The sequence below is a fragment of the Triticum urartu genome, chromosome 6A, assembly GCF_056163025.1.
Source record: "Triticum urartu cultivar PI428250 chromosome 6A, HENAU_Tu73, whole genome shotgun sequence".
NCBI lineage: Eukaryota > Viridiplantae > Streptophyta > Magnoliopsida > Poales > Poaceae > Triticum > Triticum urartu.
In genome coordinates, this window is record NC_141878.1 from 453,626,778 (window position 1) to 453,698,866 (window position 72,089).

Consider the following 72,089-nt stretch of genomic DNA (forward strand, 5'->3'; position numbering starts at 1 on the left):
AGATGCAAGCACCAAATAATTGCTTTACTTTATCGCTATGCGATAGCAATAGTTGCAAGAGCAGTAGTTGGCGAGACGACCATGTGACGACACATTGATATAGATCAAGATGATGGACATCATGGTGTCATGCCGGTGACGATGGAAATCATGACGATACTTTGGAGATGGAGATCAAAGGCACAAGATGATGATGGCCATATCATGTCACATATTTTGATTGCATGTGATGTTTATCTTTTATGCATCTTATCTTGCTTTGATTGATGGTAGCATTTTAAGATGATCTCTCGCTAATTATCAAGAAGTGTTCTCCCTGAGTATGCACCGTTGCGAAAGTTCTTCGTGCTGAGACATCACGTGATGATCGGGTGTGATAGGCTCTATGTTCAAATACAACGGGTGCAAAATAGTTGCACACGCGGAATACTCAGGTTATACTTGACGAGCCAAGCATATACAGATATGGCCTCGGAACATGGAGACCGAAAGGTCGAGCGTGAATCATATAGTAGATATGATCAACATAGTGATGTTCACCAATGAAGCTACTCCATCTCACGTGATGATCGGACATGGTTTAGTTGATTTGGATCACGTGATCACTTAGAAGATTAGAGGGATGTCTTTCTAAGTGGGAGTTCTTAAGTAATATAATTAATTGAACTTTAATTTATCATGAACTTAGTCCTAGTAGTATTAGCATATCTATGTTGTAGATCAATAGCTCGCGTTGTTGCTTTCATATGTTTATTTTGATATGTTCCTAGAGAAAATTGTGTTGAAATATGTTAGTAGCAATGATGCGGATTGGATCCGTGATCTGAGGTTTATCCTCATTGCTGCACAGAAGAATTATGTCCTTGATGTACCGCTAGGTGACAGACCTATTGCAGGAGCAGATGTAGACGTTGTGAACGTTTGGCTAGCTCAATATGATGACTACTTGATAGTTTAGTGCACCATGCTTAACGGCTTAGAATCGGGACTTCAAAGACGTTTTGAACGTCATGGACCATATGAGATGTTCCAGGAGTTGAAGTTAATATTTCAAGCAAATACCTGAGTTGAGAGATATGAAGTCGCCAACAAGTTCTATAGCTAAAAGATGGAGGAGAATCGCTCAAGTAGTGAGCATGTGCTCAGATTGTCTGGGTACTACAATTGCTTGAATCAAGTGGGAGTTAATCTTCCAGATAAAATAGTGATTGAAATAATTCTCTAGTCACCATCACCAAGTTAGTAGAACTTCGTGATGAACTATGATATGCAAGGGATAACGGAAACGATTCCCAAGCTCTTCGTAATGCTGAAATTGACGAAGGTAGAAATCGAGAAAAACATCAAGTGTTGATGGTAGACAAGACCACTAGTTTCAAGAAAAGGGCGGAGGGAAGAAGGGGAACTTCAAGAAGAACAGCAAACAAGTTGCTGCTCAAGTGAAGAAGCCCAAGTCTGGTCCTAAGCCTGAGACTAAGTGCTTTTACTACAAAGGGACTGGTCACTGGAAGCAGAACTACCCCAAGTAATTGGCGGATAAGAAGGATGGCAAAGTGAACATAGGTATATTTGATATACATATTATTGATGTGTACTTTACTAGTGTTTATAGCAACCCCTCGGTATTTGATACTGGTTCAGTTGCTAAGAGTAGTAACTCGAAACGGGAGTTGCAGAATGAACAGAGACTAGTTAAGGGCGAGGTGATGATGTGTGTTGCAAGTAGTTCCAAGATTGATATAATCATCATCGCACACTCCCTATACTTTCGGGATTGGTGTTGAACCTAAATAAGTGTTATTTGGTGTTTGCGTTGAGCATGAATATGATTTGATCATGTTTATTGTAATATGGTTATTCATTTAAGTAAGAGAATAAATTGTTGTTCTGTTTACATGAATAAAACCTTATATGGTTACACACCCAATGAAAATGGTTCGTTGGATCTCGATAGTAGTGATACACATATTCATAATGTTGAAGCCAAAAGATGCAGAGTTGATAATGATAGTGCGACTTATTTGTGGCACTGCCGTTTAGGTCATATCGGTGTAAAGTGCATGAAGAAACTCCATACTGATGGACTTTTGGAACCACTTCATTATGAATCACTTGGTACTTGCGAACCGTGCCTCATGGGCAAGATGACTAAAACGCCGTTCTCCGGTACTATGGAGAGAGTAACAGATTTGTTGGAAATCATACATACTGATGTATGTTGTCCGATGAATATTAAGGCTCGTGGCAGGTATCATTATTTTCTGATCTTCACAGATGATTTGAGCAGATATGAGTATATCTACTTGATGAAACACAAGTCTGAAATATTTGAAAAGTTCAAAGAATTTTAGAGTGAAGTGGAGAATCATCGTAAAAAAAATAAAAGTTTCTACGATATGATCGCAGAAGTAAAATATTTGAGTTACGAGTTTGGCCTTCAGTTAAAACAATGTGAAATAGTTTCACTACTCACGCCACCTAGAACACCACAATGTAATGGTGTGTCTGAACGTCATAACTGTACTTTATTAGATATGGTGCGATATATGATGTCTCTTACCGATCTACCACTATCGTTTTGGGGTTATGCATTAGAGACAGCTGCATTCACGTTAAATAGGGCACCATCTAAATCCGTTGAGACGACACCATATGAACTATGGTTTGGCAAGAAACCTAAGCCGTCGTTTCTTAAAGTTTGAGGTTGCAATGCTTATGTGAAAAGTTTCAACCTAATAAGCTCTAACCCAAATCGGAGAAGTGCGTCTTCATAGGATACCCAAAAGAAAATGTTGGGTACACCTTCTATCACAGATCCAAAGGCAATATATTCGTTGCTTTGAATGGATCCTTTCTAGAAAAAAAGTTTCTCTCGAAAGAAGTGAGTGGGAGGAAAGTAGAACTTGATGAGGTAACTGTACCTGCTCCTTTATTGGAAAGTAGTTCATCACAGAAATATGTTCTTGTGACTACTACACCAATTAGTGAGGAAGCTAATGATGATGATCATGTAACTTCAAATCAAGTTGCTACCGAACCTCGTAGGTAAACCAGAGTGAGATCCGCACCAGAGTGGTACGGTAATCCTGTTCTGGAGGTCATGTTACTTGACCATGACGAGCCTACGAACTATGAGGAAGCGATGATGAGCCCAGATTCCGCAAAATGGCTTGAGGCCATGAAATCTGAGATGGGATCCATGTATGAGAACAAAGTGTGGACTTTGATTGACTTGCCCAATGATCGGCGAGCCATTGAGATTAAATGGATCTTCAAGAGGAAGATGGCGCTGATAGTAGTGTTACTATCTACAAAACTAGAATTGTCGCAAAAGGTTTTCGACAAGTTCAAGGTGTTGACTACGATGAGAGTTTCTCACTCGTATCTATGCTTAAGTCTGCCCGAATCATGTTAGGAATTGCCGCATTTTATGAAATCCGGCAAATGGATAAACAAAACTGCATTCCTTAATGGATTTATTAAAGAAGAGTTGTATATGATACAACCAGAAGGTTTTGTCAATCCTAAAGGTGCTAACAAAATGTGCAAGCTCCAGCGATCCATCTATGGACTGGTGCAAGCATCTCGGAGTTGGAATATGCGCTTTGATGAGATGATCAAAGCATATAGTTTTATACAGACTTGCGGTGAAGCCTGTATTTACAAGAAAGTGAGTGGGAGCACTACAACATTTCTGATAAGTATATGTGAATGACATATTGTTGATCGGAAATAATGTAGAATTATTCTGCAAAGCATAAAGGAGTGTTTTAAAAGAAGTTTTTCAAAGAAAGACCTCGGTGAAGCTGCTTACATATTAAGCATCAAGATCTATAGAGATAGATCAAGACGCTTGATAAGTTTTTTCAATGAGTACATACCTTGACAATATTTTGAAGTAGTTCAAAAAAGGAATAGTCAAAGAAAGAGTTCTTGGCTGTGTTACAAGGTGTGAAATTGAGAAAGACTCAAAGCCCGACCACGGCAGAAGATAGAAAGAGAATGAAAGTCATTCCCTATGCCTCAGCCATAGGTTCTATAAAGTATGCCAGGCTGTGTACCAGATCTATTGTATACCCTACACTGTGTTAAGCAAGGGAGTACAATAGTGATCTAAGAGTAGATCACTGGACAGCGGTCAAAATTATCCTTAATGGAATAAGGAAATATTGAAAGTGGGAGCAAGTTTTGACACAAAGTATGCCAGGCTGTGTACCAGATCTATGGAGGTGACAAAAGGTTCGTCGTAAAAAGTTACGTCGATGCAAGTTTTGACACAGATCTGGATGACTCTAAGTCTCGATCTAGATACATATTGAAAGTGGGAGCAATTAGCTAGAGTAGCTCCATGCAGAGCATTGTAGACATAGAATTCGCAAAATACTTACGGATCTGTATGTGACAGACCCGTTGACTAAAATTATCTCACAAGCAAAACATGATCACACCTTAGTACTCTTTGGGTGTTAATCACATAAATGATGTGAACTAGATTACTGACTCTAGTAAACCCTTTGGGTATAGGTCACATGACGATGTGAACTATGGGTGTTAATCACATGGTGATGTGAACTATTAGTGTTGAATCACATGGCGATGTGAACTAGATTATTGACTCTAGTGCAAGTGGGAGACTGAAGAAAATATGCCCTAGAGGCAATAATAAAGTTATTATTTATTTCCTTATATCATGATAAATGTTTATTATTCATGCTAGAATTGTATTAACCGGAAACATAATACATGTGTGAATACATAGACAAACAGAGTGTCACTAGTATGCCTCTACTTGACTAGCTCGTTAATCGAAGATGGTTATGTTTCCTAACCATGAACAAAAGAGTTGTTATTTGATTAACGGGATCACATCATTAGAAGAATGATGTATTGACATGACCCATTCCATTAGCTTAGCACCCGATCGTTTAGTATGTTGCTATTGCTTTCTTCATGACTTATACATGTTCCTATGACTATGAGATTATGCAACTCCCGTTTGCCGGAGGAACACTTTGTGTGCTACCAAACGTCACAACGTAACAGGGTGATTATAAAGGAGCTCTATAGGTGTCTCCAAAGGTACATGTTGGGTTGGCGTATTTCGAGATTAGGATTTGTCACTCCGATTGTCGGAGAGGTATCTTTGGGCCCTCTCGGTAATGCACATCACATAAGCCTTGCAAGCATTGCAACTAATGAGTTAGTTGTGAGATGATGTATTACGGAACGAGTAAAGAGACTTGCCGGTAACGAGATTGAACTAGGTATTAAGATACTGACGATCGAATCTCAGGCAAGTAACATACCGATGACAACGGGAACACCATATGTTGTTATGCGGTCTGACCGATAAAGATCTTCGTAGAATATGTGGGAGCCAATATGAGCATCCAGGTTCTTCTATTGGTTATTAACCGGAGACATGTCTCGGTCATGTCTACATTGTTCTCGAACCCGTAGGGTCCGCACGCTTAAGGTTTCGATGATAGTTATATTATGAGTTTATAAGTTTTGATGTACCGAAGGAGTTCGGAGTCCCGGATGAGATCGGGGACATGACGAGGAGTCTCGAAATGGTCGAGACGTAAAGATTGATATATTGGACGACTATATTCGGACATCGGAAAGGTTCCGAGTGATTCGGGTATTTTCGGAGGTACCGGGGAGTTACGGAAATACGAGGAAGAAGCAATGGGCCTTAATGGGCCTTAGTGGGAAGGACCAGGAGGTGGCGCGCCCCCCTCCCAAGCCCAGTCCGAATTGGACAAGTGGTTTGGGGCGCGGACCCTCTCTCCCTTCCTTCCCCTCTTCCCCCTTTCCCCCCTTATCCTAGTTGGACTAGGAAAGGAGGAAACCTACTCCAACTACGAGTAGGAATCCTACTCCCCTGGCGCGCCCCTCCTAGGGCCGGCCTCCTCCCCCCTTGCTCCTTTATATACGGGGGCAGGGGGCACCTCTAGACACACAAGTTGATCTTCAAGATCGTTCTCTTAGCCGTGTGCAGTGCCCCCCTCCACCATAGTCCTTGATAATATTGTAGTGGTGCTTAGGCGAAGCCCTGCGACAGTAGAACCTCAAAATCGTCACCACGCCGTCGTGCTGACGGAACTTTTCCCCGACATTCTGCTGGATCGGAGTCCGGGGATCGTCATCGAGCTGAACGTGTGCTAGAACTCGAAGGTGCCGTAGTTTCGGTGCATGATCGGTCGGGCCGTGAAGACGTACGACTACATCAACCGCGTTGTGCTAACGCTTCCGCTTCCGGTCTACGAGGGTACGTAGACAACACTCTCCTCTCTCGTTGCTATGCATCACCATGATCTTGCGTGTGCGTAGGATTTTTTTTTGAAATTACTACGTTCCCCAACATTAACATCAATCGATGGGCATCTCCATAGCCCATTGATTAACCTCGTTGATGTGAGACCTTCTCCTTTTTTGTCTTCTCCACATAACCCCCATCATCATATTCTATTCCACCCATAGTGCTATATCCATGGCTCACGCTCATGTATTGCGTGAAGGTTTATAAAGTTTGAGATTACTAAAGTATGAAACAATTGCTTGGCTTTTCATCGGGGTTGTGCATGATGAGAGCATTCTTGTGTGACGAAAATGGAGCATGACTAAACTATATGGTTTTGTAGGGATGAACTTTCTTTGACCATGTTATTTTGAGAAGACATAATTGCTTAGTTAGTATGCTTGAAGTATTACTATTTTTATGTCAATATGAACTTTTGTCTTGAATCTTTCGGATCTGAATATTCATACCACAATTAAGAAGAATTACATTGAAATTATGCCAAGTAGCACTTCGCATCAAAAATTATTTTTATCATTTACCTACTCGAGGACGAGCAGGAATTAAGCTTGGGGATGCCTGATACGTCTCCAACGTATCTATAATTTTTTATTGCTCCATGCTATATTATCTACTGTTTTGGACTATATTGGGCTTTATTTTCCACTTTTATATTATTTTTGGGACTAACCTATTAACCGGAGGCCCAGCCCAGAATTGCTGTTTTTTGCCTATTTCAGAGTTTCGAAGAAATGGAATATCAAACGGAGTCCAAATGGAATGAAACCTTCGGGAACGTGATTTTCTCACCGAATATGATCCAGGAGACTTGGACCCTACGTCAAGAAAGCCAAGAGGTGGGCACGAGGTAGGGGGGGCACGCCCACCCCACTAGGGCGCGCCCCCCACCCTCGTGGGGCCCACGGAGCTCCACCGACGTACTTCTTCCTCCTATATATACCTACGTACCCCCAAACGATCAGATACGGAGCCAAAAACCTAATTCCACCGCTGCAACCTTCTGTATCCATGAGATCCCATCTTGGGGCATGTTCCGGAGCTCCACCGGAGAGGGCATCCACCACAGAGGGCTTCTACATCATCACCATAGCCCCTCCGATGAAGTGTGAGTAGTTTACCTCAGACCTTCGGGTCCATAGTTAGTAGCTAGATGGCTGCTTCTCTCTTTTTGGATCTCAATACAATGTTCTCCCCCTCTCTCGTGGAGATCTATTCAATGTAATCTTCTTTTTGCGATGTGTTTGTTGAGACCGATGAATTGTGGGTTTATGATCAAGATTATATATGAACAATATTTGAATCTCCTCTGAATTCTTTTATGTATGATTGGTTATCTTTGCAAGTCTCTTCGAATTATCAGTTTGGTTTGGCCTACTAGATTGGTTTTTCTTGCAATGGGAGAAGTGCTTAGCTTTGGGCTCAATCTTGTGGTGTCCTTTTCCAGTGACAGTAGGGGCAGCAAGGCATGTATTGTATTGTTGCCATCGAGGATAACAAGATGGGGTTTTTATCATATTGCATGAATTTATCCCTCTACATCATGTCATCTTGCTTAAGGCGTTACTCTGTTTTCTTGAACTTAATACTCTAGATGCATGCTGGATAGCGATCGATGAGTGGAGTAATAGTAGTAGATGCAGGCAGGAGTCGGTCTACTTGTCTCGGACGTGATGCCTATATACATGATCATACCTAGATATTCTCATAACTCTGCTCAATTATGTCAATTGCTCAACAGTAATTCGTTCACCCACCGTAAAATACTTATGCTCTTGAGAGAAGCCACTAGTGAAATCTATGGCCCCCGGGTCTATCTTCATCATATTAATCTTCCATCACTTTAATATTGCTTTGCTTTTTACTTTGCCTTTTATTTTACTTTGCATCTTTATCACAAAAATACCAAAAAAATATTATTTATCATCTCTATCAGATCTCACTCTCGTAAGTGACCGTGAAGGGATTGACAACCCCTATTAGCGTTGGTTGCAAGGAGTTATTTGCTTTGTGTAGGTACGAGGGACTTGCGTGTAGCCTCCTATTGGATTGATACCTTGGTTCTCAAAAACTGAGGGAAATACTTACGCTACTTTGCTGCATCATCCTTTCCTCTTCAAGGAAATCCAACGCAGTGCTCAAGAGGTAGCATATCTGTATGAAGCCTTTGGACCATATGAAGCTTTTGGTCTGGGATTTGTCTTCTTCCCAGGCGGTGTCATGATGACATTCACAGGAAGATTCTCAAGAAATCTTTTGGGAACCCAGATCTTCTTCATAGATGGCCCATTCCTGCAGTTAGTACCAATATACCTGGCAAACACTTCACCATTCTGATTCTTAAACAGTTTATAGTTTGCATCAAAGGATTCATCAATGATAATAGGGTTAGTACAAGTGAAGCCAGATAAGGTGGATGGATCTACTGAAGGTTCCTTTGCAGCAACCCATGTGGTTTTGGGGTACTGCTCAGGCTTCCAGTAAGAACCATCAACGTTCATTTTCCTTTCGAACCCAACACCCTCTTTTCTAGGGTTTCGGTTCAGAATCTGCTTTTTGAGGACATCGCACAGTGTCTGATGCCCTTTGAGACTTTTGTACATCCCTGTTTCAAGCAATGTCTTCAACCTAGCATTTTCATCAGCAATAGTAGTGGTATCCTCAGCACAGGGATTAGTTACCACATCAACAGTTGAAGATATTGCAACAGTAGCAGCAGTAGAACATTCAGCAACAGAAGTAGCATTATCACGCTCAATGCATTTTAGACATGGTGGTTCAAATCCTTCCTGAGCAGGACTGATCTGTTGAGCATGAAGTGACTCATTCTCTTTTTGAAGATCTTCATGAGCCGCTCTCAATTTCTCAAGCTCTTGCTTCCTTAAAGATAATCATAGGAAAGCTTTTCATGAGTGGTTGAGAGCGTTTCATGACGACTTTCAAGTTCCTGGTACTTAACATGAAGATTTTTTATGTCTTCAATTAAGGACTGAGAACGGGTCATTTCCGCGTCCAACAGGTCATCGCTTTGTCTAACAGTTTTTGAGTATGTTCCATAGCTTTCTATTGTTCAGTTGCAATTTTAGCAAGTGTTTTGTAGCTGGGTTTGGATTCACAATCAGAGTCATCTTTGTAACACCCCGGATGTAACTTTCCCAATTTGTACTCCAACTCTTGCCGTTTCCGGCGTTAAGTTATTTTATTTTTCCTCGGGTTTGGGTTTTTGTCTCCGTGTGTTGTTATCGTTGTCATGCATCTCATATCATGTCATCATGTGCATTGCATTTGCATACGTGTTCATTTCATGGATTCGAGCATTTTCCCCGTTGTCCGTTTTGCATTCCGGCGCTTCGTTCTCCTCCGGTGGTCATTTCTAGCTTTCTTTCGTGTGTGGGGTTTAAACATTTCCGGATTGGACAGAGACTTGCCAAGCGGCCTTGGTTTACTACCGGTAGACCGCCTGTCAAGTTTCGTATCATTTGGACTTCGTTTGATACTCCAACGGTTAACCGAGGGACCGAAAAGACCTCGTGTGTGTTGCAGCCCAACACCCCTCCAATTTGGCCCAAAACCCACCTAACTCTGCTCCATCATCTAGAGCGTTCGATCACGATCGCGTGGCCGAAAACCGCACCTCATTTGGACTCTCCTAGCTCCTCCTATGCCTATAAATAGGTCCCCCTCGAAATATCCCGGATCCCCTCCTCTTCTAACCCTAAAAATCCCCTCGCGCGCACCGGACATATCGCCCGCCGCCGCCCGCGGCCACTAGCGCGCTGCCACGTGGCGGCTCCCGCCCGCGCCGCCGCCGAGGCCCGCCGGCCCGAAGCCGGCCCCCTCCCCGCTCCATCCGGGACGCGCCCGCGCCCGCTAGCGCTGCCGCCTCCCACGGCGCCGGTGCCCGACGCCGCCGCGTCCTTCCGCTGCTCCGCCGCGCGCCGCTCGTCCGCCGGCCGGCCGGAGCCGCGCCGCGCCGCCTCGCCGTCTTCCGCCGCGAGAGCCGAGCTCCGCCGCCGCCTCCCCGGCCGCCGCCGTCCTCGACTCTCCTCGCCGGCAAGCCGCCGCCCGGCCTCCTCTTCTCCTCCGGTGAACCTCGGCATCAGTGCCCCGGCGAGATCGGATCCAGATCCGGTTGCTACAGTAAACCCTAATCCGGAGGTTGGTTTTTTTCACCAAGTCCCAGAAATTCCTGTCCATGTGCCTCTGTTCATAGCTCCGTAACTTTGCATTCGTAGCTCCGATTCATGCATATAGCATATCAAAATGTTCATCTCAGAGAGTACATCATTTCATTCCATTGCATCATTTTCATTTGAGTGCATCTTGATTCCCGAAATGCTGTTAGAAGAGGGCTACTTGAGTTAATTGTCAGATCTGCTACTCCGTTTAGGTTTTTGTCATTTTTGCCATGATTAATGTGTGCATGATATGCCCTGATGCTCTACATGTGTTTTGTTAAGGGTTTTGTCATCTTTCCAGAGGTGCAACCCATGTATTTTTGTGATGTGTGTGGTGACTTGTGCAAGCTTGCAAAGTGGTGCACTTAGTAATTCTGTTTTCAAGGACTTGGCAAATCCACTAAGTCCTTGATCTGTTTATCTCATGATGCCATATGTTCATGTTGTTTCCTAGTGATCCGTGCCTCTTTTGAGGATGATCAGTAAGGATGTTTTGTTAATATTGTAGTGCTCTATCCATCCATGTCTTTGTTTGCAATTATGGAGCACCATAGCTTGAGTCAATCGAGATCTACTTTTGCTACTTTGTGAATCTGGGCAGATTGTCAACTTGTTTGCAATTTTGCTGGTGATGTTGTAGTTGATCCATGTATGCTATGCTATTGTTCTTTCCATGTCCAGATTGCATTTTGTGCCTTCTTGATGGGTGTATGCTTGTCTTTCCATGACTTGCACCATAGTGAGTGCATCGAGCTCGTAAACATGCCTACTTGAGTTATATTTCAGCATGTGCCAGTTTTCACTAAGTATGAAAACTGATTATGTTTTTGCTATGTTCACATGCTTGCAATTGTATTTTCTGATCCCTTTTGACTCAAGGTCACTAAGGGACTTTTGTTAAGCTCTTTGAGTATCTCCATGCCATGCTTTACTTTGCCATGTTCAGATCCTGTAGCATATAGTTTTGTTGCTCCGAAGAGGGCTACCTGATCTGAAATTCCAGACAAGTGTTAATTTCACTAAGTCTGAGATCTGTTTGCCATATGCATTTTTGCCATGCTTGTTTGAACCTGTTAATGGATGAATTGGCCGTAGCTCAGTGCTAGACTTTTGTTAAGCATCTTGTGTGCATCCCTGCCATGTATTTTGTTGTCATGTTTGGTTGCTGTAGAATGTTCATCTCATTGCATTTAGATGCCTACTTGCTGTAAATCGCAGACCGGTGTCATTTTTGTTTCGCTTGCCATTTCCAAACCGTAACTCCGATTCTGGCATTCTTTATATCGTTTTCAAGAGATTTCATCTCATCTTTTCAGTGGAACACTTGGATTTCCAAGTTGACGCCAGGTTCATGCATTTCCTGCCATATCTTGCATTTTGCATCCCGCATCGCTTCCCGCATAGCATATCATCTTTGCATCATATTGCTTGATCCTTGCACGTGGTTGATTGTATCCTTGTTGCTTGTTTGTCTTTTTTGGGTAGAGCCGGGAGACGAGTTCGCTAACGAGGAGCCCGTTGAGTTTGCTTTCGAGGATCCAGTCAACTCTGACAACTGTGCAGGCAAGATGATCATACCCTCGAAATCACTACTATCTTTGCTATGCTAGTTTGCTCGCTCTTTTGCTATGCCATTGCTACGATGCCTACCACTTGCTTGCAAGCCTCCCAAATTGCCATGTCAAATCTCTAACCACCATGTCCTAGCAAACCGTTGATTGGCTATGTTACCGCTTTGCTCAGCCCCTCTTATAGCGTTGCTAGTTGCAGGTGAAGATTGAAGGCGTTCCTTGTTGGAACATCTTTTATTTACTTGTTGGGATATCATTATATTGCCATGTTATATTAATGCATCTATATACTTGGTAAAGGGTGGAAGGCTCGGCCTCTCGCCTAGTGTTTTGTTCCACTCTTGCCGCCCTAGTTTCCGTCATATCGGTGTTATGTTCCCGGATTTTGCGTTCCTTACGCGGTTGGGTTATAATGGGAACCCCTTGATAGTTCGCCTTGATTAAAGATTTTCCAGCAATGCCCAACCTTGGTTTTACCATTTGCCACCTAGCCTTTTTTTCCCTTGGGTTCTGCAGACTCAAGGGTCATCTTATTTTAACCCCCCCGGGCCAGTGCTCCTCTGAGTGTTGGTCCAACCTAGAGCCCCTTGCAGCGCCACCTCGGGGAAACTCGAGGGCTGGTTTTAGTTGTACGGATTGCTTATCCGATTGTGCCCTGAGAAAGAGATATGTGCAGCTCCTATCGGGATTTGTTGGCACATTCGGGCGGTGTTGCTGGTCTTGTTTTAACCTGTCGAAGTGTCTTGAATTACCGAGATACCGAGTCTGATCGGAACGTCTTGGGAGGAGGTCTATTCCTTCGTTGACCGTGAGAGCTTGTCATGGGCTAAGTTGGGACTCCCCTGCAGGGATTTGAACTTTCGAAAGCCGTGCCCGCGGTTATGGGCAGATGGGAATTTGTTAATGTCCGGTTGTAGATAACTTGAACCTTAACTAATTAAAATGAATCAACTGAGTGTGTTACCGTGATGGCCTCTTCTCGGCGGAGTCCGGGAAGTGGACACGGTGTTGGAGTAATGTTTGCGCAGGTTGCTCTCTAGTTTCACGCTCGCGCTTTGCCTCCTCTTCTCGCTCTCTTTTGTGAATAAGTTAGCCACCATACTTGCTAGTCGCTTGCTGCAGCTCCACTCATATTTTACCTTGCCTTACCTATAAGCTTAAATAGTCTTGATCGCGAGGGTGCGAGATTGCTGAGTCCCTGTGGCTCACAGATTACTATTACACCAGATGCAGGGCCTGATGATTCCGCTCCAGCAGACGCATATGAGCTCAAGTGGGAGTTCGACGAAGACTCTCAACGTTACTATGTTTCCTTTCCCGATGATCAATAGTGGTGCCCAGTTGGGGGTGAACGGGACCGTGTCGCATGTTGGGTTATCTTTTATTTTGGCGCCGTAGTCGGGCCATGAGTGTTTGGATGATGTAATGTTATTTATGTACTTGATTGACGTGGCGAGTGTAAGCCAACTATGTTATCTTCCCTTTATTATTTATATTACATGGGATGTTGTGAAGATTGCCTAGCTTGCAACATATGCCTTCAATGCAATTATGCCTCTAAGTCGTGCCTCGACACGTGGGAGATATAGTCGCATCGAGGGTGTGACAATATTCACTTGATGTTTGAAAGTAAGCATCGCGTGATTTTACCTTGGCACCACGTGCCATGAAGCAGTAGGTGGGAGTAGAGTCGTCCTTGTCATTAGCATCAGCGTTGGTGACGGGGTCATTGTCTTCAGTGTTGAAGATGGACTTGGCAACGTAGGATGTAGATAGAGACAAACTTGCAATGCCAGAGTCGGACTCCTCCTCAGACTCCACCTCCTCCTCCTCAGAAGCAGACTCCTCCTCTGAATCCATCTCCTTGCCAACAAAAGCACGAGCCTTGCCAGATGAGCTCTTCTTATGAGATGAAGACTTGGATGAGGACTTGGAATAAGATTTTGAGGATTTCTTCTTCTTCTTGTCATCAGAATCATATTCCTTGCTCTTCTTCTTCTTCTTCTTCTTCTTATTGTTCTCATTGTCCCACTGTGGACACTCAGAGATGTAGTGTCCAGGTTTCTTGCACTTGTGACATGTTCTCTTCTTGTAGTCATGAGTGGAAGCTTCATCATTTCTTGAGCTGGATCGTGAAGACTTTCTGAAGCCCTTCTTCTTAGTGAACTTTTGGAACTTCTTCACAAGCATAGCAAGCTCCTTTCCAATGTCTTCAGGATCACCAAAACTGCAGTCAGATTCTTCTTCATATGAGGAAACAGCTTTTGCCTTCAAAGCACGAGTTCGGCCATAGTTGGACCATAGATATCTCTTTTCTCAGATAGCTGGAACTCATGTGTGTTGAGCCTCTCAAGTATGTCAGACGGATCGAGTGTCTTGAAGTCAGGGCGTTCTTGTATCATCAGGGCAAGGGTGTCGAACAAGCTGTCAAGAGATCTCAGCAGTGTCTTGACGATTTCATGCTTGGTGATCTCAGTGGCACCGAGAGCACGAAGCTCATATGTGATGTCAGTGAGACGATCAAACGTGAGCTGGACATTCTCATTGTCGTTTCTCTTGAAGCGGTTGAAGAGGTTGCGAAGAACACTGATCCTTTGATATCTCTGGGTTGGGACGCCTTCGTTGACCTTGAAGAGCCAGTCCCAGACTAGCTTCGACGTCTCCAGAGCACTCGCGCGGCCATACTGTCCTTTGGTCAGATGACCACAGATAATGTTCTTGGCAGTAGAATCCAATTGAATGAACTTCTTGACATCGGCAGGGGTGACACCTTCACCAGTCTTGGGAACACCATTCTTGACGACATACCAGAGGTCGACATCAATGGCTTCAAGATGCATGCGCATCTTATTCTTCCAGTAGGGATATTCAGTTCCATCGAAGACGGGGCAAGCAGCGGAGACTTTGATTATCCCTACAGTTGACATAGCTAAAACTCCAGGTGGTTAAACCGAATCACACAGAACAAGGGAGTACCTTGCTCTGATACCAATTGAAAATGCTAGTTATCGACTAGAGGGGGGTGAATAGGCGATTTTTATGAAAGTATTCAAAACATGAGAGTTTCGAAGACAAACAATAGAAATGAACCTATTGATATGCAGCGGAAGATAGACTACACAAAGCAAGCCATAGTCAAGTATTCAATAAAGTGAAAGCACGAAGACTAATAGCAACTAGGTAGTCAAGATCAGGATGGAAGATAGTATGAAGCCAAACAATGATAGTAGTCACACAGTGAAGTCAAACAAGTAGTGCAAGCAGGCAATGACTTCACGAAGACAAACTGAAAGAAAAGAGAGGGAGAGGATAAAACCAGTCACTTGGTAAGGACAAGGATTGGACCAGTTCCAGTTGTTGTGACAACTGTACGTCCGGTTAGGGAGGCTGAGATTTAACTCAAAAGACCGTGTCTTCACCTTATTCCCCTTGAGCTAAGGACACCCAGTCCTCGCCCAATCACTCTGGTAAGTCTTCAAGGTAGACTTCCAAACCTTCATAGACTTCGTTCACCGGCGATCCACAATGACTCTTGGATGCTCAGAACGCGATGCCTAACCGGCTGGAGGTTTCACAGTCCTCAAGTGTAACAAGTCTTCAGATCGCGCGGGTAGAAAGACTTCAGTGATGCCTAACACTCTTTGGCTCTGGGTGTTTGGCCTTTGTCCTCGCAAGGATTTCTCTCTCTCAAAAGCTTCGGAGGTGGGTTGCTCTCAAACGACAAAAGCCGTGCACTAACTCTGAGCAGCCACCAGTTTATGGTGGAGGGGGTGGGCTATTATAGCCACTAGGCAACCCGACCTGATTTGTCCGAAATGACCTTGGGTCACTAAGGAACTGACACGTGTTCCAACGGTCAGATTTCAAACACACGCGACAGCTTGACTTGGGCTACAAGTAAAGCTGACTCATCCAGCTCTGGATAAGATTCGCTCTCATTGTCTTCGCTCGAAGACATAGGATTTGGTTGAGCATCACTTCAGTCACTCTGACTTTGTTCACTAGGACCCCACTTAACAGTACGGTGGTTCCTATGACTCAACAAAGAAGAAAAAGAAACAACGAAACAACTAAGTCTTCGTGCTCCATAGTCTTCACGCAATGTCTTCTCTTGTCATAATCTTCAATGTGAATGTCTTCACATACCACCATTGTCTTCAATGTCTCCATACATTTTTAGGGGTCATCTCCGGTAGGTAAACCGAATCAATAAGGGACTACTACCTGTGTTATCCTGCAATTCTCACAACCACATTAGTCCCTTAACCAGGTTTGTCGTCAATACTCCAAAACCAACTAGGGGTGGCACTAGATGCACTTACACCATCTTGGGAACGAGATGTTGATGCAAGACTACTTGACGGAGAATCCAACATATCCACCGTACCTGTTCCGGAGAAGGTACCGAATGCGCTGATCCCTCTTTGTGAAAATTGTTCAAGCTTGCGAGGCAAATTGTTGGTATTTTACTCAAAGAAGAAATGATGCGGGCTTAAAGGGATTTAGTGCATATCAAAAAATCTCTGCAGCTACGCGGGGGATTGCATATGGCGTTCCGGCTGACTATGTCGATGAGTACCTTCGCATTGGTGAAGATACCATAATTGAGTCAGTGCGTAGATTTGCAAAAGTGATCATCCGTGTCTTTGGTCCTGAGTATCTTCGGGCACTCAACGAGGATGACACAAAGAAATTGATGGCATCTAATGAGAGGAGAGGTTGGCCTGGCATGCTAGGTAGCATTGATTATATGCATTGTACTTGGAAAAATTGCCCAAAGGCATGGCAAGGAATGTATTGTGTCAAGTCTCGTGATGCAACAATTGTGTTAGAGGCCGTAGCATCCGAGGATTTGTGGATTTGGCATTGCTTCTTTGGTATGCCTGGCACTCTTAATGATATCAATGTGTTGCAACGATCTCATTTGCTTGCTAGGCTTGCTAGTGGTGATCCTTCTGCTTGCAACTACACTATTAATGGGCATGAATACACAAAAGGGTACTATCTTGTAGATGGTATATACCCTCCTTGGTGCACCTTTGTCAAGAGCATCAAAGATTCCAAAACTAGAAAACATTGTGAATTTGCAAGGGTGCAAGAGGCAGCCCGAAAAGACATTGAAAGAGCATTCGGGGTTTTGCAATCTAGGTTTGCCATTGTTCGTGGTCCTGCTCGTTTTTGGGACAAGAGGACCTTGAAAAATATCATGACATGTTGTGTTATCCTTCACAATATGATTCTCGAAGATGAGAGGAATGAACTTGGAGTTCTTCTACGACAATGTGGGTAGTCGTGTCAAACCAGCTAGAGACCCTAACCACATTAGAGTTTTTCTTAAGACTTACAAAGAGATTGAAAATGCAAACACCCACTTTCAACTTCAGTATGATCTCATTGAACACCATTGGCAAAGGGCTGGACAGTAAATCATTTTTGTATTCATTTGTATTTGTATTTGTGACAAGTTTTGTATTGCATTATTTAAGTTTGCTTCGGTGATTTGAATAATTATTTGTAATGTGGATGATTGTTGTATTATGTTGGTATTGAATAATTATTTAGTTTGCTTCTGTGATTTCAATAATTGTTTTGTAGTGTGGATGTTTTTTTTTATTTTTGTGCTGTCGATTTGAAATTTGCGGGCCAGTGGGATGCGGGATGCAGCGGTGCAAGAGCAGACCCCGCAAAGCCAACCCATAAAAAAGCATATTCCGTGAATATCCTTTTCCGTTTAGGGGGGTCTGCATCTGCGGCCGTTCGCGCCGGCCCGCAAAGGCCGTTTTCCGCGAACTGCAAACGCGTTATGCGGGCCGGCGGGATGCGGGGTCTGCTAGAGATGCTCTAACCATTCAACCACATGTTGATTCGCAAAAAAAACTCAGATGTGGTAGCTCAATTAATGATGAGAGAGACTTAGGGCGTGTTCGGATGCTCTCCGGAGTTGATGAAGCGAAGCCGAACGAGTAAACTCCGTGGAGTAGAAAACGCGGAGTGGAGCCGGTTGCAGTGCAATTACGCGGAGCAGCAATTTCTGAGATCTCAAGATCCTTAAATCACGGAGTTGATATGACTTACAAAGAAATTACCACCGCCAAGTAACCAGAAGAACAAAACAGTTCGCCTGGCCACACCCAACTCGCTCGTTTCTATTTCCCCGCCCGGCTCCACATGAATCGGGAGCTGAGCTGCATGGCGAACATCTTTCAGGGGCGCTATTTTCTATAAGAAGCAGTATTTTTGGTGGTGGAGTGGAAGTCAAGGACTCGGAGGAGCTCGAGCATTTCCAAACACCCTCTTAGATCATCTCCAATAAATGATCCAATTGTAAAAATAACTAATTTTTAGACCGTCTAAGACAAAAAACACAGCTCCAACAAACGGTCTATATGTAAAAAAAATTAGACCACAGCCTCCTTATGATGTAAAATAAAACACCTCGTGATGCAAATTTACATCACGAGGTGCATCTGGTCCAAAACTAGCCACCGCCCGCAAACGCCCAATCGCCACTTCCTTTCCTTTCCCGCCCGCCCACCCGCGACCTCCCGCCCGTCTGCCGCCGCCCTGCCGCACGCCGTTGGCATCAGATCCGGCCCCACCCCGCCCCCCGCCGCTGTTTCCATGCCACCCTGCTGCCCACCCACCGCAGATCCGGCTGTGGCCGCAGCGCACGCCGCCGCCCCGTCTGCCCCGCCCCGTCCGCCGCAGCTCCGACCTGCCGCAGCTCCGTCCGGCCCCAGCCCGCCCGCGGTAGCTCCATCCGCCACCGCCCCGCACGCTGCCGCAGCTCCGCCCCGCCCGGCTCCGTCCTCCACCGCCCCGGCCGCACGCCTCCGCCGCTCCACCGCTCTCACCACTCTCCGGTGGCGCCGAAGAAGACGCCGAAGGGCAAGTCGGCCTTCTTCGGCGTGAGGCAGAAGCCCTCTGGTAACTTCGGAGTGGAGTTCTCTGACGCCGAGAGGCGTTGGTGGATCGGCACGTACCCCTCCGCCCACGAGGCCGCGCGTACCTACGACGTGGCGGTGTGGCGTGCCGAGAGGCCTCGGGAGCACCTCAACTTCCCAGAGATCAAGAGTCAGGCGGAAGCGGAGATGCTTGTGCCGCAGGGCATCAAGACGAAGAAGAAGACGACGAAGAAGCCGTCGGTTGTCGTTAGTGTTGGCGAGACCGACAAGGAGGCAATAGCGAGGTTTGCTCGGGAGCATCCGGAGTACGTCCAGGCCAAACTGGAGTACTACTGGAAGCGTGAGGCGGAGCAGAAGAAGAAGGGGGCGAAGAAGGAGGACGAGGCCGGTCCCTCGACGATGATCCCCATCGAGTCCTCTTCCGAGGAGGATTGGGCAGACTTCTCGGAGGAGGATGAGGAGGGATGCAACGACCCGGAGAAGGAGGAGTTCTGGGCGCAGTTCCGCAACTCCGACGATGAGGAGTAGTTTATCTAGTAGTTTGAATAAGTAGTAGTTGAAGTTCATGTATGAAACTATGTTGAATTTGATGTTTGAACTATGTTGAATGGACTAGTAATTTGTCGTTTTAAAAAATTTACATCTTCATTTTGGATCATCTATTGGAGTTGCTCTTTTGGACCATCAATTTGGACCATCTGTTGGAGTTGAGCTTTTTTCGAAGCTCCAAAACGTACTTTCTGACGGTCCAAATTTTACATCTCCAATTTTAGACCGCCAAATTTTGAACCATCTATTGGAGATGCTCTTAAAATGTATCGTGAGGATGATACAACTCTTGTCTCTGGAACCAGTACATAGTAACTTCAAAACTGAACATATGTGGCAACTCTTTTTCTATTTCTCCCTCTACTACACGAGGCCACTCCACAAGAGATCCACATATTAATCTCACTAGATGCAATATTTTAATTACCATATACAAATTTTATATACTCCCTCTGTTCCTAAATATAAGACCTTTTAGAGATTCCAATACAGACTATATACGGAGCAAAATAAGTGAATCCATACTCTAAAAGATGTCTACATACATTCCTACGTAGTTCGTATTGAAATATTTAAAAAGGCTTATATTTAGAAACGGAGGGAGTATAAGGTAGTGGATTGTTGTATTTGTAGCTCTATTTAATGCTCATTGATACTGTTTCAGATATCAAGCATCCAGAGTGCCCTAATTTCCCACGCTAGCACGAGTTTTTATAGTGGAGTAAGTTAACCATATCCACTCGTCAATAACCTGCCAGTGCCTAATTGAAAAGGCTTTGCGTGCAGACAATTGGACTCTCGCGCTTGTGCACCTGCGTAACTAACTTCTTCTTCTTTTGACGGGATACTTCTTCGACAGGTCTGCAGGGCGAGGGGCATAGGATAAAAGGCCCATGTGGGACGTTGCCGAGCTCGACTGACTTCTTGTTCCTATCTAATTTTCTTGATCAGCCACCCCTCCTCCTCCCTCGCCAAAAAGGGGATCCCTCCTATGCCTGGTGCGTTAAGCTTAGTAATCCCCCGGATGGCCTTCAAGCTACCTCACACCTCAATGAGGTAGGAGGCTCCTAGATCGCCGAAGGCAGATGAAAACACATTGCCACTGTAAGGCGGAGCACCAAAATGCGGTGGTCAACCAGTGCGGCCATTATTTAAGCTGAACAAAGACCCCTTAGGCCTCGTTCGGTTACTCCCAGCCCCGTATGGTTTTGAGGCGAATCCACGGGGGTCCACGCGGATTACCCCCGCGAGGGGAATAAACCATGCCCACCCATATTGCTGCGTTCGCTTAAGCCCTGCGTGTTCCTTCCGCGACCCAAACCCCTCCAAATCCATGCGGAACTAATCACCCTCTAGCACCCCGTGGAAGGAATCCCGGGCGAAGCGCAACTCCCATCTCTCCCGAGCGAGGCGACAAAAACGAACACTTATTTGTAGCGGGGGGTGTCTGCTGAAGGGGTTAGCAAGGATTAGTGGGGATCGGGTGCAGGGAAGGGGTTCACCCAATCCCCGCAGGGATTGGACCCCCTAGTGGATTAAATCCATGAGAACCGAACAAGGCCTTAGGGGCGCTCCTATCCACCTCCCTTTGGAAGAAGGGTAGGTAATAATTGACATTGGTGGTTTTCAGCTTCATGTCTCATCAAAACACAAGTGATTTAGGATTTTGCGTCTGAGAGCTTGGTCGGTTCTCCCATCGAAGGGAACCTCCTTCGGTGCAGCAGCACCTCACTGCTACAGCTTAATCGTGATGGTAGTTCTACACCGAGCCCCCATGGTGTGGGTGCCTACTTGGCTAACGCCGCTAGTGGAGGCCCTAGCCCTAATTGTATGTCAGATTTGTCCTTGTAGGGTTAGGAGGGGCGGACGCATCTTTTATACTATTGTCATCCATCCACTTCACTCCTAGTACAGGTAAAGCTAAGAGTAAGTAGTGAAAGGCAATTGTATATTGATAAGTCTTACCGATTTTTTCACGGGTCCAAGCTTTTTCATGCAGAAATTCAAGTCGCATGTTTGCCCACAGAGCTAGAGGCATATCAAGGAGCATGACCATCTTTGTGCCCAAGTCCAAGAAAGGTAGAAGAAATTTGTGGTAGTGAATAAAAACCACCGGTTAGTGGGTCAAGAAGTGACCGATCTCGGTCCCAGAAAGCACACGATATTGCGATTATTAATCACCTTTGCCATGACAAGGAAGCTCCGAACACGAGCTTGAAACCAAGCAGGTGTGGGATCCCCCGGTATACGACTATGTGGGAGAGCTCATTTTCTTCCTGGGGCTACCCAGAGTAGTACATCAATTGGTTCATTCATGCGGCCACTCAGGTGACCTCTCGAGGGCCACAAGCGTCAAGCAGTTCCTTATCTTGAGGGTTTTAGTTTTGGAACTTTCATGGAGTTTGTCCGTCATTCAATGTGCGAAGGAACGACCTCTGCCCCACTCCCCCGCTCCCCTGCTAGGGTTCCCCTCCCGTCGCCGCCGGCCTTCTCGCCTGCTTCCGCCACCGCCGGCCGCCGGGCGAGCGCCTCCAGGCTCACCCCACTCCCCCTCCCCCCTCTCCTCCCCCACCCCCCTGCGGCGCGCTCGCGCGCGCCAGGGGGGGACCTTACCTGCTGCAACCTCGGACCCTCCTTCCTCCCCTTCCCCCGCCGTCGCCGGCGAGCTCTGTCGAGCAAAGCCCGGTGGGCGCGGCGGTGGCGGGGCCCTTCTCCCCCCTGCTCATGAGACGCCGGCACGGGGCGACCTCCTCGGGCTGCGGCGCTGGACTTCGCGGTGTTCAGCAGCTCGGCGGCGGGCTCACGGGGCGGCCAGCTGGTGGCGGCGTGCCGGTGCCCTGGGTCTCGTGCATGGCGGGGCGGCTGCGGCGCTCCCAACTCGGGAGGTGGCGCGCGGTCAGCCCCCTGCTGGATCCAGCCGGATCTAGTGGTGGGGGTCGGCCGGCGGCGCGTGGCGGCGGTGGTGCGTGCCCGGCGGCTCCGGCGCTATGAGCTCGCTGGGCGACGCGGGTAGGGCAGCTGCCGGGCGTGGCCGTTGCTCCGGCCGTGGGCGGCGAAGTGTGGAGGTCCGGCGGTGGTGGACTCCCGGTGTTGTGGCGGCTCCATGGTGGCTTGGTAGATCTGCTTGCGGCGGCGGCCAGCTTCTCCGGCGTTAGCTTGTCTGCGATCGGACCATTTCGGCCTTCTCTCCATCTCCTCGGTGCTCGGCGCTACTCCCTTCGAAGGGCTGGCCCTTTCCCAGCTGCGGTCCATCACTCGTCTCACGCCCGGTGCAGCAGGACCGAGCTCGTCTCGCGCATAGTGCCGCAGGACCGAGCTCGTCTCGCGCACGGTGCAGCAGGACTGACCTCGTCCCCGCCCCACGGTGCTGCAGGGCCGATCTCGTCTCGTGCTACGGGCTGCAGGATGGGTCGATGGATGCCAGTGTTGGCCGACCTATTGGGTCTCGATGCTGGGGGTGGACCAGGGGTGCAAAGGCGGATCCTTTTCTTCTCGTCTCTTTGGTTGGGGTAGCGGCGGGTCTCGGGTGCAGTGGTGTCAAGGTCTTGGATGCCGGGGCGGCGGCCCTGGTGGCGGTGCACGATGCTCTTGGGCAGAGCCCGTGTCTTGGCGCTGCCCGGTGACCATGGCCGTGTGGGCGGCGTGGTTGCCGGGGTGTAGCGTTCGGTGGCGACGAGTGTTGGCCGGGGTGAAAACCTGCTCTATCTTCAGATGGACCGGCGACGGCGAAGCTCGTTCCCTTCTTGAAGGCGTCATCGCGGCTCTCACCGCCCGTCGTGCGGCTCCGGGGGAAACTCTGATCCTCGGATCGGGCGGTGGCGACGCTTGGGTGTTGTATCCTTCCTGAAGGCACCGCCTTGGAGTCCATGGTTCGTTGTATGCGGCTTTATCTCTTCGTGGTAGTGTGCTAAGGGTGATGTTGCTGCACTCATCGCTTTTGTATCCTGCCTTGGGTGTGTGTGGTGTTGGCGTGCATTTGTATCGGATGATATTGATCTTTGCTTTATATATAAAGCGGGGCGAAAGCCTTTTTCGGTAATGTGAATATTGGATTCACCAAAGCACATCAAACATAATCTAAGAGCTTGAGGTAGAGAACAACTTGAAAAGTTGTAGGTAGGGCTCACCATTGATGTTCCACTTGAAGTAATAAGACTATAGCCTAAATAACTTTAGGTGTGTACAACTTTTTCTTTTGGAATGCAAATGTACATATTATTAGGTAGTATGGGAACACCAATTATATGACACATTCCATGGGAGTGCATTGTGTGCACACGAAAGTAAACAAATATACCACTTATAAACAAGGTGATTGCAACACAGGACACCATAAAAGGAAACTAGACACACACACAAAAACATAGTCCAAACAAGACTACTTGAGGAAGTGAGCAACTCTTGCAAAAAATTGTTAGATAACAAGGGTTGTACCTTTCTTTAGGTACTCATGTGAGAAAGAAAACAATTACCTAACTACTAGGCCTAGGAGCTGGGAGGAGCACCTGGCAGTCCTTGCATTTCTTCTTCCGCATCTTCAACAAACTTGCCTTGGGAGTCAGAAACTTTCAGCAACTTCTTCAATGCAACCAACTTTCTTGCATTTCTATCCTCTTTTCTCTTAGACCGACCTTCGGTTTCTTGTTCATTGTCATTTTCAAGTTTGAATTCATAGCTTAGTTAGACCCAAACCACTTACCCATCAACAATTTTTTTAGATCTACCCATCAAGAGTTATGCAATAGGAACAATAAAATTGTCGGTAAACATTCCTTTAGTTAAAGCACACTATGCAGATGCAAGTACACATTCCTTCAATTAAAGCACACTATGAGTATGAATGTGTGAGTAAACACTCCTCGAATTAAATAGTTTTACATGTTCTTCATTTTCATTTTGGTTGATAATCACCGTAGTTCTTGAAATCCAAACCTTGCCTGGATAGTAACTAGGAATGAAAGTACTAAAGATCCAAAATAGAGGATTCTGAAAAAAAAAAATGGACCTTCGAAATCCAATTTTATGTGTAGCGCAAAGGAGTTGCGATTTCTTCTTATTCCTATAGAACATCTAGTAACAAGAATATGAAATCGTAAATAGCGAAAAATGCTTGTCTTGCGCGGTCTAAGTCTAAGGAAATAAAAAAATTGACTAAATATCTTAGTGCTACACAAGACACCCTTACAATTTCACCATCACCAGGGCCTCAGGAAATGACACTATGCCCCTATTGTACATCATCGCCATCGACCCCCTACATCGCCTCCTAGAGATGGTCACCAAGATGGACCTCATAGCCCTTTTGCCAGGCAGGGAAATTAAGCTCAGGGTTAGTTTATACACCGACGACACGGTAATCTTCGCAAACCCACAACGACAGGAATAGACAACCTCATGCAAATCCTCAGGGACTTCGGTGGTGCCATGAATCTATGCATAAACCCACTAAAATCTTAATGCAAATCCTCAGGGACTAATTTCAGGCAACTCTTCTGGACTACATGGGCGCCTAGAAGGATAAAAATCTTCAGTTTGCTTCTGCACCAAAATCGCCTTTGATGGAAAGGTCGCCTGCAACGCCATGGCTGACCAAATAGCTACTTTTGCCAGCTCTGCCTCAGAAAGCTGGAGGACGCCCGCCACCTGTTCTGGTGCTGCCCCGTCTCCATGCAGCTGGTATGGTCCATGGGGGACGCATTACGGCATGGCCATCGCTCCACGATGGACAGATGCCCCAGCCCTCCACATCGACCTGCTCGGTCCAGCTAAGCCAAACCTGCTGCTTGCAGGCCAAAACGGCCCCTTGCAGAAGAGGCAGCCTCTTCCTTGACAAAAGCATGAGAAAGTGGTAAAAAGGCAGGAATCCTGTGCAGGGACCGCTAGTCACCATGGTTTGTTTCTCACATAGAAAATGAAGAAAGTTTGAGAGAAAAAGTAGATGGTGGTCCAAATGTGTTGCCTGCGTTGGACAAGAGCAACTGTGCCAGTAGTCTCACCGTCTCTTTCCTCGCTGGAAGCACTGAGGCTACCGTATGTGATGCTTCCACTGCTCATGCCCTTAGAAGGGATGCTCCTCGCTGGGATCGGCTTCATGGCAGATGATGAGCTGTTGCACGGACATCGCTACGTCAATCGACAACAAGGTTGCACCCGAGCATAGAAGAAGAATATAAAAAATCCTTGACCATGCTGGTCCTATGAGAGATTTGGCAGGAAGCCAACAAGCGCACTTTCAAGGGAAAGATCGCCTCCGCACAAGAGATTGTCATCGCAATCAGACGATCAATGGAGCTTTGGCACCTAGCTGGAGCAAAATACATTAAGCCCCCTTTTGGGGATCCACCATGAGACATTGCTATTTGTCTTGCGGCCAATAAGGCTGTAATTTTCTTCATTTTCAGTACCTTTCCTTTTCATCCTTGATCTTAGGATCACCACCATGTCTTGCAGCCAATAGGGCTGTAGGTGGGCTATAGTTTTCTTCATTTTCAGCTCCTTTATATTTCGCCCTTGATCTTCCATTGCGTTGTGCTAAACATCAACAATCAAAGCCAACAATTTGCTGGATCTCTCTCAAAGAACTATGTCACAACGGGGCGGAGCCAGGATTTTGGTATAAGGGGGGCTAGGTCAAGTTCATTTTTTTCTGGAGCAAAAGTAAATAACTATAATCATACTATATATTGATGTGTTGCACACTAAAAAACATGCATATGATTGTATGAGTTTAAATTCGCCTCTACAATTGCCAAATAAGATGAAAAAGTTTAATAATTTCACTGCAAGAGAAATTACCTGCTAACTCTTTTTCAACATGTAAGATCATTCAATATCGAAGTAACTCGTCTCCCATATGGCGGCGCTTAACTGATAAAGAAATAGTTAGAGTGTTTAGGGGCACTTTGTCGCTGATATGGTCCCTCATGTGTATATAGAAATTGGAGCTTCATCTTGCTTGTCCGGTGGTAGCTCCAATTTGACAATGTTTATCAGGTCTTGCGGATAACTTGGGGTTATGTTGTTTTCTTATTCTACAACTTTTACCATGTCCGGCATATTCTTATTATGAGTGTCAATTCGACTGGGATTTGTAACTTGCGCATCAGCATCATTAACAATTCAGTAGGTTGAGAACTTGAAGAATCCGGCTTAAAAAGAATTAATCATAGAGGCATTTCGTGGCGCTTTTATCTTCGTATCTGTCGAATTGCAGTCTCACAATTAGCTGTTCGGCATAGGAAAAATTTGCATCACAAATAGGAACTCATATAAGATAATTCGCATCATGATCACCATTATTTCAAGGATAATACAAGATAGGATCGTACCATCACAAATCACACAACCGAAACAAGTAAACAACAAAAAGCTGATGTATAATTTGAACAACGATACAAGACGAGAATTGAAATTACTAGATGGTGTGATATAGTGATGTGTTAAACCATGTGTCCTTGGCTAGTTCCCGTTGGTTGGATCCGGAAGATTTGACAACTGAAGAAGGTTGCGTCGCGCCATCGCCGTAAGAATAGGATCGAGAGCAGCAGCAGGCTGGGAGAGCAGAGGCGGCCGCCCTAGGGCACGGAACGGCTGCGGATAATTTTCTGCATACTAATCACAGGAGAACACAACGCCCCGGAGGAGACTTGAGCCAATAGCCCAACCTGACTGCTAGTGGGCTTCACATGGGCCTTATTCCCTTTTCTAAACTTAACGCTGAGATAGGGGGGCCAAGTATAAATATACATGGGATTACATGCTTTCATATCGCTAATTAGACAGCATCGCTCGATCATTAGGGGGGGCCAGGCCCCTGCTCGCCCCCCCCCCCCCCCCCCCCCCCCCGCGACACCACCCGTCAAAGATTAAAAAACCTCGCACCATAGCCGGCCATTCAAGGTCTCCATGGATATGTAGTATATATATATATATATATATATATATATATATATATATATATATATATATATATATATATATATATATATATATATACTACATATCCATGGAGTCAGTACAACATAGTAGCAACAACGTTTCTCAAAAAGGGATTGCGCATCTGAATCCTTGAGTTTGTTCTCATGTCAGCATGTCACATGGAGTAGTACACATTATGCTTCTGAGTCCTTCAAACTACATACTCCCTCCGTCCGGAATTACTTGTCATCAAAATGGATGAAAATGGATGTATCTAGAACTAAAATACATCTAGATACATCCATTTCAATGACAAGTATTTCCGGACAGAGGGAGTAGATGGATGATACGAAGAACACTGTCATAGGCGCATCAGTAGAGATAACACACATCAGCAATTTCTATCTTCAGGTCCAAACACGAATGGTCCCATCGACAGATGACGTCAACATGCAGGTCTTTGTTGGGTGATAAGTGACGCTGGTAACCTGCCAAAAGAAAGAGTAGCATAAGAAAAAATTGTGAAGAAGAAAATTCAAACTAAAGTAGGAAACAATACTTAACCAATAATAACAAAACAAAGAAGCATAAGATGCAATTCTGACAAGGAAATAATACCACAGAGCTATGTGCTCGGAAAGTCGCAACAATAGGTGCATCCACTAACTCCCAGAAGAAAACAAACCCGTCCTCGGATCCGCCGATAACAAATGCATCATCATTGGTCAGGCAGCAATCCATCTTGAAGGACTGGAAATTGTAAGGACAAAAAAACTGAGACAGTGTTTCTTTTCTGCAATATTGAAGTAACCAATGCAATCATAACAGGTGATACCTTGCATATATGGCCCTTGTACTCTTGTAACATTTCCCCAGAGTTCCTAATAAATAACAAAAGGCAGTAGGTTTGATTACTACCAAAAGTCATGCATGCTTAAGGCAACAGTGCAGTGAGATTCCTCTATTTGGAACTTGGTCAATGAGACCCCCTCCACAACAAAATGGTGCTACATTTCATCATATTTCATATGGAAAGATTAAATGGCTGTATTTCATGCAAACATGTACTTCCATGTACAACAGAGATTTGCGATCCCTCGTCAATCTTAAGACTTGCTAGGAAACAAAACAAAAACTCTGTATATGACCCTAATCTCGTCGCTTGCCGTTTCTCCCAAAAACAGAAATAATGCAGATACCAAAAGCACAAGAAAGTCATTCAATGTCGGACATTATTTCAAGGTTCAAGCTATGGCTCCCACCACCACCAAAAAAAAAACGCTCATGCACAACTATACCTCATTAATTCCTCCATTCCAAATTAATTGAAGTTCTAGCTTTGTCCTATTTCAAACTTCTCAATATTTGACCAAGTCCATAGAAAATTGTGATAATATCTACAACGTCAAATAAACGTAGTATGAAAAAAATATTTTATGATGAATCTAAGGAAACTACTTCCTCCGTCCAATAATATAAGATCGTTTTGCAAGCTAAAACTGCTTGCAAAACGATCTTATATTATGGGACGGAGGGAGTAATTAGATGTTGTAGATGTTGATATATTTTTCAAGTAGAACTTCCATTAATTTGGAACGGGGGAAGTACGTTCAATTAGGACATCTGTCTCCATGAACAAGGAAAAACTGGCCGTTTGACCGGCTAACTTCCAAGAAGGCACTGTAATTTCTCAAACTATTGTTTGAGACACTTGAAGATGAAACAGCAGGTTCAAATCCGAAGAATCTCCAAAGCACGAACAAGAGTTGACCACAGCTGCCATTTGAAGATGAAACTCTTTGGTTGGACAGATTTAGACAGCAAGAGCTCTGATGGCAAGATAAAGAAGACCCCATGTGTCGTAAAGGAAATAGATCGGTAGCTATCCAGTCAAGTAAAGTGAAGTGAAGGACTGGACTCTGTTTGTAGTTCATGTGTGACAAAAATTCCTATGATAAGGAACTGAAAGTACATGTTACATAACTACTGGCCATGTCATAATTCCAAGGAAAACTAATTGAAGGGTCTGATTTCATCATTCTACAAAGGATAGGGGGTCTGACTGCTTCAAATTTCAAATAGCCCCTAATTGCTCCTGAGTGCTAAATAGAGGGGGCGCCCTAGCAACTTTTTGTCAAGTTGAGATTGTCAGCTTTTGAAGAGTACTTACTTGTCAAGAAGCCTCACGGTAGAATCCAAACAGTTAGCCAAGAGGCAATTGCGGTCATTCGACAAAGATATACAGTTGACAGGATGACCCAGGTTATCGACAGTTTCCCTGTTAAGAATGAGATAGAAATAGATCATTAAACAATGTAGAACCAGTCAAGGAATTGATTAGGATTCGAACAACACTTCCTTGTTTAATAAAAGAGAAGACTGAAATTTTCATTTAGAAAATATAGCAAATCAGTTGAGACTTGAGTACGGAACAAGGTATGCACTTACCTGCCCATGCGAATATCAAATGTTCGGACAGTACCATCAACACTGCCAGCAATTATTTCGGTGTTGGTTACATTAACTGACATTACACTGTCTTGAAAAGTATCAATTGTCTGCACTAGGAGATAAAATTCATGACATAACCAAGTATATGAGAAAAAAAAAACTATGACTATGATTGACGAATCCATATGTTTTTTAACAATAAAAATAAATACCTGAATCGGATCACTGCTCTGTGACCTGCAGTCAAATGCACGCACCGAACGGTCATAACCAGCTGACAGTACAACAGTGTTGTGCTCATTAAACTTCACTGAATTGACCTAAAGGAAGCAGAATGGAGAAATCTCAGCAAAAATGGAGAATCATCAAGATTCAAACATCTGTCATAAACCTGCTCTTTTGTCAGCTTTTGGGTATTCCTGATGGGCCTAATAATAATGACACTGTCGATGTATGGTAATGCATGTAAATTGAACAACAGCATAACACCACAAGAGTGCCATTACAGAAGTATGGTATTGGTGCACTGATTTGGACATGGTATTTGAGTTCTAAAAACAGTAGTAATACCACGACGTGCAGAATTCAGCATTTTACAGCTTGCTTGTAGAGTACTTTCCCTATGAGGTTCTCCGTTACAGTAGCAATCGTAAAATGAACAGAGGTGAAGACGCCCTCCAGGGTACAACGAATAGTTCCCAACATCATAGTGAAACTACAGGATTCACATTGTTGAATTATGTTGAGTATCGTGATTAGTTAGGAAACATAGGATAGCGTAGGGTTTATTTCTACCTTTCTTGTACTCCAAGTTGATCATGCACTCCTATATATATACCCACAAGGCTCAATCAATACAACAATATTCCACCAATCCCCTCTCTATTTCTTCTACAAATTACAGTGGTCTGCACAACGCTGTTTCAATTACAATCACAAACAACTAAATACAGTAGTTTTTACTATAACATTGCTACTACTTCACACAAGATACAGAGCTAAAACCATTAAAGTAACACTGGCATAGAAATAATTATAAATCTTTCCAGCAGCTTGCTCCTATGACACCGAATTTGCTTAATTTATAGTATAAGTGAAAACTGAAAACAACAAGCCCTCAATAGCAGCACTAAGCGAGGGCATCAGTACCGCATTACGATATCCCAATCAATCGATGGCTGATACATTACCTCGCTGTTGTGGCCGCGGAACTTGCGGATGACTTTGCCGGAGGCAACATCCCAGTAGAAGATCTGCTTGTCCCCGCCGCACGACACCAGCTTGGCGTTGTCCCTGCGAACCGAGTCGCCGTTAAATTCCCCGCCCCCAAATCAGATGGGAAGAAGGGTTGAGAGCGAGGGTGCGTACGAGGACGCGTTCACGTCGCGAACCTCGCGACCGTGGGATTTATAGGTCTTGACGTGGGCGCCGGTGTGGGGGTTCCAGAGGCGGACGGTGCGGTCCTTGCCGCAGCTCAGGCAGTACTTGCCGTCGTGGTTGAAGCGAACGGCGAGCACCGCGCCCTCGTGCCCCGACAGCGTCCGCGACTCCGTCCGCGGCAGCTGCTGCGCCGCCGACGACATCTCCTTTGTCCTACCACGGGCGGACGGCTCCGGCGTCGGGCTTTGGAGGGTCAGAGCAGGTAAATCGAGACCTCCTTTTTTTTGGAGAGAGAGAGAGAGACCTCCTAGTTGACGCTTGAGGCGACGCTGAAGCGAGCGCAATGGGCCAGCTCAATAAGCGTGCTAACCTTTGTTTCTGTAGCCATGTACTCCCTTCGTTCGAAATTACTTGTCACAAAAATAAATGTATTTACAATTAAAATACATCTAGATATATTTATTTTTTGGACGAGTAATTCTGAATGGAGGGAGTAGCTCTTTGTAGCGGCTTTTTCGGTCTGGTTTTCAGATTTCCATACGAAATTTTAAATACACAAAAATAAAATTTTGTTTTAAATTTTTTCACGTGTATTAAAAAATATTCAGCACATATGTAAATATTTTTCACTATATATTAAAATTTTATTGTATTTAAAAATTGTTCACTATATATTTAAAAAGTTTGCCATATATTAAAAAACAGTCATCATGTTTAATAAAAATTGATCGCCATGTTTCTTCATGTTTAAAAATTTATCTGCCATGCATTAAAAAATTGTTCGGCGTGTACTGAAAACATGTTAGCTGTGTATTAAAATAATGTTTGCCATGTTAAAAAAATATTCACATGTATTAAAAAAGATAAAAGAAAAACAGAAAAACTAGAAGAAGCAAAAAGGTAAACCATAAAAAAGCTGGAAAAAAACCACAACCGAAAAACCAAGGAATCCTGCAACAGCACAAAAAACAAAAGAACAAACAAACAAAACAAAAGACCAGGACAAGAAAACTGGAGAAAAACCCGTTGTAGCAGTGCAACGAACGAAACAAAGGAAAAAAAGGTGGAACAAAAACAACAACGAGAAAAAAAAAACGATTCAACAGTATAGCAAACGAAACAACGTAGCGAACGCTGAAGTGGGCTGGCCAAATTTGCCTTGTAACAGGGCGTTATCCCCTACATATGTCGCTTGCGGCGCACAAGGGAGCACGTAACTGGACGGTGACCAGGTGAAGCAAAGCTTAATGTAGATGGGGTTGTGGCAGCGTATACGAGTTGGGGTGTGGCTGGAGTGGTCTGCTATGATGAAAATGAAACATTCATTGGGGCATCTGTATTCGTCTTCGAGGGCATGGAGGCGTATACATGCAAAAAAGCTTTTACACCGGGAGCCGATCTGGGCCTGGCTAAGATCTGCATTGCTTCAGATTGCCTAAAATTAGTTATGGATTTGAACATGAAAAACGGCACAAGTGGTTATTGGGGTTATTGAGATTGTTGCATTATCCTTCGCCGGATCAATGCTTGAAAGCTTTAGCTTTTGGCATGTGAAATATGCTATGAAGAACGCACATCAAATGAGGAGGCACCTAATTTAGCCAGAATGGCGACTTCTTCAAGGTTGCTTGGTATATTTGGTTATCCAATCCCCCCCCCCCCCCCCCCCCCACACCAATGTGTGTATCACTATGAACACTATGATTGAATCATTGAATAAAAGTGTGGCGTTGTACTAAAAAAACATATGCCGGTTTCTGTCATGTTCATCAGTATTCTACTGGTTTCAATTTTCACTTTTGTCTATTTTCAATTTTATTTCCTTTTGGTTTGTTTTTGTGTCTTTACTTATTTTTATTTCTTTTTTATTTGTCATATTTTCCCCACGTTTCTAACAGATAAACACTTTTTTAGACATGGTAGCACAATTAGTCACCTGACATGGATCGTGGTCTAACAATATGATTTGTGCTGCATGAATGTGTCGTGTAATCATGTTTAGTTGAGTTGAGCATGCTGGCTTGCTTTTCTTATCTTTTTTTCTCATTTGAATGTTTTTTAGATGGGGGCAAAAATTTGCCTCGTATATTAATCAAGAGAGAAGGAGAGTTTGTGTTAAGAAATTACACCCCTTAATACAACAAATGAATTATTCCTCGCATGATTGTCCCAGTTTCCTAGCACCTGAGGCCACCCAAAGCGAGGCTTCCTTCTTAATGTTGTCGAGTAGGATCGACAACGGCGCACCTTTGTTTCGAAAGACAATCGTGTTCCTCTCATTCAAAATGGACAATGAGATGAGCGTGCTTAGGGAGGCCATAGCTTTCCTATTTGAATGTTTTAAGACTGCATAGTAATGACGTGTTTGGTTGCTCGTATACACCCCAACCAGGTCCATCTAGAAAGAAAATGCCCGTTTGGTTGCCGGCATTCACTGTTTGGCCTGCATAGCATGGAAGTTAAAGCACCTTCGGGCCAGGCCCGTTGCGAATGGTCAAGTCGGTAGTTTTTCCATGGCCAGGGCCATAGGATGCACGTGGGCGGCGGTGGCTGCAAGCGAGGTGCCACGCTCAAGATGTCGCTTTGTTTCCCAAAGCGCCGACATAATTACCCTCACCTTTCCTCACTGCTCTCTTCTCCTCTCCCCACTCTCACACCGGCAACAAGGATCAGCGAAGCGAAGAACAACAAGGCGAGCACCAGCATTGTTCACCGGCAGCACTTCGACAATGGCGGTAAGCCCTATGTTTCACTTCCTCGCTCTCGATTTTCTGCATTCGATTCACATATTAGATTTGATTTCGGATTCGATTCGCGTGCTAAGGGTACGATTGATTGTGGGGATTTGATAGGATTGATCAACACATCTTTATTTAGGAGTAGTGATGGATTGTAGGGTTCGATCTAGATTGAGTACAAGGGGATTGGGGAATGGGGGTAAATCAAACTTACACACAATACCGCTAAATCCTAGCCATGGGGACCCTGGAGGCGCTTGGAGCGGCAGGGGCCCTTGGCCTTATAGTTGTCCACCTCTGGCTTGACCTAGAGTGCACCATCTCCTCATCCTTACCGTCATCCAAAACGATTAGCATACTACGGTACGGTGGCATGGATCCAGCACCTCTATCACCACCTCCACCACTTCTTCGTCCTCGTCCGACTCTAGAACGATGACGGTCGGCGCCACAGTGGCGGCCAGTTGATCTTGACGAGCCCCGTACCGCATGTACTTGGCCCATCTGGCTCTCTGACCAGCATCGCCGGACTCGGCCTCATCCATCGCACAACGCAGTATGTCCACGGGCATAGCGCCTTTGACTAGGTCAGGAATCAATGTCTTCAACTCCTCCTCCGCCGCCTTTGCCACCACAACGTCTACTAAAGGAAATATGCCCTAGAGGCAATAATAAAGTTGTTATTTATGTTTCCTTATATCATGATAAATGTTTATTATTCATGCTAGAATTGTATTAACCGAAAACTTAGTACATGTGTGAATACATAGACAAAACAGAGTGTCCCTAGTATGCCTCCACTTGACTAGCTCGTTAATCAAAGATGGTTAAGTTTCCTGACCATAGACATGTGTTTTCATTTGATGAACGGGATCACATCATTAGGAGAATGATGTGATGGAAAAGACCCATTCCATTAGCTTAGCACTTGATCGTTTAGTTTGTTGCTATTGCTTTCTTCATAACTTAATACATGTCCCTATGACTATGAGATTATGCAACTCCCGAATACCGGAGGAACACTTTGTGTGCTACCAAACATCACAACGTAACTGGATGATTATAAAGGTGCTCTACAGGTGTCTCCGATGGTGTTTGTTGAGTTGGCATAGATCGAGATTAGGATTTGTCACTCCGTGTATCAGAGAGGTATCTCTGGGCCCTCTCGGTAATGATCATCACTATAAGCCTTGCAAGCAATGTGACTAATGATTTAGTTGCGGGATGATGCATTACGGAACGAGTAAAGAGACTTGCCGGTAACGAGATTGAACTAGGTATGAGGATACCGACGATCGAATCTCGGGCAAGTAACATACCGATGACAAAGGGAACAATGTATGTTGTTATGCGGTTTGACCGATAAAGATCTTTGTAGAATATGTAGGAGCCAATATGGGCATCCAGGTTCCGCTTTTGGTTATTGACCAGAGAGGTGTCTCGGTCATGTCTACATAGTTCTCGAACCCGTAGGGTCCGCACGCTTAACGTTCGTTGACGATATAGTATTATATGAGTTATGTATGTTGGTGACCGAATATTGTTCGGAGTCCCGGATGAGATCTCGGACATGACGAGGAACTCCAAAATGGTACGGAGGTAAAGATTGATATATAGGATAGTAGTGTTTGATCTCCGGAAGGGTTCCGAAATTCACCAGAAGGGGTTCTGGATGTCTCCCGAAATGTTTGGGTATGAGAACACTTTATTTAGGCCAAAGGGGAAAGCCCACGAGGCTTTTGGAAAGTGCAAAAGGAAGTTTTGTAGAGACCAGAGGCTAGATGCCAGGAACCCTGGCGTCTAGGGGGTAGACGCCAGGAACCCTAGCGTCTAGCCCTGGAGTCCGAGAAGGTCTCTTCCTTTCGGGCAAAACCGACTTTGAGGAGGCTTTTACTCCAAGTTTCGACCCCAGGGCTCAACATATAAATAGAGGGGTAGGGCTAGCACCCAAGAGAGATCAAGAAACACCAAGCCGTGTGCTGGCAACCCCGTCCCCTCTAGTTTATCCTCCGTCATAGTTTTCGTAGTGCTTAGGCGAAGCCCTGCGGAGATTGTTCTTCACCAACACCGTCACCACGCTGTCGTGCTGCCGGAACTCATCTGCTACTTCGCCCCTCTTGCTGGATCAAGAAGGCGAGGACGTCATCGAGCTGAACGTGTGCTGAATGCGGAGGCGCCGTACGTTCGGTACTTGATCGGGACGGATCATGAAGGTGTACGACTACATCAACCGCGTTGATAAACGCTTCCGCTTACGGTCTACGAGGGTACGTAGACAACACTCTCCCCTCTCCTTGCTATGTATCACCATGATCTTGCGTGTGCGTAGGAAATTTTTGAAATTACTACGTTCCCCAACATCTACCTCCTTAGGCATGTCCTCGATGCTGGTGAAGTTAGAGCACACTTTCTTGGTGTTTTCAAACTTGGTGCGGTCAGTGAGCGAGCAACCAATGAAGAAAGCCCTCCATCCAATGCCTCGGGGGAAGGGGTTCATGGCGATGGAGTGGTGGTGAAACAAAGATGTTGAATAGGAGTGACAGTGAGAGATAGAGAGGGTTAATTGAGTGCGGTGGTGGGTAAGTAGGTGGCCCTTGGGTGGGTAAATATAGGGGTGTTGCACGATTTGAATGAATGTTTGTCATCCTTTGAACTTCGTGTTGTTTATAACGTAGATCTAGACGAGGAACACTAAGGGCAAGGAGGTGGTACCGCCCGAAGACAAGGGCAAGGAAGTGGTACTGGTCTTAGACAAGAGCAAGGAGGTGGTGCCGCCCTTAGACGACGAGGTGGCAGTGGAGGAGCCGCCCAGCGGCAAGTGGAGGAACTATGGACATTACCATGAGGAGGTAGACCACCCCACTTCTGCAAGGTGATCCTTGCCCCAAAGCTGGAGTGCCTGTCGATGCCTCTATAGTTCACGAAGCACTTCCCCGCCGTCCCTCAGGAGTTCAAGCTCAAGACAAACACCGGCTGTGCATGGAGGGTGATGGTTTGACCGATGAACGGCAGGGTCACCCTTGAACAGGGTTGGGCTTCCTTTGCTGTTGTTCACGAGATCAGGATCGGCTACATAGTCACCTTCAAGCTGTTGACTACCGGCACCCTGAAGGTGATAGTCTTCGACGACGATGGAGTTGAGGTGGTGACCAAGTGCAAGAAGCATGACGACGCCTTCACTGTCAATGTCTAGAGCGCTCACTGTTGCCTGATTGCTTCATACTAAGAGTTAAACTGGTTCTTGTTTGTTTTAAGACTATGTCCTGCTTGTTTAAGATTCGTACTAAGCTAAACTGGTTCCCATGCTGTCTATTTTGGTTGTGTCATGTCTGCTAGTGTGTTGGTAACCTCACAACCTCACCTCCATGAGGAGGTTACCAGGCAACATATGTTGCATGTAACCAAATAGCTTAACTTGTGTTTACGCTGAAAGATCGTGGATGTCGCCTAGAGGGGGGGGGGTGAATAGGCGTTTTAAAATAATTACGGTTTAGGCTTGAACAAATGTGGAATAAACCTAGCGGTTAATTTGTCAAGCACAAAACCTACAACAACTAGGCTCACCTATGTGCACCAACAACTTATGCTAAGCAAGATAGACTACTAGGTGATAGCAAGATATATGATAAGAAACAATATGGCTATCACAAAGTAAAGTGCATAAGTAAAGAGCTCGGGTAAGAGATAACCGAGGCACGCGGAGATGATGATGTATCCCGAAGTTCACACCCTTGCAGATGCTAATCTCCGTTTGGAGCGGTGTGGAGGCACAATGCTCCCCAAGAATCCACTAGGGCCACCGTAATCTCCTCACGCCCTCGAACAATGCAAGATGTCGTGATTCCACTAAGGGACCCTTGAGGGCGGTCACCGAACCCGTACAAATGGCAACCCTTGGGGGCGGTCACCGAATCCGTACACTTTGGCAACCCTTGGGGGCGGTCACTGGTACCCGTCAAATTGCTCGGGGCGATCTCCACAACCTAATTGGAGACCCCGACGCTTGCCCGGAGCTTTACACCATAATGATTGAGCTCCGAACACCACCAACCGTCTAGGACGCCAAGGCACCCAAGAGGAACAATCTTCTCAAATTTCACTTCCACGTATCACCGTGGAGAACTCAAACCGATGCACCAAATGCAATGGCAAGGGCACACGGAGTGCCCAAGTCCTTCTCTCCCAATCCCACCAAAGCAACTAATGCTAGGGAAGAAAATGAGAGGAAGAACGAAAGAAGAACATGAAGAACTCCAAGATCTAGATCCAAGGGGTTCCCCTCACTTAGAGGGGAAAGTGATTGGTGGAAACGTGGATCTAGATCTCCTCTCTCTTTTCCCTCAAAAACTAGCAAGAATCATTGGAGGGATTGAGAGTTAGCAAACTCGAAGAAGGTCAACAATGGGGGAAGAACACGAGCTAAAAGGATAAGGTTCATTGGGGAAGAAGACCCCCTTTTATAGGTGGGGAAAAATCCAACCGTTATGCTCACAGCCCGCACAGAGCGGTAGTACCGCTCTAGGGCGGAAGTACCCCTTTGAAAAACAACAGCGAGGAGGCAATAGGCCAGAAGAACCGCCGGAGCGGTACTACCGCTCATCCTCACGGTACTACCGCAAATGGTAGCGGTACTACTGCTTGCGAGCTGTACTAAAAAATACATCCGGGCCTACCACCGCAAGACTTGGGACGAGTTTTTGGTCCGGAGCGGTACTACCGCTGTAGGAGCTGCGGTAGTACTGCTGTGGAGTGGTAGTAAAAAAATACATCCGCTCCAATTCGCGGTAGTACCGCTGCAGCCTTTTCAGAACACCAAAACTGCCACAACTTTTGCAAACGGACTCCGAATTCGATGAAACCAAGTTTGTTGGAAAGCTAGCGACAAGGGCTAACACAATCTTCAAAGAAATATCAATAAGAAGTAAATGAGAAAAGGCCCATAAGAAAATGGTGAGAACCCTTCCTCAGAAAAGACCGGTAAAACCTCCAACACCGAAAACATCATAGAAGACGCATGCGAACTCCGTTTTCGATGAAACCAAGTTTGTCATCAAGATGACCATAAGCTCTAAGACTCACAAAGAGAACCAAACAAGAACCAAGAAACATGATGCAAGGATGCAAGGATTTGAGCTCTCGACGAACGATACGATCAAGCTACTCACTTGAGAGCCCCCCTTGATAGTACGGCTATCGATCCTATAACCCGGTCTCCCAACTACCACCATGAGACCGGTAAAATAGAAAACCTATCAAGGGCAAACCTTTGCCTTGCACATGATCCACTTGAGTTAGATGATGACGATCTTGTCCTCCTCAAGATGGACCATCTTTCTTGATTGCGTTGGGTCGATGAAGACTAGATGATTGCTCCCCCATACTCCACTATGGGTGAGCCACTCTTCGGCACATCTTCACAAGTCCATTGACACCACAATGGATGGAAAGCTTCAATCACTTGATCTCTTCGTGATTCTCCACTTGAAATTGCACACGGCAATCTTGATGACGATCACCACTTGATGTCATCCTTCCCATGGGTTGTATGATATCATCCTCTTGACGCAAGCCATGGACACGTACCTAACCCCACATAGACTCTCACATAGACCATGGGTTAGTACACAAAGTGCAATGGACAATGCTTACCATACCATGGGATCACTTGATTCCTCTCGGTACATCTTCTACTCTTTGTGAGTTGATCAACTTGATTCACTCTTGACTTAGTCTTGATCAACCTTGAATCTTTCCAACTCTCTTCGTTTGGATGATGTCTTGAAGGTAAACATGAATGATCACACAATCTTCTTCTTCAAGACATGCTTGCAATAAGATCAACTCTCAAATGACCAATCTTTGGATAATTCCTTGAATAGCACCTTGGTCGACACAAACTCTCCTTGAAACCAACACATGTACTCCAAGAAAAGCCTATGGACAAAACCTTCAAATATAACTCAAGGAAACCATTAGTCCATAGAGATTGTCATCAATTACCAAAACCAAACATGGGGGCACCGCATGGTCTTTCAATCTTCCCCATTTTGGTAATTGATGACAATCACTTTCATGAGAGTTTATACAAGGAATTATGCATCACCAAGCAATGCAACAACCAATAATGCATGTGTATGAGATGCAAGTGCTTAGGAGCAAAACCAAAGTAAGGAGAAAACTCTGAAGACTTCTCCACAAAACTCTCTGAAACTTCTCCCCATTGGCATCGATTGCCAAAATGGGCGAAAAACATAGAAGGCCAATATAAATTGTGTTCCTCCATAAATTGTGTATTTCTCAACAAGAGAGTGGAATGCAATACACATATCCAGCGGTAATACTTGGAGGAAGACCAACTATATTGAGGCACCAAGATTGCTAAAGGAATGATATGCCATAAGGACATAACAAAGAGAGAAACAAGCAATCAAGCAATGAAAAGATACCAATTGAAGCAAGCTATCAAAAGATACCAATTGAACCAACTAGGCCAAAGATCCTACGAGCTACATGAATAAAAGATATTATGATATGAGCAAAGGAGTGTTCTAAAGAAACTAGAGAGGCTCCCCATGATTTGTGCACACATAAGAATATTTGAATTTGGAAACAAAGTGCACAAAATAGGATCATAGCTCCCCCAAAATCAATAGAAACTTACAACAAGTGCATGTGAGCATATAGGAAACTAAGCCTAGTACATGTAACAAACACATGGTAGAGCAATAGGTGAAAGAGGCAACTTAAGAATGGGCTTAACCAAAATGATGTGTGTGAGTCAAGGCAATGCACTTGAGAAGACTAATGTATGGATGAGCATTAAGCATCAATAGAGTCTTGAAAGAATGAGGCAACACAGTGCAAGGCCTATCATTCCCACACACAACAAGCAAATGGGTTCACAAGCTTACTAATAAGCATATAGAGAACCTATGCTTGTGACAACCCGGGGCGAAGATAGAAGATGAAAGCCTCATCAAGACGAGGGATACCAATTAAGATGGAAAAAGCCTCATAGAGATAAGCATGAGGAAAATAATCTTCACCACACAAGAGTGCATTAAGATGCAATAAGATATGATACGCACTCAAGGCAAAAGCCTTCACGGAGCCACCAAAGAAATAACATAAGAAAGACAAGGTGGGCGTGAAAGAAAGGATATCATCTAGAGATGTAATTTCTCTCAAGTGTATATGGTTCTAGGTAGACTAGATCATGATGATATATATCTACAAAGAAGGATGTACACCCGAAATAGTTACAACACGAAGGAACAAGATATCCAAAAGGAAGTCATACATATACCAATAAGATATTTGCTTGGAAGCATAGCACATGGCTAGATATGGTCTTAGAGTATATAAATGAATTCCTACCACACACCCATCAAAGACATCACAACTAGCAACGAGACATCATTGTTGGGATGCTTTGAGAAAGGAAACAAGTATCACAAGAAAGAATGGATAACATGCCATGATACAACCTACACAAGGTTGATGCAAGAAATGTGTGCATGAAGTATATGAAGATACTTGTTACCGAGATAACATTGGAAGGATGTAGTAGATACCAATTAAAGGTATATAGTAGTTCATTAATCATCATAGCTTGACTCCAATAAGCACATGGTGACACCACCTTCCTTGTGAGTGAGCCGAGCATCCAATGCATCTCCACTTGTTCCTAGAACAACAACACAAACAAAAAGGTACCCAAACTCATTGGGACCAAAGAGTTAGAGAACCAACAACACATAGGACAAACTCCACATAAATATGTGCATATAGATATGAAAATGAATTTCATGCACATCTCATCCAATTTGAGACCTGGTGGAGTTCCCCCCATATATTGGGTCAAAGAAAGAAAGCATGCCAAAGAAACTACAAGAAGTAAATATGCATGCTCAAGACTTTCAAGAACCGAGACCAAAAGACAAAGAAATACCAAGCGAAGAAAAGATACCAAATGAATAAATCGTCACTTGGAGGTTATCCATAAAAGATACATCAAGGAATGAGATATCCATTGATACACTCAAAAAGAAAGATGTCAAACTCCCAAAAGAGAGAATGGTTCCAAACAAACCAAGCCCTCTACAAAGTTTCATGATGGCACAAAGCATCAAAAAGAAACGGCTTGCCTTCCACAAACACACACTTGATAAGGATCACAAGATGAGTGTTTTATAGAGAATAGGATAGCTCCCCCAAGACTAGTGCATTATAGAGAATTTGCATTTGAATACAAAATGCACGAGGTGAGATCACCACTTTCACTATATCTAGAAAACACTATACAAGGTCAAGAAATTAACAAGATCCACAAGTGGTATGGAATACAATGGGAGTTGACACAATCCTAGGCAAGAGATAAAGCAAATAAAAGCAAAGGCCAATGTAAAGATGATCAATAATTTCTACCACACATAAGTGAGTACCAATTGTCAAAAGACAAGAAGTATTTGGAAATAATTCCCGGTGGTAGATAACAAGGATATCCGACATCATCTTCACATCAAAAAAAAGCAAATTGCAACTTGTAGAGCTAACATGCCACCTAGGAACAAGATAATTTACAATATCAATTCTAGGTGACAATATCTCAAATGTACACATTTTCTAGGCTAGTAATATACACATAGCATATTACTCCCCCATAATGTGATACCAATTAAAGATAAAGAAGAGGCAAAATAATGATCCAACACGAGATAATTAATGGACAATATAGAATTTGAATTTCTCATGAGAAGACATACCACATAGTGACTAGATAATCTTGAAATATCAACACTAGATGGTATTACTCATGTACACACATATATAGGATTGTGAGGTGCACAAAGCACATCACTCCCCCATAATGGGATATTCCATTAATTTCTCACAAGAGCCAACTAAGAAAAGAACAAGATGCAAAAGGCTCAATGCATGACACACACGTACATGATGTGCAAACCAAGACACACATACTTGATTGCACAAGATAATCACGTTGGAAGCACAACATATACAAACACATGCAAGGAACAAAACCAAACATGCAAAGGGGTAAGTAACTATCAATGTAAACACTTTAAGCACGAGTTACCGCATGGAGAAACATTGGATATAAGATAGAAACTTGATAATTCGAATAACTTGGCTTGAGACAATTAGAATGATGAAGTCCCCTTAATTCTTCATAAAGTAGCCAAGTCCCCAGTGCCCTCCAACAACACCTATTGATCAAGTTTGAGCTTGTTGGTCCCCAACCAAGTTGGGTCCTAAGAGGTTAGTCACAATAGGCTTGGCTACCCAAATGGTTCTCTTATTGACACCACTTTGAGTACCAACAACTTTGGCAAACACATTGCCAACCTTATCCTTCCCAAGAGAATAGATATCATCAATAATAATTGGGTTGGATAAGTTACCACTAGTGCATGAAGAGGCGAGGTGACCTTTCTCACGACATAAGTAGCAACGTCTACTCTTCACTTTCTTCTCACTTGATTTCTCAACTTGAGAAGCATTAGCTTAAGGATTCTTGGGAAGAGGACTTTCTTCAACTTGTGGTTGAGCATGAGATCGAACTTGTGGCCGCTTCCCTTATTGCTTGTCACTAATGGCCTTCTTCTTCAATGGGCAAGATCTAACATGATGCCCTTCTACTTTGCACTTGAAGCAAACAATCTTGGCCGAATTCTTGACTTGTTCTTGGCCCTTCTTTTTGTTCACTTTGGACTTATTCTTCTTGTTGGAGTTGAATCCAAGTCCACCTTTGTCATTGGGGGATTTTTGCACACTCAAGATATTGTTGAGTGTGAATTTTCCTTCATGACTCTTTTCCAAGTCTTTCTTCAAAGAAGTGACTTGGGCCTTAAGCTCTTTGATTTTCTCTATATGGTTAGTCTCAACACAAGTACTAGAGGAAGTATAAGCTTCATCGTTAGAGCAACAAGGCAAGGAAAGCAATTTATCACAAGATGTACCAATGTTATGCATGGATGAATCGCGAGGACTAGCACAAGGCAATATAGCATTTTGACCAAAAGTAGTGCTAGTATCAACATGAGGCTCACTAGATGTTACCTTAGCAAGCATGGCCTCATGAGCTATCTTTAGCACATTATGGGATACTAGAAGATCATCATGAGAGCTTGTGAGGTTTACATGATTTTCTTCCAACATCCCATAATTGCTAGATAGCAACTTAAGTTGAGCCCTTAGCTCAACATTCTCCTTTAATATGGATACTTCACAAGAGATAGAGTTAGTATCACAAGCATCATCATTAGCAACAAGAGGAGAAGACAACTTGGCAAGCTCTTCTGAATATGAAGCTTTAAGTTGAGCATGAGACTCGGTGAGTTTGATGAGCTCACCCTTGATGACCCTTGAGCCATTTTCGAGGTGCTCAAAATCCTCAAGGAGTCTAGCATGAGCAACTTCAAGCTTATCATTTTTAGTTTTGAAATCATTGGCCACCTCGAGTGCTCTATCATGAGATTCCTTTATTCTAGATAATTCTAGAGCAAAGGTCTCCTCAAGAGATTCAGATGTGGTTTCTTCATGTTCAAGAGCTTGAGATAGCTCGGCGATCTCATTTGCGTAATCACGCTCATGAGCTTCCATTTTCTCAATGGTGACCTCATGCTCCTCTAGATGAGATTCCAACTCCTCAATGTATCTTGCCTTCAATGGCAAGAGACATGATTTCCATGAAGTTGGAACGAGCAAGTTTATTTTTGTGAAGAGCTTTAAAAATCATTTCCCCCTTAGTTTTTAAGGAGGCAACATTATCATTCACTTCATCATAATCAACATCAACATCACTCTTGCCATCATCACAAGATATATTGGGATTCAAAGTGGGAGATACCTTTGAAGCCTTGGCCATAAGGCAAAATGCAATAGATGATGATGAAGGATCCATTGAAGCACCATTCAAGACCACATCTTGTTCCATGGGGTGTTGGGTTTTCTCTACATTGTTAACACAACAATTCGAGGACATATATGCATTTTTATCATGGCAACAAGACATAGTAAACATATCATCATGGGATTTAGTCAAGCAATTTCTACATGATATGCAAGGACTATCAACACAATCATGTGAAATATTTGGAGTGCTCGAAGTGTTAAATCCCAAAGAAGGAGCATTGCAATAAGATAGTGATGAAGGATCATCCACAATAAACATACTATCATCATTGCAATGACCAACACTACTCACCATATCATTACCTTGTGGCAAGCCACATGTAGGTGAAGTAGAAGAAGTTGAGAAGACTATACGGCCGGATGTGGAGGGAGAACAATCATCCCCACAAAACTTGGACATGCCATATTTATCTTGAAGCTTTGTCCACAACTCGTGAGCATCCCGGAACGGCATGAGTTGAAATATAACTACATTGCTTAAAGCATCGAAAAGCACATTAGAAGCTTGAGCATTGAGATAAGAATTTTTCTCATCCTATAAAGATAATCTTTGAGGATCCTCTGGAGGAGAAAAACCCATATCTACAATTCGCTCTAAATTTGGGTCCATGACCCTAAAGAGATTAAGCATGCGAATTACCCAAACATCAAAATTTGTGCCATCGAAACTAAGAGTGTGAGAGAATCCTAATCCCCTAGTCGACATCTTTACTCTCTAGGCGGTTAAGCCTAACAAAGAGAGACGAGGCTCTGATACCAATTGAAAGATCGTGGATGTCGCCTAGAGGGGGGGGTGAATAGGCGTTTTAAAATAATTACGGTTTAGGCTTGAACAAATGCGGAATAAACCTCGCGGTTAATTTGTCAAGCACAAAACCTACAACAACTAGGCTCACCTATGTGCACCAACAACTTATGCTAAGCAAGATAGACTACTAGGTGATAGCAAGATATATGATAAGAAACAATATGGCTATCACAAAGTAAAGTGCATAAGTAAAGAGCTCGGGTAAGAGATAACCGAGGCATGCGGAGACGACGATGTATCCCGAAGTTCACACCCTTGCGGATGCTAATCTCCGTTTGGAGCGGTGTGGAGGCACAATGCTCCCCAAGAAGCCACTAGGGCCACCGTAATCTCCTCACGCCCTCGCACAATGCAAGATGCCGTGATTCCACTAAGGGACCCTTGAGGGCGGTCACCGAACCCGTACAAATGGCAACCCTTGGGGGCGGTCACCGAACCCGTACACTTTGGCAACCCTTGGGGGCGGTAACCGGTACCCGTCAAATTGCTCGGGACGATCTCCACAACCTAATTGGAGACCCCGACGCTTGCCCAGAGATTTACACCACAATGATTGAGCTCCGAACACCACCAACCGTCTAGGGCGCCAAGGCACCCAAGAGGAACAAGCTTCTCAAATTTCACTTCCACATATCACCGTGGAGAACTCAAACCGATGCACCAAATGCAATGGCAAGGGCACACAGAGTGCCCAAGTCCTTCTCTCCCAATCCCACCAAAGCAACTAATGCTAGGGAAGAAAATGAGAGGAAGAACGAAAGAAGAACATGAAGAACTCCAAGATCTAGATCCAAGGGGTTCCCCTCACTTAGAGGAGAAAGTGATAGGTGGAAACGTGGATTTAGATCTCCTCTCTCTTTTTCCTCAAAAACTAGCAAGAATCATTGGAGGGATTGAGAGTTAGCAAGCTCGAAGAAGGTCAACAATGGGGGAAGAACATGAGCTAAAAGGATAAGGTTCATTGGGGAAGAAGACCCCCTTTTATAGGTGGGGAAAAATCCAACCGTTATGCTCACAGCCCACACAGAGCGGTAGTATCGCTCTAGGGCGGAAGTACCCTTTTGAAAAACAACAGCGAGGAGGCAAAAGGCCAGAAGAACTGCCGGAGCGGTACTACCGCTCGTCCTCACGGTACTACCGCTCGACCTCACGGTACTACCGCAAATGGTAGCGGTACTACTGCTTGCGAGCGGTACTAAAAAATACATCCGGGCCTACCACCGCAAGACTTGGACGAGTTTTTGGTCCGGAGCGGTACTACCGCTGTAGGAGCCGCGGTAGTACTGCTCTGGAGCGGTAGTGAAAAAATACATCCGCTCCAATTCGCGGTAGTACCGCTGCAGCCTTTTCAGAACACCAAAACTGCCACAACTTTTGCAAACGGACTCCGAATTCGATGAAACCAAGTTTGTTGGAAAGATAGCGACAAGGGCTAACACAATATTCAAAGAAATATCAATAAGAAGCAAATGAGAAAAGGCCCATAAGAAAATGGTGAGAACCCTTCCTCGGAAAAGACCGGTAAAACCTCCAACACCGAAAACAGCATAGAAGACGCATGCGAACTCCGTTTTCGATGAAACCAAGTTTGTCATCAAGATGACCATAAGCTCTAAGACTCACAAAGAGAACCAAACAAGAACCAAGAAACATGATGCAAGGATGCAATGATTTGAGCTCTCGACGAACGATACGATCAAGCTACTCACTTGAGAGCCCCCCTTGATAGTACGGCTATCGATCCTATAACCCGGTCTCCCAACTACCACCATGAGACCGGTAAAATAGAAAACCTATCAAGGGCAAACCTTTGCGTTGCATATGATCCACTTGAGTTAGATGATGACGATCTTGTCCTTCTCAAGATGGACCACCTTTCTTGATTGCGTTGGGTCGATGAAGACTAGATGATTGCTCCCCCATACTCCACTATGGGTGAGCCACTCTTCGCCACATCTTCACAAGTCCATTGACACCACAATGGATGGCAAGCTTCAAGCACTTGATCTCTTCGTGATTCTCCACTTGAAATTGCACACGGCAATCTTGATGACGATCACCACTTGATGTCATCCTTCCCATGGGTTGTATGATATCATCCTCTTGACGCAAGCCCATGGACACGTACCTAACCCCACATAGACTCTCACATAGACCATGGGTTAGTACACAAAGTGCAATGGACAATGCTTATCATACCATGGGATCACTTGATTCCTCTCGGTACATCTTCTACTCTGTGAGTTGATCAACTTGATTCACTCTTGACTTGGTCTTGATCAACCTTGAATCTTTCCAACTCTCTTCGTTTGGATGATGTCTTGAAGGTAAACATGAATGATCACACAATCTTCTTCTTAAAGACATGCTTGCAATAAGCTCAATTCTCAAATGACCAATCTTTGGATAATTCCTTGAATAGCACCTTGGTCGACACAAACTCTCCTTGAAACCAACACATGTACTCCAAGAAAAGCCTATGGACAAAACCTTCAAATATAACTCAAGGAAACCATTAGTCCATAGAGATTGTCATCAATTACCAAAACCAAGCATGGGGGCACCGCATGGTCTTTCATACGCCTAAACAATTGAGCAACAAAACAGCCTGCCTTCCCTTTCGTCTCAGCCAGGCCAGAGGGTATGAAGGCAACTAAACAACATGCAAATGTTGCTTTTAGCTTATTTTTCTCAATCAGACCCAACTGAGACAAGCATGCAATGCAAGCAAAATAGATACGAGCAACCAAAAACGTTCTAAGATGTTTGTTTGTATCAACAGATGGAGAGGCCCTGTTTCCTTTCTCTCTCTTTTTTTGTTTACAAAACTCATCCAAACTTCTCTTCTTCTTTTTTTTGGGGGGGAAATCCAAGCTTCTCTTCAAACTTTAGATGTTAGTTCTAAAGTGAGCCTACATATATGTGTACCACGGGCAACCGTGTGGAACAAAGACAGTCAGCCATCAACCAACAACAGTGTCATTCATGAGACAAAGGCTCCGCAATGTAGGCACGGTTCCACAATCATTTGCTCAAAACGATAAGGTAAAGCCGTAATAAAGAACAAAAGGTGCCTTATTAAACAACCGCATGCCACGCCGGAGCGTTGCCACTGAATAATCAAGAGAGCAGGACAAGCAAACAACAAACCTAATCCCTGCAAGTTAGTGCCCATCGGCCTCCGTTCATAACCAAAAAGTGCTACCCACTGCACCGCCAAAACGTTTTTCTAGCAAGTCGCAAATTTGCTGGCGTCACAGAACGGCAGAATACTATGAAAAATTGCGAAAGATTCTTGCAGTTTTCTCAAGACTATTGTACCATGTTTGGATGATATCATGATGTGCGCATGGCTTGCGTGACAGGAACACAAGACCTTGCATCTCTGGCAAGACTTTGACTTGCTGGGATTAGGAAAGAGATAATTGCCGAAGAAGAGAGCTACTAGCTCGATGCGCTTTAGTATGTCAGAGTGGCTTTGAACTTTTATTTTAAAAACATTCCAGCTATTGTCGAAACTATTGAATTGCACTGAAATTCAGTAAAGTTAGTTTTCATTCAGGCCAAACGGCTAAAATTTTCACTTGAATTTGACTGTGATCCAAACAAATATTTTGAAAATTCAAAAAATAATATAAAACTTATTCGATTTTTGTGTACTACCGAAATTAATGAAATACTTTGACCAAAAGGCAATTATTTTGGTATGTACCAAAATTAATGGAAATTTTGAAATTCCATTGAAATTACACTGAAGGTGAAAACCACACGAACAGCCGGTCATTGGGGGGCGTCCACCCTCTAAGTCAGAGGCCGCCCTTGCTGCAAAGAGTTAATTTCTATTGATTATCACCATCCCGCAACCCTAGTTTTGAGAATTGAAAACTCCGATATCAGCACGGTATGAACCCTCTTTTAAACCCCAATTTTCTTTGAAGGAAAGGCATTACAAATCTCACAATAAAATAAACCAAGAGACTAAGTCTTAATCATCACTGCAATTTTTTCAATTGCTGTACCTGATGCTAACTTGGCAGAATTAACATTGTTTGACTCGCCGACTTTGGAGAATGCCGAGTTCTCGATTGGTTCCTGTCATGATCACTTAGCCAACCCATTTCACATGTTCACTTTTTTCACCATATTTTAGTTAGTGTATCTACTAAACATTGTTTAGCTGAACTGAGAATAACTCTTCCTGGTCTACTGTTAAACGATATACTCCCCAGTAGACAGTTTCAGACATTGTTCGGAACAGACAGGCTGGGTGAAAATGAGTAAAGTGATGACAATATGCGACTCCCCGAAGGAGCAATTTTGTTTGCTACACCACATAAACTCTCGCCAGCTATTAATGCATGTTAAGTAGTACCACAGAGAGTGTGTGTGTGTGTGTGTGTTTCGCTAAAACATATTCCGAAGTTCCATGGATTGGCTTCTCATTCTTTTTCTTAAAGATGCAAAAGCTTTGCCAATCTGGCAACAGAGCAGAATACAATGATTTACAAAACACACACGAATGCAGAAATCAACAACGAAAAGAGGACCAACAATATTGGGTTGGTGCCCAGGGAAGCCCATGTCCAGTAGAGAAAACTAAAGAAAATAATGTTCCAACACACCGCCAATAAAAATTATTAATACAGTATGCACAAAGTTGCATAATGATGCGATTTTTCAACATTAATATTTACCCTGTCATGGAGAACCGTAGAAGACAGGTTTCTGTCTACAGTATGCACTACCAAATGGCTGTTCAGTTTTTTTATATACCAGGACGAGTTTTGTATTTGAAATCTACATGGACTTCATTGCAAACGGCCGAAACATTGACATATGGGAAAGTTCACTGTACCAGCCCCATAACACTTTGAGCAACTCTTTAGCAATAGCTATTGATCAATCAAGCGGATAAAGTGTCATTTAAAACGAACATGATTTCAACTTTACGAAGTATATAAAAATTCAGAAAACATTGAAAGAGCTGAATAAACTTGACTTGGTTTCATGAGAAACACAAACAGAGGCAACAAGGACGGCGCAGCGAACCCTCCCAGCGATCTAATTGCTCCCCTTAACCAAATAGTATTATTTCATCACAGGATGAGATAAAATACTCCCTAGAAGTTCATAATAGCAACGGAACATTTGAACAAAGCATGGTGCGGTTGGGCGGCCTGGTAGTACCAATCATAGACCAAGCTAATCCTTAAATTAAACAGTTTATGATAATCATCCGCACCGCCCAGAAATACTCTAGTCTGCAATTGGAGCTGGCCATTAAGCTGTTAGCACGATTTCGCGTGTATAAAAGGGTCCTAATGGTGAAGGGACTTCGCTCATCAGTGTTAAGCCATCAGCCCTCTTTGAGTGTGTGGTACAGACAGTAATTTTCCAGGGTAGCAAGAGAGAGTGAAAGCAGAATGGTGAAGCTCGCATTCGGGAGCTGCGGTGACTCCTTCAGCGCCACTTCCGTCAGGGCGTATGTGGCGGAGTTCATCGCCACCCTCCTCTTCGTGTTCGCCGGCGTTGGGTCCGCCATTGCCTACGGTTAGTCACCGTGTCTGTGTGAACCCTCTGTCTCCGTGAATCCAACGGTGATCAGTATGAACGTATGGTACCAGTACCTCAGTGCTAAGTGGCAACTGGGTTCGTGCAGGGAAACTCACCGACGATGGCGCCCTCGACCCGGCTGGCCTTGTGGCGATCGCGATCGCCCACGCCTTCGCCCTCTTCGTCGGTGTCGCGATCGCCGCCAACATCTCCGGCGGCCACCTCAACCCCGCCGTGACCTTCGGCCTTGCCGTCGGCGGCCACATCACCATCCTCACCGGGATCTTCTACTGGGTGGCCCAGCTGCTCGGCTCTACCGCCGCCTGCTTCCTCCTCAAATTCGTCACCCACGGAAAGGTCGGTACTCGCCACATGATGTGATCGCACACTGGCTGCCGTGTAATTTACCGTCCAACTTACCGGTGAACTGTAAACGCAGGCCATCCCGACGCACGGTGTGGCGGCGGGCATGAACGAGTTCGAGGGCGTGGTGATGGAGATCGTCATCACCTTCGCGCTGGTGTACACGGTCTACGCCACGGCGGCGGACCCCAAGAAGGGGTCCCTCGGCACCATCGCGCCCATCGCGATCGGCTTCATCGTCGGCGCCAACATCCTCGCCGCCGGCCCCTTCAGCGGCGGCTCCATGAACCCCGCCCGCTCCTTCGGCCCGGCCGTCGCCGCCGGCAACTTCGCCGGCAACTGGGTCTACTGGGTCGGGCCGCTCATCGGAGGCGGCCTCGCCGGGTTCGTGTACGGCGACGTGTTCATCGCGTCCTACCAGCCAGTCGCCGACCAGGACTACGCGTAAATTGGCGCGTGAGCCCACCGCTCGACCCGTCTCGGATTTGCATCGTTGCTTTGCTCTTCGTCGTGTGATGTGATGGTCAAGGTTGTGTACAAATGGTGTGTCACGGTCACGGCCTTCGTGTTTCCCTTTCCATTCAATCCGTGTAAAATATTTTCGTTCGGCAGCCCTCGTTTGTTTGGAACAAAAAGAAACATGAATATGAACTCTTTTTTTTCGCAAAACACGGGTTTTTCTTCTTCTCATAATGGCTTTATGTTTTTTTAACACAGACGCAAGTATTGAATTCATGCACCAGCCAACTCATCCCGTGTAAAATATTTTCGTTCGGCAGCCCTCGTTTGTTTGGAACAAAAAGAAACATGAATATGAACTCTTTTTTTTCGCAAAACACGGGTTTTTCTTCTTCTCATAATGGCTTTATGTTTTTTTAACACAGACGCAAGTATTGAATTCATGCACCAGCCAACTCATCCAAAAGTCCTTAGACGTATGATCGATGTAGGCCGCAGAATCGTTTTATTTAATACTGCGTTGGCAGAGTGTTGAACTCAAGACCTTTTGGCTCGCATAGCATATTGAATTCATGCACCAGCCAACTCATCCAAAAGTCTGAACTGATGGAGGGAGGTGGATAATATATTTCAACAACAAGCGCTCATATAAACGCGCATACACTCACCCCTATAAACGCACACACGCACACCCTACTGAGCATCTCCAAAAGACTGAGTCGGCATATCATCATGAGATTTAACGAAGTTAGCGTAGGCACCTCGTAGTCGATGGGAACGTTTTCTCCCACTGAAAGCGTATCGCCAGAAATCCCGAAATAAATCCAGGATAAATGCGAGCACCAGGATTTGAACCCTGGTGGGCTGAGGATATCACTGTCCACCTAACCATCTCAACCACAGGTTGGTTCGCAGAATGGCTTTATGTTGGATTGTAAACGAGCGGCCAAACGTCTTCGTGTCCACGCATTGTTCATCTTCTTAATCACCTCTCCCATGGCACATACGCAATTCTCCCCCTCTTCCTCAGCCCGCCCTGCCGCATCCTCGGCGAGTTTTCATCTCGAGCTCAGCCTCCATCTAACATGAGGGGGGGGGGGACGAAAACCCAAACCCGAAGCTCCTTTCTCCCCTCTGCATGCGATGTTGTGGCTATTGGAAATATGCCCTAAAGGAAGTAGATGTATTATTATATTTTCATGTTTATAATGCTTAGGACTAGCTCATGTATTGATGATGATCTTGTATTCCTGGTCATGAGAATTATTAAAGTAACAAGGATGACATCGCTAATTAGTACATTGTTGGGAAACGTAGTAGAAAAAAACGCCCTATGATGAACTAGGAACACTATGAAGATGCAATAATGGTTTGGATCGGATTGTTACCAATTCCGAGTTGCAGCGGAAGAAGACGATTCGGTGTAGATCATACTTGGAGTCCCTCGAACCGTCGATGAATGATCCCTCGAGCGTAAGACACGGCCTCTCCACAGATTGCAAGCGTACTGTCTTCATGATGCGGCAGCATTTAGCGGTGCAAAGCTAATCGTCATTGGAGAATTACAGCGAGGAGATTAGGACCACAGTGGGCTTCTAAATGTATATATGTAGGTTGGAGGAGGGGGAAGGGCGCCACACAAGGGGGAAAGCTCTGATGACCCACAAGTATAGGGGACCTATCGTAGTCCTTTCGATAACTAAGAGTGTCGAACCCAACGAGGAGCAGAAGGAAATGATAAGCGGTTTTCAGTAAGGTATTCTCTGCAAGCACTGAAATTATCGGTAACAGATAGTTTTGTGATAAGGTAATTTGTAACGAGTAACAAGTAACAAGTGTAAATAAAGTGCAGCAAGGTGGCCCAATCCTTTTTGTACCAAAGGACAAGCTTGGACAATTTTTTATATGAAGGAAAACGCTCCCGAGGACACATGGGAATTATCGTCATGCTAGTTTTCATCACGTTCATATGATTCGCGTTCGGTACTTTAATAATTTGATATGTGGGTGGACCGGTGCTTGGGTGCTGTCCTTACTTGGACAAACATCCCACTTATGATTAACTCCTATTGCAAGCATCCGCAACTACAAAAGAAGTATTAAGGCAAACCTAACCATAGCATGAAATATATGGATCCAAATCAGCCCCTTACGAAGCAACGCATAAACTAGGGTTTAAGCTTCTGTCACTCTAGCAACCCATCATCTACTTATTACTTCCCAATGCCTTCCTCTAGGCCCAAACAATGGTGAAGTATCATGTAGTCGACGTTCACATGACACCACTAGAGGAGTGACAACATACATCTCATCAAAATATCGAACGAATACCAAATTCACATGACTACTAATAGCAAGACTTCTCCCATGTCCTCAGGAACAAACGTAAGTACTCACAAAGCATATTCATGTTCATAACCAGAGGGGTATTAATATGCATAATGGATTTGAACATATGATCTTCCACCAAGTAAAGCAACTAGCATCAACTATAAGGAGTAATCAACACTACTAGCAACCTACAGGTACCAATCCTAGGCTATGAGACAAAGATTGGATACAAGAGATAAACTAGGGTTTGAGAGGAGATGGTGCTGGTGAAGATGTTGATGAAGATGGACCCCCTCCCGATGAGAGGATTGTTGGTGATGACGATGGCGATGATTTCCCCCTCCTGGAGGGAAGTGCCCCCGGCAAAACAGCTCCGCCAGAGCCCTAGATTGGTTCCGCCAAGGTTCCGCCTCGTGGCGGCGGAGTCTCGTCCCAAAAGCTTGCTTATGATTTTTTCTCGGACGAAAGACTTCATATAGCAGAAGATGGGCACCGGAGGGCCACCAGGGGGCCCATGAGGCAGGGGGCGCGCCCCCCACCCTCGTGGCCAGGGTGTGGGCCCCCTCCGGTATTTTCTTCGCTCAGTATTTTTTATTATTTCCAAAAATAACTTCCGTGGAGTTTCAGGACTTTTGGAGTTGTGCAGAATAGGTCTCTAATATTTGCTCCTTTTCTTGCCCAGAATTCCAGCTGCCGGCATTCTCCCTCGTTATGTAAACCTTGTAAAATAAGAGAGAATAGGCATAAGTATTGTGACATAATGTGTAATAACATCCCATAATGCAATAAATATCGATATAAAAGCATGATGCAAAATGGACGTATCAACTCCCCCAAGCTTAGACCTCGCTTGTCCTCAAGCGGAAGCCGATAACGATAAATATGTCCACATGTTTAGAGATAGAGGTGTCGATAAAATAAAATACGGACATGAGGGCATCATGATCATTCTTATAACAGCAATATATATGGATATTGTCATATTATTTCTTATGATAAAGTAACAATCTATCCACAAAGTCAAGTGTGAATCAAAAACTTCATTGAGAACTAACAAACTATAACCTCAGTCATTGAAGCAATTGCAATTTATCATAATATCAGAAAGAGTCAATATAAGAGCTTTTTAGCAAGTCCACATACTCAACTATCATTTAGTCTTTCACAATTGCTAACACTCACGCAATACTTGTGGTTATGAAGTTTTAATCGGACACAGAGAAAGATAGGGGCTTATAGTTTCGCCTCCCAACCTTTTACCTCAAGGGTAATTTCAACAATAATAGTTCATGCTAACTTACATCCAATTAGATATATATATATATATATATCAGGATCTTTCCAACACAATGTGCTTGCCAAAGGATAAAATGTAAAAAGGAAAGGTGTGTTGGAAATATGCCCTAGAGGCAATAATAAAATGGTTATTATTATATTTCCTTATTCATGATAATTGTCTATTGTTCATGCTATAATTGTGTTATCCGGAAATCGTAATACATGTGTGAATACATAGACCACAACATGCCCCTAGTGAGCCTCTAGTTGACTAGCTCGTTGATCAACAGATGGTCATGGTTTCCTGACTATGGACATTGGATGCCATTGATAACGGGATCACATCATTAGGAGAATGATGTGATGGACAAGACCCAATCCTAAGCATAGCACAAGATCGTGTAGTTCGTCTGCTAGAGCTTTTCTAATGTCAAGTATCATTTCCTTAGACCATGAGATTGTGCAACTCCCGGATACCGTAGGAGTGCTTTGGGGGTACCAAACGTCACAACGTAACTGGGTGGCTATAAAGGTGCACTACAGGTATCTCTGAAAGTGTCTGTTGGGTTGGCACGAATCGAGACTGGGATTTGTCACTCCGTATGACGGAGAGGTATCTCTGGGCCCACTCGGTAATGCATCATCATAATGAGCTCATTGTGACTAAGTAGTTGGTCACGGGATCATGCATTACGGAACGAGTAAAGTGACTTGCTGGTAACGAGATTGAACGAGGTATTGGGATACCGACGATCGAATCTCGGGCAAGTAACATACCAATTGACAAAGGGAATTGTATACGGGATTGCTGGAATCCTTGACATCATGGTTCATCCGATGAGATCATCGTGGAACATGTGGGAGCCAACATGGGTATCCAGATCCCGCTGTTGGTTATTGGCCGGAGAGTTGTCTCGGTCATGTCTGCATGGTTCCCAAACCCGTAGGGTCTACACACTTAAGGTTTGATGACGCTAGGGTTATAAGGAAGATTTGTATGTGATTACCGAATGTTGTTCGGAGTCTGAAAGTGCGTTATATCGACTAGAGGGGGTGAATAGGCGTTTTTTATGAATTCTTCACTGAGGAATTTCCTCACCAGGAAATTCCTTAGCGAAGAACTACTTGCAGCGGAATAAGTACTCAGAAGTAAACATAACAGAAGACAAGCATAGTCATCATGATAAAATGAAGACAAGCACAGAGTACAGAAAGCGTAATCACAGGATAACACTAGATGAAGACAAACAGACTGAAGAAATTGAACTGAGGAAATTGAGAAAGTCTTCAGTCAAAGTCTTCAAACACAAATATGACAAGCAAACAACACAATACTGAGGAAATGAAAGAGTTGAGGAAATAGAACTAGTTGGCTTGGTGAAGTCAATGATTTGGTAGACCAGTTTCAACTGCTGTCTCAGTTGTACATCTGGTTGGAGCGGCTAGGTATTCAAACCTGAGGACACACAGTCCTCACCGTATTCTCCTTGAGCTAAGGACACACAGTCCTCGCCCAATCACTCGTGGTAAGTCTTCAGGTGACTTCCGAACCTTCACAAACTTGGTCACTCGGCGATTCACAATTCCTCTTGGATGCTCTAGACCATGACGCCTAACCGTCTGGAAGAAGCACAGTCTTCAAAGGTAACAAGCGTCGGATCCACACAGGATCAATCTCTTCAGTGATGCTCAATCACTTTGGGTTTGTAGGTGTTTGGGTTTGGGTTTTCCTCACTCGATGATTTCCGCTCAAAGTCCTCGGAGGATGGGATGCTCTCAATTGACAAGTGTCAGTTTCTCTCGGAGCAGCCAACCAGCTAGTGGTTGTAGGGGGGCAGCTATTTATAGCCTAGGGAGCAGCCCGACATGATAAGACATAAATGCCCTTCAATGATATGACCATTGGATGGATAAGATATTTTGGGACAGTTGGCGCGTAGCACAGCAACGGTCGGAAATTTGAGGTACAAATTCCTCAGGGCTATCATGTTCCTCACTGGGTAGGCAATCCGCACTGGCGAATTCCTAACTCCTCAATCAGAACAAATTCCTCAGCGACCAGAAGAGCTTCGTCTCTGTCACTGAAGAAATTGACTGAACTGTATGAGATTTCCAATGGCTTCACTCGAAGGGATTGGTAGGTGTAGGATTTTCAGTTGAGCATCACATGGAAATTTTTCCTTAGTATTTCCTCGACCCGCTTTAACAGTACGGTGTTTCCTATGACTCAAGAAAGAGAAAATGAAACTACGAAAACAAAAGTCTTCACGCTTCATGTTCCTCGAATGAATACCAAGTCTTCAAGGCCACACCAATTTCTTCACTTTCAAAGTCTTCAGAAAGTCTTCGGAATACCAAAGTCTTCAGTCGAAGAACTTCATTTTTAGGGGCGACTTTCTCTATAAATATCAAACTCCTCATAGACTTATAGACCTGTGTACACTCATAAACACATTAGTCCCTTAACCTATAAGTCTTCAATACACCAAAATCACTAAGGGGCACTAGATGCACTTACAATCTCCCCCCTTTTTGGTGATTGATGACAATATAGGTTAAGTTTTCAATGGGGATAAACATATGAAGTGTAGATACTGATACTGAGGAATTTGATTGCAAGATATAGAAGAACTCCCCCTGAAGATGTGCATAGTGAGGAATTTTCTTTCGAAGCAATGCACACTTGAAGAGTAGAATCATGGAGATCTCCCCCTATATCTTGTAATTCATATACGCATTTGACATATAATATGAAGAATTTGAAATGCATGATGAAATATGGTGACTGATGTAATTCAGCATGTGTGCAATAATATTATCGAGGAATAAGCATGTAGAATAACGTAGCAGAAGTATCAGACCACCATCGGGTTTAAGTTTACAACTCGATCCAATAAAAGTTTCAGAAGAACGAGAGTTGTAACTTAGCAAAAAAAATGCCCATATAGTAGACCCGCTTGAAGACTAACTCAAATTTCTCCCCCTTTGTCATCGAATGACCAAAAGGACTGAAACTGAGGACTAACGCCCCTGAAGATAATCAAGTTGATGAAGGAGCGCCAGCGTTGTCGGGGTCGGTTGTTGAAGTAGGGCCTGCCACTGTGTCGTCCAAGTCTTCATGTTCATCAGTGTCACGTGATGAAGAATAGGAGCTGGCCACCAAAGAAGGAACCTTGACCTTCTTGTATTTCTTCGGAGGAGGTGCGGACCAGTCAAACTCTTCCTTGAGACCCATTTCTTCAGATCTTCAGCGTTGTAGACATGAGACAGAACAACCTAGGTACGGTTGAAGGTTTCATGGAGGTACTACTGGTTTTTCTTCACTGCATTGTGGGTTGAGGTCATGTTGTGAAGAATTGAACCAAACTGACACTTGACCTATTTATGATTGCGATCAACCTTCTGCTGAAGACTAAGGAGTAACTCATGATCAGTCATCACCCTGGATGCTGTGGCTTGAGGATTTTGCTTGGCAGAGTTGTTGGCGGTAGAGTCATGTGTGGCAGAGTCATCATTGGTGGAATAGGATGCAGCCTTGCGAAATTAACCATCCAATGGACGAATGCCTTCAGAGTGTCAGCTTTGTAGTTGAGTGAAGACCTTGTCCTGATGAATCTCATAATCCATGGCACATAAGGCTTCAGCTCAAATGGTGACATAGCAATATTGGCCAAAGTCCTCATGAAGAAATCATGGAAGTTGACGGGAATGCCATGAATGATGTTGAAAGCAGATTCTTCATGATGCCAACGACTTCTTCATCATTTGAGTCGTGGCCTTTGATAGGACTCATTGTCTTCGATAGAATGCGATAGACAGTCCGAGGCACATACAGTAATTCTTTGACGAGGAATTTGGTTCGAGGGGCCTGCCCTGGCTTCAAAGGCTTCATCAAAACTTGCATGTAGTGATTTGTAAGCTCAGGTTCACTGTAGACACAACGTGCACCTTCAAGGGGAGGACTGAGTGGTAGGGCACAAAGCAATTCAGAAGTTGGTGCCTTGTAATGAGTATTTTCTGTCATCCAGTCCAGCACCCATGAGTTCACATCTTTAGAATCTCCTGTGATGTGCAGCGTTGCATAGAACTGAAGTATGAGTTCTTCATTCCAATCACAGATGTCAGTGCAGAAGTTTAGCAGCCCAGCGTCGTGAAGAACACTAAGGACTGGCTTGAAGCACGGCAGAGACTCCATGTCCACGTGAGGAATATGTGCATGATCGAAGACTTTGTCTTTGTTGAACAGCACTGAGGAATAGAAATTGGCTTGACTAGCAGTCCAGAAATGCCTCTTCCTTATGCGAGCAGAGTCATACGGGTTGTAATCAGTGAAGAACACATGCTCGCCAAAGAAGTCTTCAGCCTTGAACTTTTGCTTGCGCGAGAATGGATCCTTTGGTTTTGGCAGAGGAGTGTCAGTGAGTTGCATCACTACCTCAGGAATCACAATCTCAGGTTCTTCAGGCTGAGGAATTTCTGGTTCCTCTTCAGTTGCAGTCTGCGTTGTCACATGATCAGCAGCAGCAGTTTCTTCAGCATTAGTGGCTGGAATTTCTTCACGCACAGACGAGGTGGGATGAGTTTCTTCAAAGCCCATTTGAACTATTGGTGCAGGGGACTGAGGAATTTGTTGTAGTGGGGTGAAGAGTGGAGAATTGGGGTGCTGACTTTCCCAAAAGTCATCATTCATTAATGGCGTTGTACTTCCAATATCCACGTCTTCATCTTCCATTTCTTCAACGCCAGCCTCTTCAGGTGTGAACTGAGGCATGGGCGAGGAAACAACTGGTGTTGAAGGGATTGTATCCGCTTCAATTTCTTCATCAATCTGCTCCGATGAAGCAGCAGATTGAGTTTCTTCATCAGATCCGCTTGGGATCTCATAGTCTTCACCAAAAGGAACAAGGTCCTTCGATGGCATGGTGGAAATCGGAACAGCATCAATCGGATTTTCAAACGAGCTGGTCATAGGCTTCATCTTCTTTGGAGCTGAAGATTCTGAAGCAGCTGATGCTTTCCTTTTCTTCACTGCAGCTTGCTCTGCAGCCTTGGTCTTCTTCACATCTGATGCAGATGGAAGGATAGGAGTTGGTGTAGGCGCGGGAGGAGCTGAGGAATCTGTTTGAATTTCTTCAGGCGCAACTGATGCAGTTGCCCTGACTTTTTCAGTTTCTTCAGGCGCACCGCTAGTGGATGCCCTGGCAATTTCTTCAGCGGCTGGAATGGAGTCATCAGCCCTGGAATTAGCATTTTCGTCAGCAGCCTGAAAGTCATCAGCGGTGCTGGCATGTTCTTCAGTTGGCTAAGCAGAGGCTTCAGCTTGAGGAACTTCTTGTTGCGATGGAGCTGCAACATTGGTGAACTTCTCAGTTAGTTTCACAAACCTGACTTTGGCTCCTTGCCAATCAGCATAGTATGCGTTGAAGTTGTCGCTGAGGGTTTTGATTCAGACTGGATTTTGATAAGTTCATCAGTTGTCATTTTGACAACGTTAGTCTTCAGATACTTCTCCTTCTTGTACTGGGCCTTCTTGATCTGCCTGGCCTGCTCATACTTCCATTTCTCTTCTTGGATGAAATGAGTCAGCATATGATTTTGACCAGGTGTCAACTTGAAGTCAGGCATAGGAGTGTTTGGGTCCTTGTGCCAGAGATCAATGTAATCGAGGATCACCCTTGGATCCAAAAGCAGTGGCACAGGTGTGCCTTTGGCTCTAGCGGCCCTCTCTTGCCTGTCTCTGATGATATCTGCAAGTTCATCATCATCAGCTTCATCATCTTCAGTTGGCACTTGGAAGGCAACTTGCTTCTTCTTAGGACTTGGGCGAGGACCTCGTCCAGCAGTAGCCTTAGTCTTCAGCAGAGTGGGGCCTGATGAAGAATTTGGTGCAGCTGAGGAACTTGCTGAGACACCAGAGGCAATGGAGATGCCTGCAGTTCTTTGGCACGTGGCCAGATGCACATGTGCCGAGGACTTTGCCGGAGCAGCTGAGGACTATGGAGGAGGAGCTGAGGATTTTGATGGAGCAGGAGCAGCATGAGGAATTGGTCTTGAAGATTTTGAAGATTCTGGCCGTGAGGGCATGGCTGAGGAACTTGGCCATGAGGGCACTGTTGGTGAAGCACTTGGCTTGCGCGCAGGCTTCTTTGCCATTGATTTTCTAGGCTTGACAGAGGCCTCAGTGGCAGCAGCAGCAGCAGCACAGTCTTCGTTGAATTTCCTCACTGCTTCTTTGGCTTGTCTAGCCAACTTGGCTTGGCGCTTGGCCCATTCTTCAGGAAACCTCACCGCGTTTGATGCTGGTGGGATCTGCCTCTTGGCCAGGTGCCAATGGGGCTCTTGGGCATGGAGGATTAAGTGCAAATTTCTTCATGTACTTTGGAGTTACATACCTGTACTCCCTCCATTCTCTTGCCCATCTCCTTTCAATCCTCTGTATGTGCACCTTGCGCTGATTTTTGTTTTCTTTGCCAAACTTGGCCTCATCAGGTGTGCAGTACTCTTTATAAATGTCCTCAGGGATTTCAAAAGCAGTCATGACCTTAGGCTTCTTTCCTCCTTTCTGAGGCTTCTTACCATTTGCCATATTCTTTAGCTGAGGAATTTGAACAATCGAATTCTCTGAAGAAGTATGCAATTTTTTTTCGAGGAACACTGCAAATGAGTTAAGTTGATGAGAACCTAGTGATTCAGTAGTGGACTTAGAGGCGAGGGTGTCCCGATCTTTCGATGAGATGATAACTATTGATTTGGTGGAGCCGACTTTGACGATCCGACTACAAACGTGCACGACGTTGCGCCTTAGCAATCGCTAAACCAATCTCCCGAGGTTACTTACGATGCTGGAAGCACAATCCGCTTGACCACGAAGGTTTATTCCTGCATGCAATCGAAGAACAAGCAAGAATATGATAATGCAATCTGAATATTGCGAATATAGATGAATTATTGATAAAGGTGGGGATCCGAAAGCGGTCTTGGTCTGGTCGTTGGACACAAATGAAGTACACGAAGTTGCAATGGCTAACTTTTAACTAAACAAATCCCAAGGAAAAAGCTACTAGATGGATCTACTTATATAGGACCAAGGGGGTGGCGGCCAAGTAGGTGGGAGGACGTCCCAAGGCAGCCTAAAACCAACCCTAGGTCATACAAGGCTCATGGGCCCAAGTGGAGGTGATGCAACACCTTTGGACTTGTTGTTTGACTCGGATTCTGCTGCAGCGTCAGATTGTTTCGTCCATATCTCAACGCTCCGGACGAATTTAAAGGTGAATCCAATTGTGTTGGAAAGAGTATGAAATCTACTTTCCAACAAAAAAGAATCACCCAATTCGGAGTACGTATGAAAAAGTTGTTGGCGTTTTGATTCAGGTATGTCTGTGCAGTCCGAATCTGAATCTAGAACGTGAGAGACTTGAACTCTATCTTCTCTTGGCCCAAAAGTGACGTGAGAGGACTTTTTGAACAGAACCTAAACTTCTCCTTTTTCCCTATCTTCATATGTGGATTGTACAAATGTCCCATACACCTGCAATTAGACAAAACACAAAAGTGTGTGAAGTATTTTTGTTCCGGATAACATGAATAGATAATTGAATAGTTTGCACTAGAAATCACCTGACAAATATGCATGTATGCAATATTTTTGGTCGTATCCAAGGTAGTAATGTCCTCATCATCCTCCCCTTCTTGAAAATAAAGCCGTCCTCGGCGTTGCTTAATCTGAAATGTGGCTAACAAAAGGGATAAGGTGTACATGTTGTATATGTATATGTCATCCATTTTTACTTCCCGTGGATTTTGCACATATGACACATGTATACATGAGTAACTTTCATAGTCAATAAAATGTAAAGCCAAAATATTATCACAAGAAGTAGAAGGCATGAAAGTATTGCAACTCAGTTTACACATATAAGTGAATCTCTTATTCATATTAATAGATGGACAATATTCATCATTAAACCATCCCAACATTGGTGAATAAACATTACTTGCATCAAATTTACATGCTACAACATGCTTAAATAAGCAAACATGCAATAAGTCATTTAACACAAAATCATCACCAAGATTAGAGGTCATATCAAAATGATTAAACATTGGTTCTTTTGCATCAACAATTAATTCATTGGGTGCACTCAAAATTGTTGGTATTTCAGTTGTTTGATCACATGACGCATTCATGACAGTAACATGATTCTCTAAAATAGGTGATGCACTCAAATCAACAGGTAACTCAACACATGATGTATTCAAGTTAACTAGGCATGTATCATTCTCATGTGAAGTTATATCATCAATACCTTTATAGTTACCTTGTCGCAAAGATGTAGCTGATGTAGGTACGGATGATGGCAATGTACCATACTCTTGAGATGATGTCGCGCTCACAATCTGAGGTATAGCTGCTCTAGTAGGTGCAACGGTGGAGGAACCAAGCGGTGGTGGTGAGCATGAACTAGAATAGTAGTTGTTGTAGTCACCCAATGTATCCTCCTGTAACTGTCTCTCAAAGGTACAAGCACGAACATACATACCAGTAATGCAACAAGGAATATACTGAAATCGTGCCTGAATATCATGGTTCAAACTACCAAAAAATCTGTTCATTGTATCATCCTCAGATTCTTCTATGTCACAATGATGCATATAAGATTTGAACTCTTGGTAGTAAGCATGAACAGTGTTGTTGCCTTGTTTAAATTGTTCAAATTTGCGAAGCAATTCACGATGATAGTAAGGAGGGAAAAATTGTTGTCTCATTACATCTTTCAAATCTTTCCAAGTTGTGGGTTGGTTACCAATGTTTTTCTTACAATGCACACTCCACCAAACAGAAGCAAAACCAGTAAATGCTCTAGTGGCAGCTCTTACTCGCTCAAGTTCAGAAAAGTCATGGTGACTAAAAACTTGTTCTACTTCAAGCTCCCAAGCTAGATAAATAGCAGGATTAAATCTACCCTCAAATGATGGTAAAGAGATAACCTGACCATGTGCTTGTGTGTGTTGTCCCAACTCTCGTGATGGTGATGATGTGTCCGTTGTCCAAGAACTTCTATCTCCGGAACCTGTCATGATTAGTAGAAACAAAAAACAAAATTCGAGAATAATGTTCCGATGAACTACTAGGATGTGGTTGTAAATTGCTCACAGTAAAGCAAATATCAATATCTTACAAGTTCTTACCATGCGGCAGGTGGTGACAGGCAACCAACGGTGTCAAATAACTCCGAAGATTGTGTAAAGCGATTGCCAGGGGAACGTACGTATACACGGTGCAGAAATATGTGGAACTGGGTTGGCTATATATGGTAGCAAAATATTAGCAATAATCAATTCAGAGATGCAATGTTGAATAAACGCTCAACGACGGTACTGTGCTGGTCCTAGGCTAGACCGGACTAGAGACGCGAGCCTAGAACACTAATGAGGTCACGGTGTAGCACAACTAGTATCAATGAAGGATACTAAGTAGCTCTGGACAGCAAGATATAAGTGAAGATCACAACGGCAGTAAAGATAATGATGAAAACCAACTGCCAAGCAGGATATACAACAACTCTCTCTCCAACTTTCCTCTTGAAAACTTTGAGCCAATTTTCTGATAATTTTTTTCAAAAATGCTACTAACTCAAGCTTTCCAATGCAAAAAGAATCACTCAATTCCAAGTTGATATGAGGAGTCAAAGAATTCTGAAACTGGCTTGAAAAACTGGAATAATCTGTGTCCGCGAACTTCGGAGGGCAAAAAGACCTATTTAGAAGACAATTTTGAGGTGTCAAAAATTGAACTAGCCTCTGCAACTATTTAGATGCGACTCGTCGCTAGCTTTCATTTGAGTACTCGCGGAGCCAAAACGGACTTCGTATGAGGAAGTTATGCCTGTTTTACTGAAGAGTGCACAAAACAAATTCCAATCCGAATTCAACTACGAGATTGAGTCTAGATAGATCCGAATTTTGTTTTTTTTCTTCTCTCTTTTTTTTCCGCACACTATTTTTTCTTTTTCTTTCTCTTTTTTTTTCTCTGACTTCTTTTTCTTTTTTCTCTCTCTTTTTTCTCTCTTTTTTTTCTCTGTCTTTTTTTCTCACCCTCTTTCCAAGACAAACTAGATAAGATGCAGATTGGATTAAGCGAAGATGTGAACGACCTCAACTATGATTGTGACAATGAACTATGGGTAGCACGTGGTGGAAATTGATGGATGGTGTGGTGGACAGCAGAAGGGATAACGATGCAGCGGCGACGTGACTAATGTGAACAGAACTCGAAACTCTAAACGAACTAGACCCTAAGACCAGCAACTCGACACGATGATGCAACCGATAATTCAATAATGCAAACAATGAAAAGAAAATTGCAAAGGCTCAGACTGGCTTGGGCAAAAGGATGAATAGATCTAACTTTTTTGTGGCTTTTTCTTGGACAATAGGTAAGAAAATAAATCTAATCTAGGGGAAACTGGAAATTCTCACCGAGCAACCCGAAAACTGATACCACTTGATAGAGGCAAGGGTGTCCCGATCTTTCGATGAGATGATAACTATCAATTTGGTGGAGCCGACTTTGACGATCCGACTATAAACATGCACGACGTTGCGCCTTAGCAATCGCTAAACCAATCTCCCGAGGTTACTGACGATGTTGGAAGCACAATCAGCCTGACCACGAAGGTCTATTCCTGCACGCAATCGAAGAACAAGCAAGAATATGATAATGCAATCTGGATATTGCGAATATAGATGAATTATTGATAAAGTTGGGGATCCGAAAGCGGTCTTGGTCTGGTCGTTGGACACAAACGAAGTACACGAAGTTGCAATGGCTAACTTTTAACTAAACAAATCCCAAGGAAAAAGCTACTAGATGGATCTACTTATATAGGAGCAAGAGGTGGCGGCCAAGGAGGTGGGAGGACGTCCCAAGGCAGCCTAAAACTAACCCTAGGTCGTACAAGGCTCATGGGCCCAAGTGGAGGTGATGCAACACCTTTGGACTTGTTGTTTGACTCGGATTCTGCTGTAGCGTCAGATTGTTTCGTCCATATCTCAACGCTCCGAACGAATTTAAAGGTGAATCCAATTGGGTTGGAAAGAGAATGAAATCTACTTTCCAACAAAAAAAAGAATCACCCAATTCAGAGTCCATATGAAAAAGTTGTTGGCGTTTTGATTCAGGTATGTGTGTGCAGTCTGAATCTGAATCCAGAACGTGAGAGACTTGGACTCTATCTTCTCTTGGCCCAAAAGTGACGTGAGAGGACTTTTTGAATAGAAGCTAAACTTCTCCTTTTCCCCTATCTTCATATCTGGATTGTACAAATGTCCCATACACCTGCAATTAGACAAAACACAAAAGTGTGTGAAGTATTTTTGTTCCAGATAACATGAATAGATAATTGAATAGTTTGCACTAGAAATCACCTGACAAATATGCATGTATGCAATATTTTTGGTCGTATCCAAGGTAGTCATGTCCTCATCAATACCTGTGAACAGAGTATAGTTGTGAGGAATTTGGAGAGGTCATATGCGTTCTCAAAAGATTTTTTCAAAAAGTACAAGTTTGAGGAATTTGATCAGATGAGTCTTGAAGAATTTCACTAAGCGTTTTTGTCTTAGGTTCCAGAGTTGTATAGACCGAAGATCCACACAATTGAGGAATCTTGAAGAAAAATGATGCTTAGAGAAACGAATCAAGAACAGATGACTTGTGAGGTGTTTTGTGTGTGAGGATTTGAAGAATAAAACACCTTTGAAGATTTTGTAAAAAACATTCGAATCAAAGAGGGCAGTAAAAGTAACTTTTAATTACCCTTAACGAAGAACACGACGAACAGTGAGGTGGAGCAGTGAAGTTCGTCTGTGCAGATCTTCCATGCCCTAACTCGGTGGAGGAAGACGGCTATAGCGACAGCGGAGTGAAGATTTCCGTGGCTGGCGCGAGTACAACGGCGACGAGGTCGAGGCAGTGAAGCTCTTCCTCACCGGCGACGATGGAGTAGCGGCGGCTCTAGGGTTTTGGAAGCTCGAACGAGAGAGAGAGATCGAGCGGAGTAAAGGAAGTGAGGAAGGGGTGAGGGGGTATTTATAGTCGTAGAGAAAAATTGTTCGCCCGAAGATTTGGGACGAACATGCCCCTGACCCTTCTCCTTCGCACGACATGTGTCACCCACGTACTGAGAGGTGGAGATCGTGTTAGATCGTGGGTGAATAGAAAAATGCATCGTGGGATGCGGAACGGTTTGAGCGGCAAAACCGAAAATTTGGATAAGATTAGTTTTAACGTTCCGTTCGCAATTTCTTCAGCTGACAAGGACACAGTGAAGATTTTGAACGAGTTTCAAATAGAACGCACATGAAGAATTTGTGAATAGATTGGATTGAGTATAGCATAGAGGGGGAAGGGTCCGATCACATTCACTTAGCAGAAAAACCAACTTGAAGAAATAGCCATAAGTGAATGCTGTAGAGGACATAAACTCACGGAACAAGTGAAGATTTTGCAAAGTTGAAGGATTTGAACAACTGAGGAATTTCAAACACTGAGGAAAAACTCAAATTGAAGATTTTCAACTTTTGTGGTGGCGTGACCCACCGTATAAGAATGATGATTTCAGACACCGCATACAATTGTCGTAGGGTTCTGAGAATCAAATTCTTCATTAATTTCTTCACACTTAGAGTGTTATTCTTCATTGATTGAAGAAAAACGTTTCTTCATGTGTTGCACATCTAAGTCATCAATTTTTCATAAGTGTTAGGATGAGTGCCTTTTCAAAGTACATTCGAAGACTCTAAGATATTTAGCTCACACTGCAACTTGCTAAATCTCTTCTCATCCAAGGGCTTTGTGAAGATATCGGCTAGCTGTTCTTCAGTTGTCACATGGTCAATAGAAATGTCGCCCTTCAACACATGATCGTGAAGAAAATGATGACGAATCTGAATGTGCTTTGTCTTTCGAGTGCTGAACTGGGTTGTGAGCAATCTTGATGGCACTCTCATTGTCATAGAGGAGAGGCACATTCTTCACGTTGACGCCATAGTCCTTGAGAGTTTTCTTCATCCATAGTAGTTGAGCACAGCAAGAACTAGCAGCAATGTACTCAGTTTCAGCAGTAGACAGTGATACGCAGTTCTGTTTCTTCGAGGACCAACAGACCAAAGATCGTCCGAGGAAATGACATGTACCAGATGTTGACTTGCGGTCCACACGATCACCAGCATAGTCAGAGTCAGAATATCCAATGAGATCAAAATCCGAGCCCTTGGGATACCATAATCCTAATGTTGGTGTGTGAGCTAGATATCGAAGAATATGCTTCACAGCCTTATGGTGTGATTCCTTCGGTGCAGCTTGAAATCGGGCACACATGCAAACACTAAGCATTATATCTGGCCTAGATGCACATAAGTACAATAAATAACCAATCATGGAGCGGTATACCTTATGATCGAAGTCAATACCATTTTCATCAGTGCACAGATGGCCATTTGTGGGCATAGGAATTTTGATGCCTTTGCAATCTTGCATGCCGAATTTCCTTAGTACATCCTTGAGGTATTTCTCCTGAGATATGAATATGCCATTGCGCTGTTGACAAATTTGAAGACCTAAGAAGAATTTCAACTCTCCCATCATAGACATTTGATATTCTTCACTCATCATATAAGCAAATTCATCACTGTAACGTTGGTCAGTACAGCCAAAGATAATATCATCAACATATATTTGGCACACAAACAGTTCACCATCATAAGATTTAGTAAAGAGAGTAGGATTGAGTGAACCGGGTGTGAAGCCATTCTTCATGAGGAATTCCTTCAAAGTATCATACCACGCCCGAGGGGCCTGCTTGAGGCCATAGAGGGCCTTATTGAGTCTGAAGACTTTATCAGGATTCTTTGGATCTTCAAAACCTGGGGGTTGAGCAACATATACTTCTTCCTCAAGCTTACCATTGAGGAATGCACTTTTCACATCCATTTGATATAAGATGATATCATGATGGTTAGCATAAGCAAGTAATATGCGAATAGCCTCAAGTCTAGCAACAGGTGCAAAAGTTTCATCGAAATCAATTCCTTCAACCTGTGTGTAGCCTTGAGCTACTAGTCGTGCCTTATTCCTCATCACAAGGCCATTTTCATCTTGCTTGTTGTGGTAGATCCACTTTGTGCCAATGATATTATGCTTGCGAGGATCTGGACGTTTGACCAGTTGCCAGACGTTGTTGAGCTTGAATTGATGTAATTCTTCTTGCATGGCCTGAATCCACTCAGGCTCCAGAAATGCTTCATCTACCTTAGTGGGCTCTGTGATAGAGACAAAAGCATAGTGCCCACAAAAGTTAGATAAGTGTGAAGCTTTTGAGCGTGTGAGAGGACCTGGTGCTCTAATGTCATCGATGATCTTCTCCACTTGCACTTCTTTTGCAACGTGAGGATGAGCTGGTTGTCGTTGAGGAATTTGCTCAGCATTTTCTTTAGCACCATTTTCTTCAGTAGTTTCCTCAGGTGCATCAGCTCGACGTTCTTTACGTTCCGGAATGAATTCTTCAGCAGATTCTTCAGTAGGAATGACATCCTCAGTAGCCTTGAGCTTGATAGAATCCTTAGGTGTTGGTTCATCTATCACAGAAGGTAGGTGCTCTCTTTGCGAGCCATTAGTTTCATCGAACCGCACATCTACAGTTTCAACAACCTTGTGAAGGACGTTGTTGAAGACTCTGTAGGTGTGCGAGTCCTTTCCGTAACCAAGCATAAAACCTTCATGTGCTTTCGGTGCAAATTTTGAGTTATGGTGAGGATCTCTAATCCAGCATTTAGCACCGAAGACTTTGAAATAACTCACATTGGGTTTCTTGTCAGTGAGGAGTTCATAGGTAGTCTTCTTGAAGAATTTGTGAAGATATACTCTATTGATGATGTGGCACGCAGTATCAATTGTATCAACCTAGAAACGATGAGGCGTTTTGTACTCATCGAGCATAGTGCGAGCCATCTCAGCAAGAGTCCTGTTCTTGCGCTCCACGACGCCATTCTGTTGAGGAGTATAAGGAGCAGATAACTCATGAGTAATACCAAGTTCATCAAGATAGTCATCGAGTCCCGAATTCTTGAACTCAGTGTCGTTGTCACTTCTGATGTGCTTGATCTTCACACCAAAGTTGGTTGAAGCCCTCGAGGAAAATTGTTTGAAGACTTCCTGCACTTCATGTTTATAAGTAACAAGGTGTACCCATGTGTAACGAGAGTAATCATCAACAATAACAAAGCCATATTGAGATGCTTCATTTGAAACAGAAGAATAATGATTAGGACCGAAGAGATCCATGTGAAGCAATTCAAATGGACAAGTAGTGGTCATGATAGTCTTTGTTGGATGCTTGGCCTTGGTCATCTTTCCAGCTTCACAAGCTCTGCATAAGTGATCCTTGAGGAATTTAACATTCTCAATGCCAATGACATGCTTCTTCTTTGCAAGCGTGTGCAAATTCGTCATGCCTGCATGACCAAGTCGTCGATGCCATAGCCATCCTTCTGAAGCTTTTGCAAGTAGGCACACGGCTGGTTGAGGTCCTGTAGAGAAATCAACAATATACAAGTCTCCTCTCCTAAAGCCTTCGAAGACTTTGGAATTGTCAGCTTCCATAACCTCAACACAACGATACTTGCCAAAGACAACAACCATATCAAGATCACAAAGCATTGAGACAGACATAATGTTGTATCCTAAGGACTCAACAAGCATGACTTTGTCCATGTGTCGATCCTTTGTGATCGCAACCTTACCTAGACCCAATACCTGACTTTTGCCTTTGTCAGCAAAGATGATATGCTTCAAATGCGATGGTGATAAGGGAGCATCCACCAATAGATTCTTGTCACCAGTCATGTGATTTGTACATCCACTATCGAGGACCCACTCAGTGGCTTTGGGTTGATCATCCTGCAGATGAATTAGTGCAGCTTACGAACTCATATACTTCATCAGTGAAGAATATGATATCAAATTCATCAGATGAATTTCATCAAGCAGTAAGACAACTAAAGCAGTAGGAGGACGCGTGAAATGAAAGTTCATTTCTTCATGATTAGCATGCGTCCTTTCAGGCAAATTTGTCAGGTCCCCAGCAAATTCTTCAGACGTTTACGCACGTCTGGAGACATGAACCTGCAGAAGAGATTAGTTCTTTTTCTTCACCACCCACATCTGAAGGGGTGGCAAAGAGTTCATCCTCTGCGAGCTCCATATGAGAATGGTGGCATAGAGGCCAAACCATTTTGTTTCACATAAGAGGCGTTAGGGTAAGCATATGAATAAGTAGAGAAATTCTTC

At 44.1% G+C, this 72,089-nt stretch overlaps 2 protein-coding genes and 2 pseudogenes across 2 annotated transcripts; 3 read left to right on the forward strand and 1 right to left on the reverse strand.

Moving 5' to 3' along the window:
- Window positions 1-22,249: 22,249 nt before the first annotated feature.
- On the forward strand, window positions 22,250-23,038 carry LOC147965669 (uncharacterized; annotated as a pseudogene).
- Window positions 23,039-27,547: 4,509 nt separating this feature from the next.
- On the reverse strand, window positions 27,548-31,584 carry LOC125513997 (Transducin/WD40 repeat-like superfamily protein). Its single transcript, XM_087528314.1, has 8 exons — window positions 31,262-31,584; window positions 31,084-31,186; window positions 30,106-30,213; window positions 29,891-30,000; window positions 29,613-29,720; window positions 28,278-28,323; window positions 28,061-28,192; window positions 27,548-27,930 (listed from the first exon to the last, which is right to left on the reverse strand). The coding sequence occupies exons 1-8, from the start codon at window positions 31,474-31,476 to the stop codon at window positions 27,850-27,852; spliced, it is 903 nt and encodes a 300-aa protein (XP_087384440.1). The 5' UTR covers window positions 31,477-31,584; the 3' UTR covers window positions 27,548-27,849.
- A 3,997-nt stretch (window positions 31,585-35,581) lies between these two features.
- LOC147965670 (putative B3 domain-containing protein Os03g0621600) lies at window positions 35,582-37,204 on the forward strand (annotated as a pseudogene).
- Window positions 37,205-51,078: 13,874 nt separating this feature from the next.
- On the forward strand, window positions 51,079-52,339 carry LOC125513998 (putative aquaporin TIP2-1). The gene is made up of 3 exons (XM_048679240.2): window positions 51,079-51,304; window positions 51,414-51,664; window positions 51,747-52,339. Exons 1-3 carry the CDS (start codon window positions 51,178-51,180, stop codon window positions 52,116-52,118), a joined length of 750 nt encoding a protein of 249 aa, XP_048535197.1. The 5' UTR covers window positions 51,079-51,177; the 3' UTR covers window positions 52,119-52,339.
- Window positions 52,340-72,089: the final 19,750 nt, after the last annotated feature.

Bases quoted from the DNA above. Each gene is read 5' to 3' on its own strand.
- LOC125513997 (XM_087528314.1), bottom strand. From the start codon at position 31,476: ATGTCGTCGGCGGCGCAGCAGCTGCCGCGGACGGAGTCGCGGACGCTG. The intron at 30,001-30,105 runs GTATTTATTTTT...CTCCTAGTGCAG, and splicing joins AGAGCAGTGATCCGATTCAG to ACAATTGATACTTTTCAAGA. The intron at 28,193-28,277 runs GTATCACCTGTT...TACAATTTCCAG, and splicing joins ACAAGGGCCATATATGCAAG to TCCTTCAAGATGGATTGCTG.
- LOC125513998 (XM_048679240.2), top strand. From the start codon at position 51,178: ATGGTGAAGCTCGCATTCGGGAGCTGCGGTGACTCCTTCAGCGCCACT. The intron at 51,305-51,413 runs GTTAGTCACCGT...GGGTTCGTGCAG, and splicing joins TGGGTCCGCCATTGCCTACG to GGAAACTCACCGACGATGGC. The intron at 51,665-51,746 runs GTCGGTACTCGC...CTGTAAACGCAG, and splicing joins AATTCGTCACCCACGGAAAG to GCCATCCCGACGCACGGTGT.